The 61,753-nt window shown below is 40.0% G+C and overlaps 2 protein-coding genes and 1 long non-coding RNA gene across 5 annotated transcripts; 2 read left to right on the top strand and 1 right to left on the bottom strand.

Annotated features, from left to right (window-relative positions):
- The first annotated feature begins 5,109 nt into the window (after positions 1 to 5,109).
- Positions 5,110 to 33,801, top strand: mtmr4 (myotubularin related protein 4). Of its 3 annotated transcripts, none has more exons than XM_038273687.1 (18): positions 5,110 to 5,205; positions 11,309 to 11,425; positions 12,373 to 12,402; positions 12,853 to 12,935; positions 14,985 to 15,151; positions 15,246 to 15,342; positions 16,156 to 16,269; positions 16,355 to 16,545; positions 17,329 to 17,457; positions 17,575 to 17,686; positions 19,923 to 20,118; positions 20,232 to 20,417; positions 23,472 to 23,642; positions 23,854 to 24,008; positions 25,202 to 26,558; positions 26,657 to 26,767; positions 26,857 to 26,945; positions 32,172 to 32,349. In XM_038273687.1, exons 4-18 carry the CDS (start codon positions 12,892 to 12,894, stop codon positions 32,347 to 32,349), a joined length of 3,297 nt encoding a protein of 1,098 aa, XP_038129615.1. In that variant the 5' UTR covers positions 5,110 to 5,205; positions 11,309 to 11,425; positions 12,373 to 12,402; positions 12,853 to 12,891. The 3 variants fall into 3 exon arrangements, with proteins under 3 accessions (XP_038129615.1, XP_038129616.1, XP_038129614.1); XM_038273686.1 differs by lacking the exon at positions 5,110 to 5,205 and adding an exon at positions 9,653 to 9,766 and having other exon boundaries at positions 32,172 to 33,801; XM_038273688.1 differs by lacking the exon at positions 12,373 to 12,402 and having other exon boundaries at positions 32,172 to 33,801.
- Positions 29,328 to 31,142, bottom strand: LOC119775638. The gene is made up of 4 exons (XR_005279680.1): positions 31,026 to 31,142; positions 30,847 to 30,924; positions 30,143 to 30,232; positions 29,328 to 29,931 (listed from the first exon to the last, which is right to left on the bottom strand). It is a non-coding gene; the product is annotated as an uncharacterized LOC119775638 (long non-coding RNA).
- A 6,459-nt stretch (positions 33,802 to 40,260) lies between the features above and the next one.
- On the top strand, positions 40,261 to 48,568 carry ca4a (carbonic anhydrase IV a). The gene is made up of 8 exons (XM_038273694.1): positions 40,261 to 40,452; positions 44,810 to 44,854; positions 45,863 to 46,027; positions 46,108 to 46,253; positions 46,354 to 46,446; positions 46,543 to 46,609; positions 46,692 to 46,855; positions 46,940 to 48,568. Exons 1-8 carry the CDS (start codon positions 40,281 to 40,283, stop codon positions 47,117 to 47,119), a joined length of 1,032 nt encoding a protein of 343 aa, XP_038129622.1. The 5' UTR covers positions 40,261 to 40,280; the 3' UTR covers positions 47,120 to 48,568.
- The last annotated feature ends 13,185 nt before the right edge of the window (positions 48,569 to 61,753 follow it).

Here is a 61,753-nt window from a genome sequence, read left to right as displayed (position 1 = left end):
GCCTTGTTCCCAAGGGCCCTCTTAAACCAGACAGGTCAGAAGCGTCTTGCCTGGGCTAAAGAGAAACAGACTGGACTGCTGGTGAGTGGTCCAAGTCATGTTCTCTGATGAAAGTAAATTTTGCATTTCCTTTGGAAATCAAGGTCCCAGAGTCTGGAGGTAAGAAGAGAGGCATTTTCATCCACGTTGCTTGAAGTCCAGTGTAAAGTTTTCCACAGTCAGTGATGGTTTGGGTGCCATGTCATCTGCTGGTGTTGGTCCATTGTGTTTTCTGAGGTCCAGGGTCAACGCAGCCACATACCAGGAAGTTTTAGAGCACTTCATGCTTCCTGCAGCTGACCAACTTTTGGAGATGCAGATTTCATTTTCCAACAGGACTTGGCACCTGCACAGAGTGCCAAAGCTACCAGTACCTGGTTGAAGGACCATGGTATCCCTGTTCTTAATTGGCCAGCAAACTCTCCTGACCTTAACCCCATAGAAAATCTATGGGGTATTGTGAAGAAGAAGATGCAATACACCAGACCCAACAATTCAGAAGAGCTAAAAGCCACTATTAGAGCAACCTGGGCTATCATAACACCTGAGCAGTGCCACAGACTGATCGACTCCATGCCACGCCGCATTGCTGCAGTAATACAGGCCAAAGGAGGCCCAACTAAATACTGAGTGCTGTACATGCTCATACTTTTCATGTTCATACTTTTCAGTTGGCCAACATTTCTATAAATCCTTTGTTTTTATTGGTCTTCAGTAATATTCTAATTTTCTGATATGATGAATTTGAGATTTTCATTTGTTGTCATTTGTAATCATCAAAATTAAACAAAATAAACATCTGAAATATATGAGTTTGTATGTAATGTATGAATATAATATACAAGTTTCACTTTTTAAATGGAATTACTGAAATCAATCTACTTTTTCATGATATTCTAATTTTATGACCAGCACCTGTACAGGTAAATCATCTTTACGATGGGTATGTGCAAGGGTATGGGTTCTTTTATTGTGGTTCTGCAGGCTCCTGTATCACACAAAATTTAACAGGAGTGCCCTGGACCATCAGAACTTTTTCTGGTCTATAACATTTCTTTAAAAAAAATCTTCTAGGTTTAAGACATCCATATTTTCACCCTATCTCTCTAATAGAAAATGGTTGCTCATCTAGTCATGCTGAGCTTCCTGCTTTTGTGGTTTACTTTGACAGTGTCTAGCTATGTGGCCTTTTTTTCCACATGACCAACACGCTCTGGAATTATCAGTTGAGCGTGATCCAAAACCTCTTCCCCTTACACGGCCTCGGCCCCTACCTCTGGACTGCTGATAAAACACAGTGTCCTCTTCCTCCTGATAAAACACAGTGGATTCTTTATTGTGATTCTTTTTACTTTTTATGACTTTCTCTGCATGCAGGGCGTGATTTATATACTTTTGGAGTGTTGCACCACTCATCTCTATGTGGTGACGATTTACCCATTCTTGAATTATACATTCTTCCACATCCTTCTTTGGAGAGGGAATTCCTTCTACTGCTTTTCTAACATCTTCCTGTGTCCAGGTTCTGTATACCATTACTGTGGCTGGTTGTTGGGCATTCCCCTCAACCTGGCCTGCTAAGGGGTTTGGTAATTCTATGAAAGGAAGCGTGAGGACTGCTCCTTCACCTTCCAGGTTCACAGGCATCACTCGGGGTGTCCGTGGAGACAGAATGTCATTAAATGTTCTCGCTAAAGTTTTTGACCAATCTCCTACAGAACCTTTGGACCTAGTAATATATCCCTGGGAGGTATCAGCTTGTGGAGAAGCTACTTGAGGAGGGGCTATTTTCAATGGTGCTTCTACATGTTGTGGGGGAGTGTATCGTGGAGGATCCCCCGTGGGTGAGAGAGCTGAGGGATCGGCTGCAGCGGCAGCACCTCCCATTGGTGGGAGATTATGTATTTGATGTATCAGGTTAGAATAGGGCCCTGCGTACTCATCATCCTCCTTTCTATGAAACATAACTGATCTTTCCTTTTCCTTTTTTCTTTCTTCACTTTCCCTTTCTTCCTCTTCTTTCTCTTTTCTTTGTCTCTCCCCCCTGTCTCTCTTAGCTCTACGCTCTCCCTGTTCTCTCTGTTCTGCCAATTTCATCCAGACCATGGTTTGCATGTAACCTTCTTTTGCCATCAAAGTGTCTTTATTTTTGCTCTTTGTTTTTATTTTTTGTTGCAAATCTTTTATGTTTGTGGTGCTCAATTTGCCTATTAAAACCGTAGTTTTTTATCCAGTAATTTTCGACTGCTTTCCAATCTTTGCACTGGAGTTTCTCTAATAACTTCTGTTTTTCTTTACTTTGCCCTTTTCCCATTTTGAACTAAATTTGGGCCCAGTGGGTTTTTAACACCTGTCGTGTTCTAAACACTGGGGCTTCAGACAAGATGGTGATCAACTACTTTTGTGGTAAAACTCACTTCAACCTTTACAGGTGGAGTTTTCTTGTCTACAAACTTCCACAAAAGCTCACCATTTAACCCTTGTCTTTTGGTATGAAATACAGATATCTAGTGATATCTATATTTCCTTTCACACACACACTCTCACTCACACACACACTGCGCAGTTAACTTTTACTTTATTTTAAACACAGAGGACGCCGCCATCCTACGCAGAATTTAACTAGTTTACAACTCGGGGAACCTGCCCTTACAAACTAGGGGAGCCTGCCCTCCCGCGGACTTTAACTGTTTTAAAATTTCTGTTTTACCTGATAGAGTCTAGAATTGTCAGGGTTTTAGTACAAAAGGGGGACCTCGTTACCCCATGCGGAATTTAACTATTTAAGATAGAGGACACCGCCGTCCTTCACGAGGTTTAAACTGTTTGCAAAGGGGAATCTCGTGACCCCACGCTGAGAGGACTTCGCTGTCCTTCACTTCTATCTTTTTTTTTTTTTTTTATTATTATTATATTTTTATAAATTTTTTATATTTTTATATATTTTTCTTCCAATAATTCACTCACTCCTTATTAAAAGAAAAACTACTCACAATTCTCTGCGTCCTCGAAATGTTTCAACCGTCGGACCCCAGCCTGTAAGGGAGAGACCAGTCCCGTAAAGGGTCTCTTTGCTGCGGCCGCAGGCTTATCTGGGTCTCACTTACCTGCTGGGGGTCGTCGGGTATCTTGCAATCCGGCTCGAAGGACCAATTAATGTTAGGTTTAAACACCAAACATTTTATGCAGTAACCTGTACAAAGAATGACACAGAGAATTTTAGTATGATTCACTTGCAAGGAGAGTGATCAGAGACTGTTCAGTTACAATTTTCCAAACCACTCTGAAAAAGTCTCCGCTCTACCAAGCTTTTTATTAAGGAAACGCCCTGGCTACAATGTGGTTCCGACTGCTAAGGGGAGGGGGAAGGGTGAAGCCAGTCGGAACCAGAAGGGAGGGGTGAAACCCAGTCGGTACCAGAAGTTCTGCATCACATCATACAATATCATGAGATAAGAGCTTTCACTCCTTTCTCCGGTGTTAGTGAGTGCATTTCCCCGTGTTTTCTCCTTGCTGACCTTGAGCAGCCAGCACTGCATCTGCACACACTAATAACAAGCATTAGAAAGACAGCAAGTGAAAAATTTCAACACTTTGTGTAATACAAGTATACAGGAATATGCAAATGTGTAAATATGAATGTATAAGGATAACAAAATGTGTGAGCATAATAATATGATCTCAGTGTGTAAGCATAATAATATGATTAAAGTAATATGATTAAAAGTAGAATAATTTGTACAATTAATCCAACATTCAGACAGCCATGAAAAGATCAGATCCAGGTCGCATATGGGCAAAAAAATCGGATTTGGGTCACATAAGGCTGCAGGTTGAGCCTAAGTCTATCAGATAAATGCGGTTACAACGATACAAAATATGAAACGTTTCCAGAGATATGATTACTTTTTCAGCATTATACACCCTGCAAGATAATCTTTCCGTTATTAGCTGTAACCTGTGCTGTCCTTCTGTTTGGAAATTGTCTTGTAGAAATGCTGTTGCTTTGTAGGGGCCGGGTTGTCCTAGTGGCTACACTGTTTATCTGTGACCAGTTTGCTTAACGGGTGGCTGGCTTATTATGGGGTTTAATTAGCTACTTGGAGCTTTAATTAATGGTCACTGCAGGTTCACAAATAACAAGGTATTTCCTCTTTTTATTTTGTTATTGTCCTGTCATGGGACTTAGTATGCATGTTGAAAATATAAAGTCCAAAGGACGGACTCTTATTCTACTTTCTGTATTTAGGACCAGAGTGGCTTTGAAAATGACTGAATGTTTGAGAGGGTAAACAGGTTCACAATGGGCTAAAATAAGTCTAATAATACTCTACATAAGAAGTCCTGGATGTTGTGGAGGTGAAGCACTCCTAAGTAACTCACATTAGTCAATTAAGAGAAAATAAAGGCCCTATTCAGGTCCTTCACTGTAATCACTTTATTCTCTCCAAAGGATTGAACGTATGACCTGATAAGTGTTAATTCAGCCGGAGTAGGGCGCCAGCTGCCTTGGCTGCAGAAGGACGGCGCTGCCTGCTTTCTTTTGTTCCTCCCTTTTTGTCGTTTCTGCCTCCACTTGAAGAATTGCAGTCTAATTTTAGTAACCCATCCATTATATTAGGCATGAACTTTATGAGGCTGCTGCCTTTCGGATTCCACTTTGGATGATTGTCTTGAGTCATAACTATAAGTTTCTATTTTAATTCAGTGCTATTGAACGAATAGGAACAAAAGAAAACTTCAGGTTTTAGATTAAAGATGTTTGGAGACAGCTGTAAATATTTGAAAAAGGGGCTTAATACTAGGTTTTTTCTGCTTATGGGTTTATTTAGCCTTTTTTTGTTCATTTATTTTGTGATTTGGTTTGATATAACTCGTGCTTGGTCTGTTTTACACCAGATGCTTATAACCATACATGTACCTAATTCAGACATGGTGAGACCAGCCAAGGATTGGTCCTGCTGTTCATGTGTTTTTGTTTCCTCCCTGCATCAGTAATAAACATTCGCTGCATATAATAATCATATTTAATAATAATGAATGTGTTTGTTTTGTTTTTTTCTGTCCATTAATCAGGGTGAAGAGGGGCCTCCCAGTCTGGAGTACATCAAGGCCAAGGACTTGTTCCCCCAGAAGGAACTGGTGAAGGAGGATGAAAGCCTTCAGGTGAGCTGTTTTTTTTTTTTTTAGCAAACATCCCTTTACTCTCACATAGCCTCTCACTCAGTCTCCATGTGAACTTCTCATTTCATTGTCCCTCTCCAGTTTAACACCTTCCCTGACTTTAGGAATAACATTTAGCACTGATATCAGGTGAACAAGGTCAGCATTTGGTGATGGACTCTCTTCTGTTTTGCTAAACTGCTATGATCATGGGTTTATTTTTTGCTGTATGATGAAAGTAACCAAACCACATGGGACTATTGAGTGAGCCACCAGCTCAGATAGGTAAAAATGTATCAGTCCCATCGCTTCTTTTTTTTTTTCCTCCTGAGCAGTTGCCATCTGTTTCATCATATGAGACACTGCAGGTGTTCGTTAATATTTTTTTACATGGCTATCTGGGTGCAGACCTCTTTGAATGCAGCTGCATCACTAGGACTTGGTCTTTTTGGACAGATTCAGTGAATAGAGCTTCTTGATCTCCTTTAACATATTTTAGCTGGGCCCAATTCCTTTTAAAGGTTTTTATAAGATAAAATATAAAAATAGGATTTAAAATATTTGCTCCAACTTCATTGCGTAAAAAGATCCCATTGGCTTGCATCCTGGAGATGTTGACCCTAAGCAATACCCTGATGGCTCTCTGGACATTGCAAGCTGCTCATTTATCCCTAAGGGATGAGTTAAATGCAGAGGATACATGTTACCAAAACAAACAACTTTATCATCACCATTTTGATTATTATTGTATTAATATTGTGGATTTTAGAATCAAGATTTACATCACATCAGAAGTCTATGAAATCGATTTTGTTATATTGAAACAAGACTTTCTCAATGATCTAATATCAACAACACGGTTAGCAAAATAGTGATCCTAAAATCTTAATGTGTGTGTGTTGGGGCATACCTTAAATCTAGAATCTCCAAGATGCAACATGTGCCATAACGGAGGTTGAAACCTTAAAGGGATAAATGCTGCAGTTTCACACTTCTTATTTTCAACCTTCCTGTTATCCATTTAAAGTTTGACTCTCTCTTGCCCTCTCATTGCCTAAATGAAAAATCTCAGCATGTGGTAGAAAATGTAGTTTCATTTTCAATAGGTCTTCTAAAATGGCTAAATTTCCTCCATCATTTTAAGGTCTCTTTAAATGTCTCATCTATCAGTACTAACTTCCACATGAATGCGCACATAATGAACCCAGTTATTAAAAAATGACTGGATTCTGGTATCTTCATCGTGTTTTTTTGGGTTGTTGTTTTTTTTTGGTCACATAGGTATTTTTCCAGCTTGGTTTTAATGACAAACAATGAAAGTTGTTTGATACAATAGGTGGGATCATTTAACCTGTTTATGCATGTAGTGACAAAGGTTGGCAGGGATTCTCTATATACAGGGGTTCCCAAAGTTTTTACCTCCTGACCCTAAAAATAACATTGACCCCCTAGAAATACAAATTATTATTTCACTCTAAATTCACACATAGAGTAAATGAATGTATATGAATATTGAATCAAGTTAACACTAGCGGACCCCTCAGGGGGTCCCTTTTTAGCTAGGAATGTTTCATAGGTTGTACACCTTGGTGTAACACTTCTTTAGATTTTGCATGGCATAGTGGGGCAGTCAAATTATAGTAATTTAGACTCTGAATCACTATTTCCTGCATTTTGAGGTGGAATGCAGCTAACTTTTTGTCTTTGTTGCAATGCTACTTTTGTCCTGATTATGGGAAGTATGCGTGCTTGACTAGAGGTGGAAATTCATAAGGAAGACGTGAGATCATTTCAGGTACAATATTATGTTTCATAGGTTAATACAAACAATGAGAAAGTGTAACTTAAACTTATTGCTAATGGGGAAACTTGATTGTTACATATACAGCAAGTTGAACAAAAATGAAGAACTGAAGCTCTAAAACACAATCTGCAAACCAATAGAGGAGAAAGTGCCAGGACTGCTTTTATTTCTATGCATATACCGGTACTTAGATTTTGCAAGTGTAAGTTTAAGCATGTGTGTTGCGCCAAAGGGAAATTTTACCAGTTGTAAATGTTTAAAGGGCAAAAACAGCGCACTGTTATCCACAAAGAACATCCATTTATTGATCTTTTCGAATTACAGACTCCAATTATCTCGAAGAACCATGAAAAAAATCGAGGCATCTGATGTAATTTACTTTAGCTGGTGTTTTTTCTCCCATTCCGGACACAGTGTTGTCCCAAAGAACAAAAAAAACCCTCCAAAATATTCCTATCGTTATCAGGCATTCCATGAATTTTCGTAAACTTTTCAAAGTTTGAAGCTTACCTGCTTGCAAACAGCACAGCGTGCTTGTTCCCGCAAATTAAGTTGTCCATAGGGACATTAAACCATATTCCAGTGGAAAATTAGGGCTTTGCAAAGCCGTACCTCCCAGTTTCTAATATTTTTAGTAAACGGCCTACAATGTATGCCTTTATGCTTTGCTAGATAAAAACTTCTACCTATCCCTACTTTGGGAACCTATGTTTTAGATGGTAGCTGGAGGTAATTGCTTCTGCACTTTGAATTTTAAGAAAATGCTTTTTTAAAATGCTTTATTTGATGCTAACAGATGTGTATAAACCATGCAGAGAATTTATAACTTTTTGTAGCTTTTCTCTCCAAAGTTTCTTAATTTTATTTTCACCTCTTGGCTGAACTGTAACTTGTGGCGCCTGTTTTCTTTTCTTAAGAATATCATCTTCACTCCTGCAGAGAATAAAACAGGGCAGCTGCAAAACATGTGGGTCACTAGAGAGAGGAGGACTTGCTAGGCTGTTGGTGAAGATGAAGCTTTGATGGGCAATTTTCTGTCTGCTCTCCGTGGAGTAGAGGGTTTGCTTTTAGGCTGTTTGGTTAATGGAGCTGAGCATCATGTTTAGAGAGAAGATGACAAAAGAAAGATGAATAGTTGAGGGAGCCTCCCAGCCTGAGGTTATCCACTTCTGGGTTTATTTTGTGCTTTTAAATTGAACTGTGTTTCCAGTTGATTTCCAATGAACTGAGGGGAAAATCAGCTTGTTTTGAGTTTTTATTTATAAAGTGGTTTTCTTTTAAAAGCCTTCCGGTGAGAGAGTTTAGGGTAGTTTGGTTTGAGGAGATAAAAGCTCTATAATCATCTTGATTGCAACATATGATATGCTCCTCCCCCCCGTCCTTGACACATGCAGTCACACATTTTTATCCCTGCTTTAATCTTTTGATTGTTCTCAGTCATTTCTCTCATTATCAGTATTTCCTTCTCACAGCTGCTTGCTTGCAGACACCCCATGCCTTATTTAATACGTTTCTGCTCTGAGTCTGCACATTTAGGTGTACCTTGGAGCAGGGTGTGCATGCCCTGACATGCAGGCTGCTTGAACCGGAAGTCACGACTCACTAGTCGGAGCATTATTCATGGGCGTTCCTTCTCGGCCCGTTTCTCTCCGTGGCTCGCCGTCTTCACGTTTGTGCTTCCTAAGGCTTCGTAGAGGAAACGTGACACAGTTATCTTCTGCTGCTCTTGCCAGCTGCCAGTGACTCATGCACCCACTTTAGGAGCGCAGCTTGTTTAATGCAGCTCCCAGTCAGTACAGCATGCTAACTATGGCAATCTGGGCAGGAAGTGTTGGTCGTCTCCCAGAGCGGAGAAACAATCAGTTTCAGTGGCTGCAGAATCTCATTTCAGGCATAATAATGTCTTTGCATTATTAATTCATGCAAGCTGCCAACATTGATGTGGTTTTTGCACATGAATGCAATGATGCTATTGTGCTCAGCTCTCTGTTTTATCGTGCATAATTCTATATCTTTGGGTTTTTAATGTCTGCGTTGGAGGTTTTATGTATAAACCTTACAGTCTGGCTAGGAAGTTCCTGAAACTTTGAAAATATGAGTCTGGAAAAGTTTGCAATGATAAAGCTGGAACTCTGGCTAATTTTGTTCTTCTTTCTCTTCAAAGTTAGTCAGAAGAGGTATTTTTTCTACTGAAGAAAAATGTAAACGCTATTAATGTTTTAATAGTTACGTTTTCCCATTAGTTGTACCAGGGGAGTCGCTGCCTATATTTGGCTCCAGTGTTTGGCTGCAGAACACTGTGTGCTCCATTTCCCAGGTTAAGCTGGACTTTTATTTTTTTCTGTCTGGACCGATGCAGCATCTGTTTAGAAGAGCAGCAGCAGGTGCAGCATAAATATAAGGGGGTTCCTTAACACCCATCCGTCATCAAACGAGGGACACACTGTCAGGAAAAAAAATAAAATAAAAAGAAATACCGCCACATGCTCTTGTAATTTTGTGTTTATATTTGATGTTTTCTCTTAACTCAGCTGGCCAAGGTCATCGCGAGTCGTTATCATGTCTTTATGACTGTGACTAACATCCTGCATGATAGTGTAACACATTGTTTTGATCTAGAACCATCATGGCTGCTGCTGTTTCTCTAGTTTCAAGTCGACCCGATTTCTCCTCATCTGCCTCACTGCATGCAGTCTTTTTAGCATGCCCTGGTAACTCCAGCTCTGAGTGACTCAGCAACACATGCTAATGCAGTATGAGGTAATGTTGTCTCTAAGCAACGCCATTGTCCCCTCTACGAGAGCCTAAACAAGATCTAAGTAGCCATTCATGACAGCAAAGTTGTTTTAAGGAGACCAGAACAGAAAATCGTACCGGACCTCATGCTATCCTGCAAAAAACTTTGCTTGTTTTAATCCCCTTGAAAAAGCATCTGTGACATTAAACGGTAAAGTATCAATCTCTTAAAAAGGGAGGTGAGAAGCCAACCGCTGTGAATGTAATTAAAAGCTTCAGATTATCTCTGAATTGAAACATTATTGAGGAGTTGGCAGATGTAACAGGCGCTTGGCTTTTAAAGATAATTCCCCGCATACGAGTTAAAAAAAAAAAGTTCTCTTGACCTCTTCTAGAAAACCAATTACCTTAATGTAGGGTGCTGCAGCCAAAGCCAGGGCTTGGCTGTGACTATAATAAAATGAACACAAGTAGGAATGTTAATAGAAAGGCTGGGATCCTGTCCTGCAGCCCTGCCTCCTGTTTGTCTGCTCATTCAGGCTCGGCAACAAGCCCTTTCTGCTCACAAAGGTCCCTCTGTAAGGCTAGAGGCACGTTCTAATGGGACACCTTAGACCTGCATGCCAGTGTTACTGTCACCGGTTTTATTTAGTGAAGGTTTTTATTTTACAGAAACTTTATGCAGAAGTATTCACACCTCTTGTACCTTTTTAAAATTTTATGGCTGCCTTATATGTTTTATTCAATATTTCCAGGCATGTTTTACTGCAGGGATGGTGTCTGTTTATGTTTCATCTTAAAAAAATCCTTTAAGGTATTGAAAAAATGACAAATAATACAGTGCAATTTTTTTTTTTTGCATTATTTACAACAAAACAAAACCTAACATGCATGTTGTTTTCAGAGTCATATATGACAAAGATTCTGCAGTTAAGGCCAGAAAGCCAGAGCACGTTCCTCCATATTGCTTTCTTGATCTTTCACATTGTTTGTGGCAAACTAAAAGTAAATTAAACAGTCGTCTGTGACATTTTAGAGCTGGAGACATTATTTTATAACCTAACTCTGCTTTGAATGACCCCAGAAACAAAAGTGACCTTTCTGATGTGTTCCTTGGTTTGTTTACTAATGTTCTCTAGAAATTTTTTTTTAAATAAAAAGGACACGAGGCAATTTTGACTTTTAGAGTTAAAACCATGTAATTTTCACTCCATTATACACATTGTATTGGTCTGTGCCATGGTTTAGTAATAAATATGGCAAACCTAAAGGTGCATGAATGCTAATTACATCAGAATCGCTTATATTTTACAGTGTTTTTTTTTTAGGGCGGATTTCTTCCCCCATTTTTATATTGTTATAAAGTATACGAAAAAAGTTAGAATTCCTACTAAAGGAAACCTTTATTAACAAATCAAACAAAACAAGGAAAACGGCTGTATTATTAGCCGGCTGATATATTGGTCTATTTCTTTAGATTAGGTTTGGGATAACGCATATAGAGCTGTGCATCCATGAGTTTTTTAAGCCAGACCTAAACCTAAACCTGCGTCTTTGTCTCTGCAGGTTCCATTCCCGGTTCTTCAGGGGGAAGGAGTGGAATATCTCGGTCATGCGGACGAAGCAGTCATTGCGATCTCAAACTACAGACTCCACATCAAGTTCAAGGACTCCGTCATCAATGTGAGTTTGCCTCCCGACAAAGGGAGCTGCTGAATTAGTTTGCTTCAATACAAACAGCAGAGCCCCGCCACTCCACGGGCCAATAGCAGCAGAGAGGAGGGTTAGTGTTGGACACACAGGCTGTCCCCTTTCACCCTGTTTAAGTTTTCTCAACACATAACTGAGCTAACAAGGTAAATAAAGCTGAGGAATTCAACCAGAGTGCTCATTGCTGAGTGGTTTTAGCGCCGCTTCAGCATAGTTTCTTCTTCCAACACTGTACCACAGGAGTTGCAGGCTTTCTTTTGATCTACCGGCGAAAAGGCTGGAACGTGACATCCAAGTGTTAAAGCCCGGCCCCCGCTGGCGCTGCTGTCCGCTCCTTTTGACGTCAAGCGTTGCTCAAACACAAATGAGCATATTGTTTGTCCTCACTGGCAGTGAATTTTTCTCCACATTCCCAAATCTTAGTCAAATTTTTCAGGGTTCAATTTGTTGAAACAGCGGCAGAATAAAATAAGGAAAAAGGACTGATCATTAAATATGCTCCTTGGGATTTAGCTTAACTAGAGTTTATATGTAAGCGGCGAAGCAGCGCTGTACTACTCATTACCCAACCACTCGGACTCCTGCACAGATGAACTCTGTCTGAAAGTCACAACCTTTCCCTCACATGTCCTTTCACAAGTCACCCCATACTCCTAAGCTGTTTTTGCCCTTTGCTCCCATCTTTGTTTGTCTTTCTGTCTCACCATGAGCCATGTGTGATTTGGACATGTGCCGCTAGCAGCACATCCATTTAGTTAGCTTTCATCTTGCCCTCTTTGCTGTTTTTCCTTTTTATCTTTTCATTTCCGTTTTGTCTCCAAAGCCTTTTTGGGTTTAATTTTTTTTCCCATTCCCTCTTTTCCTGTGTGTCCTCTCCCTCCCTCTCTTTGTGTGTGCTCCATGGTGGTACTGTGTTTTAGACCTACCCTGGTGCGGACAGTGAGATCTCTGTGAGTACACTATGATAAAACACATCCCTCTGTCACAGATTAGACAGCCTGCTCACTCAGTCCTTCACTCTATGTGGCTGGAAAGCACTAAAGACAAAGTGTCTTTGTCTTTAATGATGAAAACCTTTGATTTTTATCCAAATTAGTTGCTATCCTTTAGACTAAAAAGGTTTATTTTTCACATAGCAGCAAGTATTTTGATATACCGTAATACGATGCATAGTCTCCATTTTCCCACCTGTGAACCTTTATGAGCGAATTCCAGTAATTTTTAGAAGCTGACAAAGAGCAAAAAAAGCTTTATTATTATTATTATTACAAATATTGAATCCAAGTAAGGATGCAGTCCTGAAGGAGAAGGTGGGAATTTCTCTGCAGGATTGTCCTCTGCTTTAAACAAATGAAATAAAATAAATAAACTTATTGTGTTCGCTCTGTCTCCCCCTACAGGTGCCACTCAGGCTGGTAGAAAATGTGGAAAGCAGAGATATGTTTCAGCTGCACATCATCTGCAAAGACTCTAAAGTTGTCAGGTAGGAAAATAGACAGTTGGGTTCTTATTTAGGCTTTAGATGGTAGTTTTATATTAGACAGTCACATGAAAAAGAAATGCGGTGCAAAACTTTCTCTTGAATCTGTTGCACTTTCCCTTAGAAATGTGTATTTCTAAGGGCTGGGTATTTTCGCCAAAGTCCTGAATCGATTAGATTTTGATTAATACAGTTCTAAATCGATTGATTTCGATTCAATCTGTTTTCACAATAATAAAAATGGTTAAACTGTGAGTCAGAATACTCATGTATTTTACTTTTTCCTGTCACATCCTAAACACAAAGTGCAAACTTGTAAATCAGACAGTTTAAGCTTGAGAAGTGAACAAAACTGTCTCATAAGTGCAAGCTTGTTGGTGAAAAGTGAAAAAGTGAAGCCTCACTCGAGCAAGCAGTCGTGACACAGCGGAGACACAGCAGACATTCATGAGCTGCATTATCTTCTCTGCACAAACCGTATTTGCAGCGTAGTCTGTAACAACTACAGGGTGTTTGCTGGTCAGCCCCCATTTGTTAATGTCTTCAGTCAACCTATTAGCTATATTTGCAGCTGTCTGGCTTAAAATCATCTTGAGTGCATCTTTCCTGCTCATTTGAATGTGAACGTCACGTGCGTCACTATAAAACTAATCGATCTCATTCCCTAAACATCGATTCTGCAAAAATTTAAAGAAATCGATTAAAAATCGATTAAATCGATTTTTTTACCCAGCCCTAGTTGTGTCATTAACTAGTTGTGTGATTGGATATTAAGGATGACAATCTGTGATTGTCAAAACATTTTACAAACCAAATCTGTAAAGAGGCGTTTTTTTCTGTTGAATTTTAGTTTGCAACAACCCATACAGAGTTCTGAGCACATGAAAGAATATACTGTGGTTAGGTTAGACTGTGGATATATGTGTGTATATGTGTGTGTGTATGTGTGTGTATATATATATATGTATATATATATATATATATATATATCTGTCCCCTTCCAAATGTATTGCTCATATTAGCCAATTGTTCTTCTTTATTGTAATTATCTGGAAAAGTTGAGCCACTCTTACTGTAGCTGAGTAATGAAACATTTGATTGTTTATATATCTAAAGCAACATTGAGTACCCTTTTAACCCACCTATATGCTTAATTTGAGAAATATTAAATTATTTTTCAAGAGACCCAAAGCGCCGCTTTACAACAGTCTGAGCTCCTCTTAAACACCAGAGCTAGATTAGCTAAAAGTTGCTGTTCGAAAACTCAACAGATTGAACTGTTGGTTCTCTGATCTAGGATTTAATCTAGAGGGGTGAGTGTTTTTGTCTTTACAATGAACTGCATAACTTCTCAATCTGCTGATCCAAATTGGTCTGCTATGAGACACTGAGACAGACTGGTTTATTTAGCGACAGTCCGTTATTGCTAGTTGCTTTCAGGGGCGTCAAAACTGGCTTTTAGAGTATTTGCTCCCCTAGTGGCTAAAAGTTAAATAGTGCTGTTTTAATAAACAAATGGAAAACATTCACTAAATGTTTTACCTCTAAATGAGGCTTAGAACAATAAAAATAAATATCTTTATTCATTTCATCATTCTGAACAAAAAAGTGTTTGTTTTTGCTTTAGCTTAATGTGGGGAGCCACATTGCACTTATTACATTATTTATCCTCCTTTATCGTTTCCTCTGTATGTTTGTGGAAAGCTTGATAGAACAGGATGTGTGAAGAGAGCAATTGAGTTTAATTTGTTTAGTAGTTTCATGGTATAATAATTATGTTTCTGTTAAATCAGTGCTTGCCATGAGCTGTTATTTAAACGTAGGCTAAAGAAGCTAAAGATAGAGAGCTAAATCTGGTTACTGAAGAGGAAACACAGGCTGAGAGCTCTACTCCTGAAGACGGGGTAGTTGCTGTCCAACATGGAGTCTGGGTTTGATTTAAGCGAAGGCAGTGATTTTTAAAGCTTCAGGAAACAAAAATCAAAAAAACTCAACAGTTCATTCAGCGTAACTGAATCCTGTTTTCTCATCTGAACCCTGGATTCTCCCCAGATGCCACTTTGCAACCTTTAAGCAGTGCCAGGAGTGGGTGAAGCGTCTGAACCGGGCCATCGCCCACCCGTCCCGGCTGGAGGACCTGTTCGCCCTGGCCTATCACGCGTGGTGTCTCGGAGCCAGCGCAGACGATGAAGACCAGCATGTTCACCTCTGTCGCCCAGGTTTGCACTGCCAACCTAAAGCTACTGTGATTGTCAGGAAAAAAAAACAGCATTATTTGTTTGCTTACGCCGCCATGTTAATGGGTGTTTGCAGGGGACCACGTCCGTCACAGGATGGAAATGGAGGTCAGACGGATGGGCTTCGACATGCAGAACGTTTGGAGAGTGTCTGACATCAACTGCAACTACAAGTATGTGTGCAGAACACTGTGAGCAGCCATGATGCTCTGACAATGAATGTGGAGATGCTCCTGTAGACCAGTGCTGAAATATCCAGGACTTCAATATCTGTGTTTCCTTTTCATTTCGCTAGGTTGTTGGCCAAAATCTTTATCTCAATGAAGCGATTAGCAGTGCGGTAAAATCACACCAATAAAACATTTATCACATGTGGTACGGCTCAAAAGAGGTTATTGGAAAAATAATTATTTAATTTGCAGCAGAAAAGCTCCATCTAATAAAGTCAAAGTCAAAGTATGGACATCTGTGAGGGTCTTAAGTTAAGAATAATATCTCCCTGCCTCAGGCTAAAGGTTTTATATTCATATTTCATAAATTAAGCAGATGAGCAGCTTGCTTTATTTTCTTTAAACACCCAGAAAAGATTCAGGCAGGTTCCAGTTACTTTTTAGTTACTCAGATTATTTAAAAAAAGAAGCTTTTAAATATTTCTGTAAATGGTTTGGTTTGGTCACATTATTTTAAATTGTTTGCACCATAGAAGAGTTTAAAATGCGATAGCGGAAGAATCGCAGGCTTCTTTGAAATGAGTCCTGTGTAGGAAGCAGTCTGTCCATCCTGTTGAAGGAGACAGAGATGCAGCTCCATGAGCTAAATAAACCAGCTGCATCCTGCTGAGTACCATGACTCAGCACAGCGCTTTACTTTCATCCTCTCAGTCTGTCTCCCCCTCAGCAGGTGGAAGGAAGTGTTATGAGACCAGAGACGGGTGGTGTTAGGGTGTGAGCCTGAGCTGAGACTGATTCACGTTGTTTCTCCTCAAGGTTGTGCTCCAGCTACCCTCAGAAGCTTCTGGTTCCCATCTGGATCACCGACAAAGAGCTGGAGAGCGTCGCTTCCTTCAGGTCCTGGAAGAGGATCCCCGTGGTGGTCTACAGGTGAGCTTGCTGACCCACGCCACAGCTCGCCCTCAGACCTCTTTGGTTTACTCATCAACACGTGTTTTGACTGTGTGGCTCCCAGGCATCAGAAGAACGGGGCAGTGATAGCTCGCTGCAGCCAGCCTGAGATCAGCTGGTGGGGTTGGAGGAATACGGATGACGAGTACCTGGTGACGTCCATCGCCAAGGCTTGCCACATGGACACAGGAGCCAAGGGGACGGCGGCCAGCCGGCAGAGAGGGGAGGCTCCCGACTCCTGTGATAGTGATTTTGGTAAACCTTCTGCTTTTTGTGTTTACGTGTCGACTACTGATGGTAAAATGATTCCAGTAATTCGATGAAAGCAAACCTCTTAATCAACGTCGTCATCCATGGTGCTGATGAATCACTTTTTAGAGGCTTTTTTTCCCATATTTACCAGGTGACAACCTCAAACTCCTCATTCTCTTTATGAGTCTAAGCCAAAAAAAAAAAAACGGTTAATTGTTATGAAGTAGCAGAATATTTTATTAAAATCTGTGTGGCTTACACATTGTGGTCCCTGTACTCCATAGCCTCTAAATGCAGGCCTGTTATTTATATACTTCTATCTTTTGGTGCAGTTAAAGCTGTGGAGCATCAGAGCATGATGCTGCCACCACCATGCCTCATAGTGTGGATGGTGTGTTCAGATGGACGAGCCTTCAATGTTTATCAAAGCAGAGCTGTGCTCTACTGCTTTCTGCTGGACTCTTTAGAGCATTCATCCATCATTGGCTCTCCTCTTTCCACTCTTTCATAAAAACATGATTGATGGAGGGTTTTTATTTTATTGTATTTTTCTTTTATTGGAATTTGTTGCTTTGCACAGTTGGCACCAATATGTGAAAATTGAAGCAGACGATTACAGAACGCTCTGCAGGCCGCTGTTTTTCTTCAGAGATCAAGCTGACCTGGACTCCCGCAGCAATTACTCCTCTAGCATGAGTTGCTGCTGGAGGCGTATTGATTCTTCCAATGGATGTGCACGGCTCCTCTCCCCCCCTTCAGCTCTGTCCTCCTGTTTCTTTTCCTCAGACTCCTCTCTGACGGGCGGCTCAGGCTGTGACGACAGCACCGTCCCACAGAAGCTGCTGATTCTGGACGCCCGCTCCTACACCGCCGCTGTGGCTAACAGGGCCAAGGGTGGAGGCTGTGAATGCGAGGGTTAGTTTGCTCCTCATTGTTAAATCTTCAAACTCTGTCTAGGATAATAATCTAGGAATTAACAAGTTAAAAACAGGTAAAAAGTTTTTTGACCTATAACTTGTATGTTATATTTAGAGTACTACCCCAACTGTGAGGTGATGTTTATGGGAATGGCCAACATCCACGCCATCCGCAACAGCTTCCAGGCTCTGAGGGCCGTCTGCAGTCAGATTCCAGATCCGGGAAAGTAAGTCGATCCGTCTGACCTTTGTTTATCTGAGCAGCTCTGGCCTCCTTTGCACCTCCCCGTCTGTTTTGATGCTTGCAGTAAAGCAGCACCACCTCGAAACGGGAGCGTTGCCATGGTGCCGTCCTGGTCCTGCTGACTTAACCCACTGCCTGCTTGCACACAGATCTAGTTGTCTTTCCCTTTCATTTGCTTACATGGTTTGCTCTGTGGGTTCTGTGTCTGCATTTATACTTTAATGGTCATACTCTATTTTAAGGCCTGTTTCTCTCTTAGTGTCGGATTTAAGTTAAAGTCACCCGGTAATTTAATCTGATGAATCTTTGCAAAAACTCCAGGGGCTGTTTCTACCCAGGTATTGTCTCACTGGTTGTGTTTATAATGACCATCATATGTAATTATAAAAATAAATTGGCTTAATAGAAACATGCTTTTTTTTGGAAAAATATACTTTTTGGTCATTTAAATTTTTTTTTCATTTCAAAAATGCCATTTAAACACTGTTTTGTTTATTAATTTTTTTGATCCCATGAGAAAGTTAGTTGACGTTTTCCAATAAGATATCGTGTATAAAGACCTACATTTGGATTTTAATAGCATTTCTTATTCAGTGGAAAAGGACCATTGAAAAATACTTTTTTTTTTTTTTTCCAACGTTGGCAGAATATTTTATCACAAACGTTTTGCATGTATTTGTAATGGAAATGCAACTAGATAGGTTTTACCGTCACAGCAGCAGCTTTATGAGTGGCATCAGCGTCGCAGCTCTTTCTAACACCAAAGGTTATTTCTACAGATGCAAATAGATTCAAATGAAACTAAAGATAAAATATATATTTTTAGCATCTTTTAGGTGTCTGTGTTTCCATGCTACAATAAAAAAAAACCTAAATTTATTTCAGTGGGATTTTATTTGACACACCAGGACAAAATTATTTTTTTTTATAAAAGCCGTCCGATCAGAACGAGATTTTCATACCGAAGATTGATGAATATTTTCTTCAGGTGCAAAGCTGATTGAGACTTTTCCTGGAAATTCTTCCGCTATAAATGACATGTTTTACGGTCTTCTTCTCGGAGCACAACATCTTTTCAGATATTTGTAAAAGCATAAATAAGTTTTCACAATGATTTACCACCTAATGATACTTTATTACATACAGTAATTGAATATGTTAAGATTTAGACGCTGTAAAACAGTTCCTGATTAGTTTTTTAGTGAAGAAGGAAAAATGTGTTTCTCCTTTAGGTATAAACTGAAAAATAGATGCTCATCTTAAATGCACATTTTTATTTATTTATTTATTTTTTTTTTATCAAGAAAAGTTTGCATTAGCAAAAAATTTTTTTTATTATTTATTTATTTATTTTTTAATCCTGTTTAAGATTATATCTTTCTTTTTACATGTTATATTAATTTTCTTTCAGATTTTGGTTCTTCAGGCTGAGTTTTACAAATAACTTGTGTTTCAGCTTTTGTTTCACAGATCACCTTTTCTTAAGCGTTTGCATTGGGCTTACAGTAAAGAGTACGGGATCTGGGAAATGCAATCGCGAAAACGTAAATTTGAAAATTTGAAAAGTACATTTGAGAACTGTTGTATTGTGGACCACTGATACTACACGTGAACTTACTCCATAAATTGTCATTTTAGCATCCGCTCAGCCTGATATCCAGCATTGCACTATGACAATGTGTAGCTGGCGAGGGTTCAAAATCTAAATGTAGATGCAGAACTTCTCATTGGTTTGGCCCATAAATATCACCCCCATCAACGTATTGTGGAAAAACTCTTGGAAAGAAATTACTGAACTTGAATTGACATGAAGCTTTGAAAGTTTTGGAGGCAACTGTCTTTTCTACTTCTACATGTTGTGTGATGTTAGCTTGCCCCCCAGAGTTGGCCTGAATACTAGATGTAGATTCTAAAAGCTGCTAATGTTGTAAAATTAACCCAGCTTTAAAACCGAACCATAATGGGTAAATTGTGATCATATAAATGTCAGAGTTGGCTAGTAAAATTAAATTAGAATTGGGAAGTCAGGCTTTTTAAAGATCAGCCAGAAAACTGTCGTCGGTGCTGAACAAGGTTAAGTTATAGAGTTCGTAATCAGAGTTTTGATGCTGCTTGTGAGCTAAAGATGCTGAAGCTCCTTCCTGTTTCCTGCTCTGTATGAAACCATTTAGGAACCATTTCTCCCAGTTGGTCTGATCTGCTTCTCCTCGCTCCTACAGCTGGCTGTCTGCTCTTGAGAGCACCCGATGGCTGCAGCACCTGTCAGTCATGCTGAAGGCAGCCACTCTGGTGTGTGGCGCGGTGGATTGGGAAGGCCGGCCGGTGCTGGTGCACTGCTCAGACGGGTGGGACCGCACCCCCCAGATAGTGGCTCTGGCCAAAATTCTGCTAGATCCCTACTACCGGACATTAGAGGTGAGTCTGTACAGATTAGTCTGCTGCTTTAAATTATTGTTCATATGAAGCATCGTGGGGAGACAGTAATGAGTTATCACTGTTGGATAATCTTTTTATTTTTTTATTAACAGGGTTTTCAGGTGCTTGTGGAGACAGAGTGGCTGGACTTTGGCCATAAATTCGGGGACCGGTGCGGCCACCAGGAGAACATGGATGACGTGAGCGAGCAGTGTCCCGTCTTCCTGCAGTGGCTGGACTGCGTTCACCAGCTGCTCAAACAGTTCCCCTGCCTGTTTGAGTTTAATGAAGCTTTCCTGGTGGGTGGTGGTCCAACTCTGGTCCCTGCATGACATCTCAGACTGTAGAGATCACTGATACCAATCTGTGAAATTATTCCAGATGTCATAATGAAGATGATTTGTCCCTGATATCAAACTCAGTCATTTATAAATTGGTATGGAGATGAATAACACAGTGGTTCCAGTAGTGCTTAGTGGCTGACAATTCTGGACTTTTTAGATCAAGTTATGATCATAAAAAGAAAATGATGTAATAAATTCCTAAATGTGCTCATATTGCAGCTCATAGAATATTTCAGTGAATTTTCAGTTATTTAAACAAGAACAAAGCTGCTTCATAAATTCAACGTTTTGCTTCAAAAGTGAAATTTTATTTAATTACAGTTTCAGCGTCTTTCTGTGCAACTCATGATCAATGCAGGGGAATTTAAGTAACAAACAGGAAGCTGCAGCAGCAGTTGCATTTCTTTTTCCACTGTAGAGGATGAAAGACGTGAACCTTTAGTCATAACATGACTAATATAATCTGCATGGCTTGTAATACAGGTTTGCATATTAAATAATTGATAGATGATCATTATAGTCAAGACCACCTATTTTGGGGGGAGTCTAGACTGATCGCACAATAAACTGTGAAACATCAAATGTCCTCAAATGAACCAGAAAGATCCACCTCCAATAAAAACTACAAGATATTAAACACTTATAGCTAAAATAAATCTATTTTCTCTATTTAAATCTTTTTACCAAATTCTCCACTTATCCCTTCTTTACTTTGTCAAATGTTTGATTCAAACATGACTAAAATGTATTTTTAAATAACTTTTATTTTCTTGGATTACTTTGTTAAATCACATAAAAAGTGGCTGCAGTTCAACTGAAGTCGTTATAAAACTGAAATCATTCTGACTTACTTGTAGCAGGAATGGATTTAATTTTTAAGACACAGAAATTAAAGAAATTCTGTACATGGGCCAAAAAATAAAATCTGTAATTAAAAATGACCAATAATTAAAATAAAATCACTGTAATTAACAATTTACCTAAGATAGAAATAGTTTAAATGATTGAATAATTACATTTCAAGTTTTAGGAGTGTTTTCAGATTTATATTGTCGTTGTCTTAGAAACCATCTGTTTAGTTATGATGTGTAATATACTATAGAACAAAATCCAAAATTATTGATTCTTCTTTATAACAGTTTTATGTTTTAGCGGCAGTAACAAAATAACATTATTCCTGGGAATGAATCATTGCATTTTGTTTCATCAGTACAACATGGCAATAAATCGCTTTATAAAGGAACGCTTTCAATAATATTAAAGGGCCTGAGTCTAGTCGGACCTCTGATTAGGGTGGCCAGATGTCTGGCTTTAGGGCGTCCGGCGCCACATCCAGCCGGACGTGTATTTGTCCTCCTTTATGAGGCACTAGGCTTGTAGAGCAGATTTTTATTTTATTTTTTTGCTGGGCTGCAGCACATTATCCAATCATCAAAAATGCATCACTATCTGATCTAACAGTTGATTGGCTAAGAGTGGCGCCGTGTCAGATAAAGATCTGCTTGTCATTGGTTACAAAAGTAAACCAGGATCAGAATTACTGATGCTAAGTATTAAAGTTAGCGTCCTGTCAAAACCAGGATGTCGTTTAACCCTGAATGGACAAAAGAGCGTGAATTTATGACCAAAGGTAGTGAAGATTCATTCCATGGTTTCTGCCACTATGTCGACGCGATGTGGGCGTAAGCAGTCGAGGAAAAGCTGCAATTGAACGGCGCGCGAGTACGGATTAACATAAAAATAATAAACGTGCAGCAGCGAACTCTTCAATGTTGGCTTTTACATTAAGTTTTGTCGCCCCTGGATGCTAAAACAACTTGTGCAGAGCTGCAAGGTGGACTATATAATAAAACATCACTAGTCCTACGGAAGTGTAGACTGTGAGGTGAAAGTGGATTTCAGTGATTCGCCCATAGCTAAAGGCATTACCATAAAGACAGGTCTGCTGCACAGACACTTAAGATAAGTTCCCAAAAGACTGAGGCTCTTAAAAATAAAGCTATACTTTTAAAGCAGTTGAATGTGTTTTCTACAATCTCTTTTGTTGTTTAAAAAAATATTAGGCTATTTTATTATGAATGTTTCTTGTTAAAAACACTTTTTTAATGTTTAAGTCCCCACATCTTATGCTTTGTGGTATTCTGCACTTTAAAGATTCATCTCGGTGGTCACTTTTTAAACACCACAATGTATTAAATAAATACAAATCTTGGGAACCAATTCTTTTTAACATTTCATAAATATTTTTTTCTATTCAGCTACACAAGCATCCTCTTTAAACTACTAAGAATTGTGCTATAATTTTGACTTTACCTTATTCTTATGTACAACTTAGTAATTTATTGATATGCCGCACAACGTCCTTTGCTATAGAAATGGCCACCCTACCTCTGATACGGATCCAATGCAGATAAAAATGGCTTTATTATTATCTATGTCCAATATCAGGACATCGCTGAAAATTATTGTTTAATATGATCCGGTGCCATTATCCTACATTGTACATAAAAAAAATGTTAACAATGACCCCACCAGAGCATGTTTTTGTATTTTATGCAGGAAAAAGCCTCTCAGACAGACAGCCTTTACAAAAGAAGGCTGTGCCCTCACAGCCCACAACCGTGACAACCAGTCAGTTAATAAAGATAGTGGCTAGAAGCACAGAATAATGCATTAGATGAAGGCCATAACTCTACCGATGGGCTGCTGGAGGCTGCTCTAGACAGCTTATTTCCCCTTATGACATCATAAAGGGAAAGCTTTTTGAACAGATTATTTTGAGCACACATTAGCTAAGAGGTGGGTGAAAGAGGGGTAAAGGTTTTACTTTCATTTGTGAATCTCACACACAGGCTTCAGGACATATATGACGATAAGAAAATGTTTATAAAATGAATTTTGCATAATATGGGACCTTTGAGGTTGCAGCATATGTTGTTAATCAGCTGTCCTTCAGAACTCTAGTCTCCTGTAAAGGCCTGAATTGACTCATCCTCATCCTCTACTCAGGTCAAGCTGGTGCAGCACACCTACTCCTGTCTCTATGGGACGTTTCTGTGCAACAACGCTCGAGAGCGAGAAGCAAAGAACATCTACAAGCGCACCTGTTCCGTGTGGTCCCTCCTCCGCGCAGGAAACAAGAACTTCCAGAACTTCCTCTACGTTCCCGGTCACGATGTTGTAAGAACTGTTTTTGTCATCTCGAATTTTCCCTTTTTAATCTGATAGAAAAACAAATAACTGTTCAATATTTTGTGAGTTTGTTAAGTCTGGATTTCCTTATCTAACCTCTTGTCTTTTAATGGAAGATCGAAAGCAGATCTTTCTTTGTGAAACCAAATATCTCCTGATTAACAAAATGATTGTCCTCCTGTGTTTGCGCGTCTGCCAGGTGCTGCAGCCAGTCTGCCATACTCGGGCCTTGCAGCTGTGGACAGCTGTTTACCTGGCCACCTCCTCCCCCTGCACAGCTGTGGATGAATCTGTGGAGCTCTATCTCCCACCATGTGTCACTGGAGATGAGCTCACCTCCCGCTCACTGGACAGGTACGCTCCTTTAAACACATTCAACATTTATTGGCTCTTACAGAAACATTCTTGCTTCTAAAAGTTGCTTTCTTACATTTGAATATGATGTTAATTCTCAACGTCTTTAATGGGTTTCTAAGTCTGAAAAGTTGGCCAATGTATTCTACCTTATTCTCCTTTAGATAATATTTCAGAGCATCTTTTGAACATATTGGACTTATTTCTGCCTTTCTTCTTTGAACATATCTAAAACCACACATTGGATGTAGCCACAGATTCTCTGCACTTCAAATGGGCCATTCTGACAATTTAATATCACCCCTTTGATTAGGGTTGCGAATCAATCAGAACCGGTTCCAACCGTTTAATTCTCCCGGTATCCTTCAAATTTATTACTCTTAATTTCGCCAACCGAAGGGAGAAAGCCATCGAATACAAGCGAAGAAGAATCTGCAGAAGTGAGCTGCAAGCATCTTTTTATTTGAAAGCCTGGCTTAACGTTCACTAAAGAGGTGACCAGTTCGCTACCTGGGACACTATAGGATCTTATTAATGGAAGATTCCCTCCTCCACCAGACTTATCCGTAGTTTTCAGTAGATATTTTTTCGTTTATTTTCTGTCATCTGAGATCCGTTTCATTTCAAGAAATCCGCTGACTGAACAACTGAAAATGAATCCCGATCCTTTCTTTGTCCTCAAAAGTAAAACCTCACTGCTTCTACATTGGTTAAGAGAAACTAAGGTGCAGTGAACGATGCTGAATTCAAATGATGTCCAACATTTTTTGGTTCTGGTCTCCTCTGATCAGACTAGCTTCTCTACCGGCTGTATTCCTAATGAACCTCCGAGGCTTTAGAGAACAGCTGGATTTGCACTAAATTACATGCATGTAAACTGCAATGTCATAACCTGGATTTTATCCAGTAGTGTTGATCAAAGGGGTGAACTGGACACATCTTCATGCCGCAATTGGACTTTCAGTGATAGTTTTTAATTTATTTTTTTTATTATTCTGGCCTATAAGATTAAACCTCAATCAGATGCATAGAAGTTCATGGTTATAACCTGATAAACTGTAGAAATGGTTTGGGGGGTCTAAATGTTTTCATTCAGTGCAGTTTAGCTGCTGGATGACAGAGTTTTGCTGCCCTCTATTGGCCTAAACAGGGAAGTGTGAAAGAATGACATGTCTGGGCCTTTTGTCTTCTAGGCTTCCTAAGACTCGCTCCATGGACAACCTGCTGTCGGCTCTAGAGAACGGGCTGCCTCTGACCCGTACGTCCAGTGACCCTAATCTGAACAAGCACTGCCAGGAGGGCCGCTCGGCCCCGGGGCCCCCGGTTGCTGTAGAGGACGTGTCTGCAGATAGCTCTGAGGAGGACGGACCTGAAGGGGCTGAGCAGGTGCATTCAGCTGATCCGGGTCTGGACAAGAACCCTGAGGCCGTATCGGGGGAGCCTTGCCTTACCACGCAGCCCCTCCCGTCTCCACCCCTTCCCCCCGTGTCCCCCACACACTCGCTCACTGCCTTCAGCACTCCTGTCCTCCACCAGGCTTCGCCTGAGATCACTAACCCTCCTCTTCCATCGCCTCCACTTGGAGATGAGAGTCCAGGTAGAACTGCTAAACCCTCCTCACCCTCCCATAAACCTGAGCCTTGCTTACCCCTCCCCTGCAAAACCAGTCAGCCTGCAGCCTCCACTTTAGTGTCCAATGGACTCGCTGAGGGCCAGACTAACTGTCTGCCACAGCCTGCCCCACTGCTGGCTCTGAAACAGCAGACGGCCAGCATGGAGGACTCCACTGAGACCCTCACAGATGAGGGAGAGCTCCCCCCTGCCTCCCCCTCTCCGTTACCCCAGCATCTCACTCAGAGCCATTTGAGTGACGAGGATCAGCCTCAGAAAGAGAAGGAGGGGCTAAGGACAGAGCTGGTGAAGGGAAAAGGGAGGACGTTGATGGATGCGGCAGCTTTGGACTCGGCGTCCCCTCACCCACCCGCCCCCCAGGCCCAGCTGTCAGACCTGTCTGTGCTGGGCTCTCCATGGGACAGCGTCCAGGGTCTGGTCCAGTCCAACTCCAGCCACTCTGCCGTCATCCGAGCGCTGCACCCCGGCAGCTACCAGAGCCGGCGGCTAGCGAGTAAACTCCTCCGCTCGCAGGGCTTCGCCGCTGCCACCGGGTCCCAGTGCTGCCGGAGGGAGGCTCTCTGTTGCTCGGCGCAGGCTGGATGTCCGTCTGCAGCCCGGAGCTCAGCCCAAATGGGCCTGTGTGGCCCCGCTCTCAGCAGCTACTCCCTAGCGAGCCACCAGCTCCTACCGGCGTCGTATTCCTCACCATCAGCCGCCGGCTCTCCTCCCCCGCCCCAGACCCCAGCGTACCTGGATGACGACGGCCTGCCAGTGCCGCTGGACGCCGTGCAGCAACGGCTGCGGCAGATCGAGGCTGGCTACAAGCAGGAGGTGGAGGTGCTGCGGCAGCAGGTGCGGCAGCTGCAGATGAGGTTGGAGAGTAAACAGTTCAGCAGCCCGCCCTCTGAGCCAGACATCGACTATGAGGATGACATTGTGAGTCTTTCAGAACGTCGATTCATCCTAATCTGTCTGCTGTTTTTTCTTAATAATCATCACCATCCGTTTGTCCTCTAAAATCTGCCGTGGTTCAGACATGTCTGCGGGAGTCGGACAACAGCAACGAGGAGGACTCCCTGTCCACCCACAGCGAGGACCGTCTGTCTGAGTGCAGCTGGGATCGGGTTGAACCCAAGGACACAGAGGTTAGCATTTCTCATCCACAAGTACAGCGTCTGTCTCCTCCCTGCCTCACCCCTAATAACCTCCCCCGCTGTCCTGTCTGTGTCTGTAGGTCACCAGGTGGGTCCCTGACCACATGGCCTCGCATTGCTTCAACTGTGACTGTGAGTTCTGGATAGCCAAGAGGCGTCACCACTGCAGGTGAGACTTTAGATTCATTTCCCTCCTTTATTTAATATAAAAAGTCAGTTTGCAGGAATATAGTATCATCAAAATCTCAAACTTCTAATCCATCTTGGCTCAAACCACCTGATTGAAGGGATATCAGAATAAAAACCTTCACAAAGAGCCACCGGAACCTCATTCCTTCAAGATACCAAACTAATAAGCAGTCCTCTCTCTACCAGGTTTTAAAAGAGAAACCATTCAGTCAGTCAATAAACATGAAAAAATCTAAAGTCTGTATTTGTTCCCTGCTCTCAACTCATACATTCATGTCACATCGGATGTTTCAATTGTATAAATAAGTTTCCTAATGCAAGTAACAACTTTTTTTTAAAAATAAAGGTCATAATAAAAAACTATGAGTTTGGATCTACAACCCATAAATGTGTGATTTGTACCTCACAAGGGCACGGCCTAATGTCTGTCATTGAAATATGCATTGAATTTATTGCTTGTTTAAAGGTCTTTGTTTAGTTTTGAGTACCTTGAAAGCTGGAAAAAACCAGACTCAAGCATGTAGGTTTTTTGCAAAAGAGAAAAGATGTTTCATTGACCCGCCAGTCGTGGAGCGACGGTCCTTCCTTGGTGAAACGGGAGGAAGAGCCTCAAAATTCAGTTTAAATCCCTGGGTTTTCATGTTAATATGATTTACTAGTTAGATTTTATAACAGTGTTAAAAGATATGCAGTAGACTAGTTGTTAAAAAAGGGGGATGATTGAATTGTCTTTTTTTGGAAGCATATTTAGCCAAATTAATACAGTCTATTAATCTGAAGCAGTATGCACGGTATGGTTGTTAAATGTCAGATACGCCGGTCATTGACCTTGACCAAGGCACCTTACAGTAGAACTACAGTCAGTGGCATGGTTATCACTGCCCCTACACAGTTAGGGATACATGAAGAGGACTAATTTCCCACTAAGATCAGCTTCATAGTCATGGTAGGACACTTCTTTGATTTTATTAATTTTTCTCATGCTACCTATAAGCCCACAGCCCACCAAATGTTGAAAGGGCAATATTATTGCCATTACTGTTAATATATAGTAGAAATTTTAAACGGTAATAAAATGACACAGGGGAATGGGGATGGTCATTTAAGAATGGGGATGCTTTTTAAGATTTTTTTCACCCCCCCCTCAGCCCCCTAGTAGCCTCTCTTTGAAAACCACTGTTTCATTATAATAAAATGCTAAACGTCTGGGATAAGGATTGCCTGTCAGATTAGACCAAACTCTTTCTGAGTTACATTAAAAGATTTTACACAGGGCAGAAAATCAGAGTTATGGGCAAAACAAAGCAAATCCTATTTTGCATCCGATCCGACAGAAAATCGTGTCGGACGGGGTCGTGGCGTTTAGCGCTCATCGAAAGTCAGTGGGGATGATCGCACCAGACACGATTTTACGCAAGTGTAGCCCCGACTGAGACAGATCCCTGGTCTAATTTAGTTGGAATAGGCAGCAATTCAGCGATAATTTCATGGGTCTCACAGTAAGAGAGACACAGTTACAAAGTAAAAAAAACATCCGCTTTGCAGGAAAAATACTAAATAAAATATGTTAATCGCCTGGGGAAAGTGTCAGTTTTGGAGTCGCACAGAGCATACACAGTAAATGGCAAATGACTCCAATACAGAAAATATAATACTTTATCCATGATAGGATTTCCAAAAAAAGTTTAAAAAAAACAACAATCCACTGGACTTTGTTTCCAAGTTTGAAGACGTTTCGCTTCTGATCCATGAAGCTTTTTCAATTCAAAAAGTTAGGAATAGCGTTGAGTTCAAAGTTTTATGCAGCAACCCAACAAAATTTTGTTTTGAAAACATGCAAAAACACTGTTCCTGACTTTTAGAATGGAAAAAGCTTCACGGATGCCAGGGGCGGATCCAGGATTTTTCAAAGGGGGGTGTTCACCTAAGGGTCATGGGGTCACGGGGTCAAGGGTCACGGGTCAAGACAATGTGAGGCTAAAAGACCAAAGAATACCATCTTCACTCTTTCACACTACCCTAATTATTCATCCAAGGGTTTTTAATTGATAATTTTAATGGATGAACATAAGTAGAATTAGCATGATTACATTATTGTAATTAAAAAAGGATCTCTCGGTTTTTAAAGCATGCACAAGGTTAAAAGGTAGTTTGAAGAAAAAAATTATTCTTATCAACAATTAATCAAACAAGGAGTTTCTTTATTTCCAGGAATGATATTTACACAGAACAGGAAATAAAAAAAAAAACCCAAAGACTTGGGTTCAAGTATGGTTCAATTAAGACAAAGGAGTTTTTTAATATATTTTAACAAGATAAACTGTTGAAAAACAAAAAAAACAAAGTTAAACCGCACAAAGAATATTGTTCTCTACTACAAACGTTATGATGACGATAATGAGTTTACAAATGTCAACCTTCTGGGATGCTTCTAGGCAAATGTGTCTATGATTTTGTTGATGTCTAACTGAATGTCCTTGTGCACATACAAAAGAAGCAAAGCCACAAACCTTTCCTGTCCCACTGTTGACCTCAGCAAAGTTTTCACTGCTTTAAGACCCGAGTTAGCACTTTCCACAGAAGCACTGGTAACAGGTATGACTGACAGAAGGTGAAGAATCATATAAATGTTTGGGTAGCACTTCATATTTGTTATCTTTAGAATTTCAGGGAGAGAGCTGGGTTTTTCCACTGATGATGACCACTTTGTGTGCCACAACTTCACTTCCTGCCTGAATGTTGATCCTGACGGTAGATCATCTTTATATGATGTAAAAATTATAAAAAGTCATACTTGTCCAGCCAGTCCCTCTGGCATGTTCTTTTGGTCACCCCACTGGCTCTTCGGTTGTCTTTAAATTCTCTGGCAGGGAAATTGAAAGATTTGAGTGGTTTTCTGGTCTGAAGAAGTTGGAATTTTCCAGAGTCATCCATTTCAGTAATCCGGTCCTTGGCCTTTGATATATCTGTAATAAGATTGATATTTACATTGTCAATTTTGCATGGGTGCTGGTGGAGTTGTAAATCTGCCTACATGAAGCTTTTGTATAGTCTTGCTTTATTATGAAATAATTATTCTGAAATGTAAGATTTCAAGATTAAGCAAAAAAGTAAATTGTGTAAAACAAAAACAAAATTAGTTGTTTTGACATTGAAAAAAATACAACTATTACTAACCTATTTCGTAAGTTGTTTGGGGCAAATCCGCTTGGTTGAGCGCCGGCTCTTCAGTTGTCTTTACATCGAAACACGGTCCTTGTTGTTCATCTGGAAAAGAAAATTATTTTTGTGATCAGGTGAACCTTGTAATCTCAGGAGGAGCCACAAAACAATTTAATGTTGTGTTTTTATCGTAAATTATTAAATTCACCGAACACATATCACCAGGTGCACAAAACTAAATATACTTAAAAGTAAATTGTATTTTTATTGTAAAATATTAAATGCACTGAAAACAAATGACACCAGATTTGTAGTTATCATATCACAATGTTAACAAGACTCCCTTAGACTCCAAGCATGTGCTTAGAGCATTCATTGATTTGGATCCTTACCAATTGATAAAAGTTAGTAATGTTTTCATAAAGGATACCATTCTTATTTTTAACAGAACACCACATGTGGTACAGGTTTAGACCCAAAAATACAGACTACAAAATAACTATTGTATGCATGTCAATGGCAACTAATGTTGCTTATTTTTGTTAATTGTACACTCTTTTTATTACTTATCAAACACTGCAATTTTCAGAACTTTCCTGTTACTGGTTAAAGTATTCCTACAATTGCATTACTTTGCAACTTTAGACAACTTGTTTATCAACAATCAACAATGTTGATAATGTTTTCTCATTGTCAACATTTTCTAGCAATCATCATACCTTTTATCTGTGTCTCCAATATCTGAACGTTCATACAGGTCAACGCTGTGGTCATTTTCTGTAGTTGTGCCAGGTCCACTGAAGAATAGAAAACAAGATATAGACATTTCAATCTGTGTTATTTAGATTATAGACATAAGCCTATAGAAATTAAAGTGATAAAGTTGGTTTCTACTTACCCTTCTGTTGGATTGGAACAGAATCTTAAAAGAGATGGTTGTCCGGTTTTCTTGTTTGGCCTTAAATCTTCCAGGTCTCCTCGTTCTCGCAAAGACGCCATTGTTGTATGGCAAGCCGATTGGGCCAATAATCGTCCGTACAATAATGCGCAGTTCCAACCCGTATTTTACGCGAGCGTGCGTTTTTTACGTCACCGCACGTTTCCAGCCAGAAGGCGCGGTGACGTAAAAAACGCGCGCTCGCGTAAAATACGGGTTGGAACCTCGCGTTATTGTACGGACGATTATTGGCCCAATCGGCTTGCCAAATCCCCCGCGCCCCCGCCTGAATCCGCGCCTGGATCTTCAAACTTGGAAACAAAGTTTGACTATGACCTGGATGACTGAGAATCTAGGAGTTCAGGAGGATGGAAAATGGATAAAATAGTGATCCTCTTTGAGCCTCACAAATAAATAACAAGGTCAGCATATAAACCGCCCCAAGGCATTTATTGCTGTGTTTTTCTTTAGACGTAAATCTCATGAACATTCTCTGTCTGCTCTGTTTTGAGATGCTCCTCAGACTCGTTAAGTGGGGCTTTGCTTTATAGAATGCAGTGGTGTTTTATTTTTTTTAAATAACTTTTTATAATCTGTCCAAGTCAAATGTGGGAAATTATTTAAATTTCTGTATAGCCCAGAGACAAAGGTGTAAAAAAATCTGCACAGATGCGACCACCCCAGTGGGAGCCTCCATACTAAGTCAGTCTGACATGGAAACAAAATTGGATCTGAGATTAAAAAGTCGTACGCCATCGGTGTGTTTCAGCCTTTATTCTGAACCCATCGACTTCACTGAAACATCTGGATCCTTCAACATGGAAGCTAGAATGAGATTAAAGGCAATCCTGGAAGAAAGCCTGTTTCTCTGCATCGTTAACCCTCCAGCAGACAAACCATAGTAGAGCTACTACCGAATGGCCTAAAGCGAAGCATATCTGTTTGTTTGAACGGCCTAGTCAAAGCCCAAAGAATTCAGATTCTAATTGTTTAGAGCAATTTTAAAAAGTTAGAATAAATGCAGTTCTTGTAGTGAGAGGGTTTCTATAAATTATTAACTTAATATAATATTAATGTTAATATAAACATCTTTTTGTTTTCTTACAGGAACTGTGGTAATGTGTTCTGTAAAGACTGCTGTCACCTGAAGCTGCCCATCCCAGACCAGCAGCTGTACGACCCGGTGTTGGTGTGCAACACCTGCCACGACCTGCTCCTGGAGTCCCGCACCCGCGAGATCCGCAGCCAGCAGCTGAAGAAGGCCATTGCCACGGCGTCCAGCTGAGAGAGGCGCGGCGACGCGCGGCCCACCTCTGCTCTGTCCTGCTCGTTTCCGACCGACGAGCAGAGCGACCCGTTGGCAACTTCGACATGCTGTCGTTTTGGCTGCGAGGGGGTTCGGTGAGCGACGAGGAGGAGATGTGTCCTCTGTGGAGAAACATGGATGCACTTGAGACTAGAAGGTGATTGGATGAAGCAGGTTAGCGGAGGTGGAGTTGATGCTGTTTAGATATTTTTCAGCCTGGAGTGCTGCAGCGTCCCGCTGCCCCCCCCTGGCGGCCCAGTCCTCTGACGGCGTCCCGTCTCTGTCCACCCACCTTTTGTCCTGAAAGAACAGCGGCACCATTCTGGCAGACTGTCTCGCTCTTTAAAAGGACAATCGCTCAACCTTCATGTGTCGGGAACTCTCCACACGCCACTGGAGGCGACTTCGAAAGAGGAAAAAAAAGAAATGCTGCTACAGTATTTAAGTCTAATTTTGTATTTTTATTTTGTGCACTACTAGCTGTTGTGTATTTGAGGGAGACCAAACTTGAGCATAAGGGAGAAACCTGCTGTTTACTTTGCTAAATGCATCTTATTCCTTTAGAGCCAGAATGTAAGTGTGCTGGGAAGACTGGACGGATCTCCCTTTTCCCCGCTGGACTCATTTAAACGTTCGCTGCTGCAACATGTGCTTTGACCTCTGCGTACGCACAGTCGACGTGGTTCCGTCTCCGTCGTCGCTTCGCTCCACTGCGGCCATGTTATCACACCAGGCTGATGAAGACGGCTGCTTGTTTTGGTGAAGTGGTTGCTGAGAGGAGTCGGGATGGGAGATTTTTAAAGGTGCTGGTGGATTTCTGTGACGTTTCCCAGGGAATCTCTAAAGGTTTGAGCTGAGACTCTCGTCTGAACATCTCAGTGTCCTCGTGAAGCTTGATGTCCATCATATTGTGAACTGGCAGAAGACTGAACAGAACACTCAGATTTCTTTTTGTTTTTTGTCCCCCTTCAGAAAAAGTGTTTTGTGTCTACTGGTTGTTTCTTGAATCAATAGTGCCATATTTGGTTTTGTCTACTTTAAAAGCCTTTTTTTTTTCTTTTGTCTAAACAGCAGCAGGTTTCTAATCGGCCACGCCTGTGTTTGATTTATTGGTGCAAATATTTAGCTGCTCAGTAACACTGATTCGAATTAAGATTAACAAATTGAGTTAGATAAAGACAACGATGGGATATAACTGAATTAGTAAAACTCTGAGCTTAACCATTGTGTAATGCTTGGGATGTTTTTTTTTTCGTTTTTTTTAATGCACGATAAAGTGGAAATTTTTCAAGACCAGATCAAAAATGTAACAAACTGTTATCCGATCAGTAGTGGTGGCTAAAACCCGTTATCTAATAATTGTTGTAAAGAAAATGCACTGTAAAACTGAAATCCCATTAGTTCAAATAAACCATCATATGAAATACCGGCTTCCTGTCCCCAAATCACTGACTCCTCTACACCACCTGCCTGGGAATGAACCTCTTAACACCTATTTATACCAATTATAATCCCTTTGCTGCATTGAGTGTGCAGCTAGGAACCTTTGATGAGCTCTTGTTTCCATTAGAACTGGTCCCTGACCTTATCAATGATGGCTATAAATGTTGTCTCAAATTTATAATATACCTGCATTTTTATCCATTTTTGAACTACAGTAATAGCAAATTTCAAAATTTCCATTTGGCATCCACTTAAAGTCATTTTTTAAAAGTGTTTAAAATTAGGGCTGCAAATAACGACTATTTGCAAATCGATTTATCTGACGATTTTTTTCTATTAATGACCGGACAGCCAAAAGAAGATTTTTTTACGAAATTAAACCAAGTTAAAATAAAACTTTTCTACTTTAGGTGTTCTGGATTGAACATATTGCAAAATGTTAATCTGTTTTTTAGAATCTTGGTATAATTACTGCTCTAAGTGGGTCACTGTCAGCTAAATTCATGTTTTACAGTCTCTATACTCCAGTTAACAATCAATTACTAAATAAGTTGACGATTAGTTCAATAATCAAATTTCACAATCTGATTGTTTCAGTCCTAGTTGAAACAATAATGCAGTGTTTGAATTCAAAACTGAGACGATATGGATGAGAAATAAATAATAAAATATTGGAAATAAAAGGCAAATTACAATCAGGTCCAAAGCTAAACAGAACATTTACATCAAAATGTTTCTTTTTTGGTTGCGTTTATTTTAACAAAGGGTCTCCCAGTGACGAGCTTAAAACAATCAGAAAGATCCAGAGCAGTCTGGCAGTAAAGATGGTGTGAAATGCATCTTTCAACAGTTAAGCAGATAAAAGCTTCCTGCTCCGATGGGCTTAGCAACGTCTGACGGAGGAAATGGAGACGAGAACAGCTGAACGCTGCAATGTGGTAAACTGTAACCGCCTGAAATTATAGCTTAGTTAATCTTTGTCATTACTGTTTTGGTAACGGACACCAATAAAAAAACTGTTTTGTTTTTTTTCATTTGTAAAAATAGAAATTGATATGCAGTTTCTTTGTCAAAAAGGGATGGGCGAAATTTAGAAAGTATATTCTGAGTCAATAAATTAACCACAGCTAATAAATTATATTAATATTAAGAAAAAAATTGGCCTTTTTAAAATTTTTATTTATTTTACATGGAACTCTGGGACCCGTATATTGGACTGAATTTTGGGAAAGACACCCTCGGAATAACACTCTTTGAATGGGAAAAAGCTAACTTTTTTTGGAAGATCCCTGGAATGTTTTCACTTATTTGACAAGAGCACCAAATTTAACAGAGTGCTGATGTGAGAGGTTGGTGAGAAAGATGTTCTCCAAACAGGTGTTGTTGCCCATTAGTTGGAGGTTTCTTTGTTTAAGCCCTTGCTCAAACCATTTTACGTTTGGCCAAGATGCTTTTCGTCCTGACCTACTTTTAGTGCGGTTTGTATGCCTTGTTTCTTCTGGCGTGCCCCAGGTCAGCTGTGGCTACAGTGTAGCTCACCGCCATCAATGGATATCAATGGGAGAAGGTGGTACTGAGAATTGCTTTGGAGTCCTGATGATGTTCTATTCAACTAGAGATCCTTTATTAATTTAATATCATGTTTCCCTCTTGTGAAACTTTGCTGAGCTTTTAGTGGATGACAGCCCTTATTTTGCCTTAAAAAGCCTTACCAAGTTAGACTCTAAAGATATTTTATTCAGGATTAAAGGAGCAATTTCCCCCTGTTGGAGGTGTTGCTCTTTTACAGTAAATAACCTCATTCAATATACACTATATTGCCAAAAGTATTTGCTCACCCATCCAAATTATTGGAATCAGGTGTTCCAATCACTTCCATGGCCACAGGTGTATAAATTCAAGCACCTAGGCATGCAGACTGTTTTTACAAACATTTGTGAAAGAATGGGTCGCTCTCAGGAGCTCAGTGAATTCCAGCGTGGAACTGTGATAGGATGCCACCTGTGCAACAAATCCAGTCGTGAAATTTCCTCGCTCCTAAATATTCCACAGTCAACTGTCAGCTGTATTATAAGAAAATGGAAGTGTTTGGGAACGACAGCAACTCAGCCACGAAGTGGTAGGCCACGTAAACTGACGGAGCGGGGTCAGCGGATGCTGACGCGCATAGTGCGAAGAGGTCGCCAACTTTCTGCAGAGTCAATCACTACAGACCTCCAAACTTCATATGGCCTTCAGATTAGCTCAAGAACAGTGCGCAGAGAGCTTCATGGAATGGGTTTCCATGGGCGAGCAGCTGCATCCAAGCCATACATCACCAAGTGCAATGCAAAGCGTCGGATGCGGTGGTGTAAAGCACGCCGCCACTGGACTCTAGAGCAGTGGAGACGCGTTCTCTGGAGTGACGAATCGCGCTTCTCCATCTGGCAATCTGATGGACGGGTCTGGGTTTGGCGGTTGCCAGGAGAACGGTACTTGTCTGACTGCATTGTGCCAAGTGTAAAGTTTGGTGGAGGGGGGATTATGGTGTGAGGTTGTTTTTCAGGAGCTGGGCTTGGCCCCTTAGTTCCAGTGAAAGGAACTCTGAATGCTTCAGCATACCAAGACATTTTGGACAATTCCATGCTCCCAACTTTGTGGGAACAGTTTGGAGCTGGCCCCTTCCTCTTCCAACATGACTGTGCACCAGTGCACAAAGCAAGGTCCATAAAGACATGGATGACAGAGTCTGGTGTGGATGAACTTGACTGGCCTGCACAGAGTCCTGACCTCAACCCGATAGAACACCTTTGGGATGAATTAGAGCGGAGACTGAGAGCCAGGCCTTCTCGTCCAACATCAGTGTGCGACCTCACAAATGCGCTTCTGGAAGAATGGTCAAAAATTCCCATAAACACACTCCTAAACCTTGTGGACAGCCTTCCCAGAAGAGTTGAAGCTGTTCTAGCTGCAAAGGGTGGACCGACGTCATATTGAACCCTATGGATTAGGAACGGGATGTCACTTAAGCTCATATGTGAGTCAAGGCAGGTGAGCAAATACTTTTGGCAATATAGTGTAGGAAAAAAAATCGGCCTTTTTGTTCAAAACTACTTCATGTTTTGTTCATCAAAATGGAAAATAAAATTATTTTGTTCAAGTTTTGACACAAAAAGTGAGAATTTTATTCAGTTTTTGTATCCTAAAACAAAAATCAAATAGCCTCTTGTTTTTTCTCTTTCTAAAAGGAGAATGAAATGACAAACGATGCACGGCCCTTTACACTGCAGCTGCTCAGTGCTTTCACAGATGCCACTGTATTAATAAAGGAAATCACCACAAATGACAACTGTGGCATCAGCCAGAAAAACGAGAGTTAAAAATAGTTTGTATTAAATAACACATGAGGCCAGCGACCATTAGTGGAAATGATATCCATCAGAACGCAGCTCCTGTTCAAAGCCAGACCTGTTCCACCCCCCCACCTCTGACGCATTAATTAAGGTCCTTTTTCAAATAAGAACTGGATTACTCTTATATGTAGTTTAAGTTGTTTTAATTGGGTACAAAACTTTGATCAGATGTGCTTGTTGTAAATCCTTTCAGAAATAAAATTTCACAGACTCTAACTCATTTTTCGTTGAACAACACAAAGTAGTCTACATAATTACTAAATTAAAAAGGAGAATCTTGAAAAAAATTACTTGGTGTTTCACAGTAGCAACACTACCCTATGTTTTACTGCATCCATCTTCCTATAACTTTATATATATTCCTTCATGCCTCTGTTCCATAATAATAATAATAATAATTTAACTTTATTGATCTCACACTGGAGAAATTTAACTCTGCTCTGGAAAAAATAAAAATCTAGGTAAGTAATTTTTTCTCCAAAAAAGTGCCTTTGTTCTTGGATTAAGGAGGAAAAACAGACCTTAAAGCAGACCTTTTGCCAATGGAACAAGACAATTTGCATTTAAAATAAGAAAACACAATTGCATTGTCTTATTTCAAGTGCATTTTATCTAAATATCTTATTTTAAGAGTAAAAATACTCATTCAATTGGCGGATCATCTTATTTACAAACTCAAATTAAGGATAAATACACTTAAGGCATTTTACCAATTTCTAGATTGTTTTTCCAGTGTGCATTTAACGCATTCCTTTGGGGAGCAGTGGGCTGCCATCGTGCAGCACCTGGGGAGCAGTGTGGGGTTAAGGGTCTTGCTCAGGAGCCCAGAGTGTACTGAGTGTGAGGGATCAAACCGTGTACTTTCAACCTTCCCAGAGCATCCGATGCAGGTCCAGCAGATCCCAGAACAGTTTCTTCCCCACTGCCATTACACTGCTGAATGTTGTACAAAATGGGTTTTTTAAAATAATTAAAAAAAAAAAAAAGCACTGAATGTTGGGAACTGTGAATCATATACCAGTCTTATTTTCAAATTTGATCACTGCTGTACTTTAAAAAGAGCTGCACAGGACGACATTTCTTTTTGCATGCACTCTGTGTGTGCAAAATATCTAACTCACTAGGCCAGCCCTCCCCCATAAAGATCCAACCTTTTAGATGTGTCACTTACCAACACACCTGATTCAAACAGCTAAATGACCTCATCAGCTGCAGTCAAGCTCTGCTAATGAGCTCACATTGCAGGCAGAGAAACATCTGAAGGTCTGCAGCACACAGAACATATCTTGGGTTTCTCCACCAGATGGCGTTAATGCGCTAACAAGTCCCCCCCTGCAACAAGCTCAGCATCTTCAGCCAATCAAACAGGGTGGAGTTGATAAATTTACTGTAAGACCTTTCTTAATTTCCCTCCTTTCTCTGGTATTGAGTGACTAAAGTTTCCTCCTTTGAAAGTCATTTCCTTTTAGGGTCCTATGAGGAAAGTAGAAACTAAATCTGACAAAGTTTGATGATGTTTAAATAGGTTTCCATGCCACCAAATAAGATTAATTTAAAATACTAGAGGTCAAGGCTTCCTTGGTGTTTCCTTCTCTGTTCCAGCAATTCATTCTGAGTGTTTTTTGTTTTGTTTTTTTTTAAGTGTGACAAAAGATGCCTGTCAACACGGGGTGATCAATAATTCAGACCGATCTTAATCTAGGTCTCCATAAGGTGAGTGAAAATGAAAAGTGACAGCTCTGATGGGGAAAGGTTCAGGTGGGGTGTAAGATTTCTGCACACCTTTGCATTACCTGCATTTTCTGACGGTACAAGGTGCGAACTGGCTCATCTACACTTAAAATATCCCTTTTTAAAAATTATTATAGAGCTATTTTCTTAATTTTTAAACACATATTTTAAACCTATGCAAGCAGAGCTGGTTCAAGGCATAAATGCAGTGTTTTAAAGTCTCTAAGCCACCGTAGGAGCTCTAAAAAACTCATACCTCAGGGTCAGTTTAATCAATCCTGAACATAAGTTTTAAAATAAAACCTTAAAAGCAGAATTAGAGATTTATTGAATGTTCAATGGGATAATTTAAGGAAGCAAACAGCCGTGTTTGGCTAACAGGGAGTGTTAAGGTTGCTGTCCATCCATCTACTCATCCTGTGAATCATTTGGGTCGTTAACACTTCTGAAAGTTTTCCAACGAGGCCGTCATGTGAGCGGTGAGAATCAAGGTGAGAATCAAATCAGTGAAACGTCGTCAACCAGGTGAAAATCTTCTATCAGGTCATGTTGATTGTAATTAAATCAGAAAGAATTTCTTCTCACTTCACCTCTCTTAAATTCTCCAAAGTGGCTTTTTTTCCTTGGGTTATAATCTGCCATGAATTATAAAATTATGCTGTTTGACATAAATAATGCTGGATCATCAGAGGAAGTTTAAAAAAAATCTACCTGTTCTATATGAGAACATTTGATAGTTTAAGTACAGAAAGTTCTTTAGAAATCAGACTATGTTTGGAGCCTTTTAACGTCAGCTGAGCTGATAGTGACGTAAACATCTGATACTAAATCAGTCGGTACAAACCAACAGGATCACTTTCATAGAAAAAAATGTCAAATTTAAGAAGACTTGTATATCAAGGCTTGGAGACTCAACCACTCTTATTAGTGGTGTCAAACTCAGAGCGGGATCCCAAATTAAACATCTCTTCAGGCCCTATATTTTCTTGATCTGCCTCTGGACTCATTAGGCTTGGCTGTTCTGTTGTAGTTTAAGTGATGTAACCCTCCCTAAAGAAACACACGTGACTCTTTAAAAATGTCTCCACTCACATCTTTTAGATTTGAACAACTTTTCTCAAAAAAATCTGTAGGTTCAGGTTGAAAATGTTAAAGTATCTGATACCATCAGGAAGCTGCTTATCTTCATCGACATGACAATAATGTAGGGCTGAGCTTCCTCCCCCCCCCCTCTCAGTGGGAGTCCATTGATGGGGGACCCTGTTATTGGGGTTTTGATCACTGCAGAGAATCAATGCCCTAAAAAGTGGGAGGGGCCAAGCCTCCTTCCTTTCTTTTGGGTGTATGGTGATAGATAAGTATAAGGACCCCCCCGAAGGAATGCAATCACATTGGAAGGAATCAAGTCACCGTGTCTCCTTGTGTCGGTTCATTCAGAGTGGCTCCAACATGCAGCAGCTGCTGATCCTGCCCGCCTTCCTGGCATCTTTCTGGACGCTCTGCACCGGATCAGGAGGTAGGTCACCACTGGAGGACACCTGATTTTATTCATTCATAAGAAGAGTCACAGCTGTTTTTTTTTTTTTTTTTTTGAATTAATATTTATATTAGCTATACAAGATTTTTAAGGGGTTGGTCAGTCATAGTTACTTTTAAATCCTCTATAATAATCTCCGCAGATTAAAGCCAGTAGGACAGAGTTTGTTTGGTTCCAAGCTTAAATATTGTTTCATTCACAAAAGAAAATTAGGAATAAGATGATGGATAAAACCAGAAAAACAGGAGAGACGTTTGCGGTGATATTAAATGAGCCAGACAGCCGCACCTGTCCTGTCCATCACTCAGATCAACGCTCCGCTGCGCTCAGACCCGCGTCCAACATTCACACCTTATCGCGTCCAGGAGAGACCGAGCTGCCAAGGGGGGCAGCACACCCACACCCACCCACCCACCCACACACACCCCACCCGAGGCAGAGACACAGGCTGTGATTCCATCAGAGCCCCTGCGCTCTGGAAACCCTCCGCTCCGTGGTGGCGCACCTGCTCCGCGCCGCGCAGGAACCCAGGACTGGGTTTTGCCGCATAGACCTGCGTCGTGCGCAACGATCCTGTCTCCATGTAAACACTGGCGGATGCTAAGGAGGCTTTCTTGCAGTCAAAAAATAAAATAAAATATATAGCCTATAGATTTTTTATTTTCTATTTTTCCTTAGGGTCTTTTTTTTTTTTTTTTTTTATAAGAACCCCCAAATGAGGCGCGGATGGTTCGGAGCGACATCATTGCGCATCAAGAACATCCAGTTTGATCCAGATTTTAAAAAGAGAGCTGAGGATCTTTTAGGACCTACATGTTCAGTGTCATCTAATAAAAAAAAGTGCGCCGCTTTAGGCATGTGTCCTTTTTTCCAGTTTTACAAAATGCGCCAAAGTTTCAGATGTTATCTGAAAAATTGTCAAATCATGGCGCATTGAAAAGCGGAAAAATAAGGGAAACAATCAGCCATGAATAAACAAAGATGGAACTCAGTGAAACCTTTAAGATTATTTTTATAAAAACATAGTGCATATTAGTGCAGATAGAAAAATTATGAGAGACAATTAAAACACACAAAGGTGCAGTTGAATAAATGAGGAACATTATTGTGGTTTATTCTGCTAAATGCAGAATAAAGCATCTTTAGGGAGCAGATTTTGCCGCCTAGAGGTAAAGACTAAATATAAATATTTAGGGAACTTTCTCCATATGTTTAATGATCATATAAAGAATCATTGATGATATTTAGTGTTTAATTAGCGATCCATCACCTGATTTATCTGATGGGATTAGGACTGTAGTGTGAAAGGGAAAAAAAGGAAGCTGTTCTTTAACATTCATGCTGCATCATCTGTTTTAAAGAATTTCATATCCTCTGTTCAGATATAATTCCTGAGAAAAGACTTGGTAAAAAAAAAAAAAAAAATTGGATTTACAATGGATGTGAAATTCTGATCAGATTATCAATGACACGGTGGTGACAGAAAAATGTTTTTTGGTTCTACATCTGTCCCTCTGCAGCAGCAACCATCTGATGCTCTAAAATTGAAACACTTCCATAATAAAAATCAGATATTTTATTCATTTTAATGATTATTGCTGTTATTCTTATTGAGCCAGCATTGGAACAAAAATGATACAGAAAAAAAACTCTTAAAGTTTGCAAACATCAATAAAAATGTAAACGCTATAAATCTTAAACTTCATCACCATAAATTGACTGTAGGTCTTAAAGGAATGTCTAACAGCAAAAGAATAGAATCACCTGAGCATGATGCTGCCACTACCATGTTTCAATGAGATGATGCCAAGTTCAGACTTTTTTTTTCCCCCCAAAGCATTTTGCATTTAGAAGTAAACATCTGTAACTCTGATCTCCTCTAACAAGAATATTTTACTCTGTTTGCTGAATCCCTACATGGATCTAGGTAAACTATTTTTATTCAACAGTCACTTTTTGTCTTGCATTGTTTCAAAAAAAAGACAACATTGACGGACTTCGGGACTCATAGTTGTCCTTGCAGCAGATTTTCCACAGAGCTCTAAAGTTCTGCAGCTATTCCAAAGTTTGTCTCTCAGCTATTTCTCTGATTAAAGAGTCTGGGAAGGACACATACAAAAGGATATGAAGAGTCTGGTAGTAAAAGCATGATCTTATAACTGGAGCAGCAGATTTATAGGGTTGGTCATAGCTGCCACCTGGAGAAGCCACTGGAACCAGTGCTAACCCTCTGCTCAGTGGCTCAGATCCACTCAGACCCACTTTGCTTTGCAATAAGAACAGAGAACCTGAAGGTCACTAGGAGGATCCACCTCTGATTGGCTGATGATGACAAGTAAGTGCAAATGGTAAAAAAAAAAAAAAAACACTTTGTAATGGAGAAGTTTCTAGGGTAGTTCAGAAATTGCTTAAGCACAAATTAGTAACAGCAGTGTGTAATACTTCTTCTTTAAACGTAGAGTTCCTGTAAAACGGGTGTTCAGAAAAGGAAGTACACTAGAATTGAAAAGTGAAAAACTAGATGAACACAGATGAAAACTAAAAATTCTGAGGATCAATACATGGTGCAGTTTATTTTCTCCCTTTTATTGTGGTCTTAAAAGAAAACTAGCACTAGCCTATATTGTACACCTTATATTTGTCCTTTTTATTGTGGGCTCTTATCAAATCCACAAGTGTTCAAAAATTAAGTTTATTTAAATCTAGTTAGCATTTTCTTTTTCTAACTGGCATTAACCAACATTTCTAACAAGATTTAGACTGGAGTCTTAGTAGGAGCTGCTGTGGAAGAGCTCTGCTTTCAGAGGAACCCAGCTGTGATCCAGTTTTATCAAGTAAAACAGTTGGTGGTCCTCAGTCAGTCTTTTCACATCTAATTTGTGTAGAACTTTAGTACCGAAAGCACCAAACTAGACGGCTGGTTGGGTTTTCTTAGGCTCTAAAGCTTCACCATGACTCTTCTAACCTCTTCTATACTCCAGAGAAACATTGGGTTTCAAACAGGGATAGTTGAAAATTTCAGACAAGTTAAAATTTTGACATGAGCTCCTTTCTTGATTGAGCTTTTTCAGTCTATGGTGATGTTTGGACCCGACTGTCTCCCTCAGGTGAAGTTAAATAGTGTAAAGGAAAATAAAACAGAAGAACCTCAATATTTGCCTATAATGAGCTGGATAATGCATCAGCACCAGTGTCTGCAATGAAGTGACAATAAAATCAAGGTTGACTAATAAAATGTTTAGCTGATGGTCAGATGAGACAAATATTTGAGGTGTTAAACTACAATGATTCAAGTCAATGTGAGGCTTTCAAACCTACAGAACATTGCATCAAGTGTTAAGCATGGTGTTGGTAGCATCATGCTGAGCATGTGTCTTAATGTCAGTAATCTGGAAGTAATGACATTCATAAAGCTATTTTACCGTCTCCTCAAACCAGCATCTATTAAGTCGATCTAAAGGGAACGCTCAGACATTATCATGAGAGAAAGGACTATCTTTTTATGACAAATTTGTTCTATAAACAGCAACGTCTCTAAGAGCATGAGGTCTTTGATGCCACCTCTGCATAGCACTTGATGTTGCACAGCTGCCATGTTTCCACATTCATCTGTTGGACCCTACAGGGCAAAGTGTTTGGGAATAATTACAGCCCTCTAATCAGTTTAGCAACCAGGCTGATGAAACACAGTGTAATTAGAAATTTCTGAGTTTTCAAGATATTCTTTTGTTTCCCCACCAGGGCATGTATACATGTAAAAGGTCAGAGAGCAAAAGAACGATAAATAAAACCTAGGGTGGAGCTCAAACAAACACAAAGAACTCCTTAACAGAGCCTCTCTCCATATTCCTTCAAGCTTATGTATATTTCTTTCAATATAAATATTTGATTCGTGAGTTTCAGCAGATATTGGTCTCAGAGTTAGAAGGAAAAAATACAAACTGTTTGTAAAATATTAATAAACAGCCTGAGTAACATGGGAGGGAGCTTTGCTGATGGGAAAGTTTGACTGTTTATTCTGATAACTTGGAAAGATAAAGCATCAGCAGCAGCTTTTGGTGAGGAGGAGATGGTATAAGGAGACTTTTTTTTTTCACTTTTCCAAGGGTAAATAATGGGGTAATCCGACCACAGAAACAATATGTATTTATCCAATCTGTATTTGTACACGTGCACAAAGTTTTCCTGAACTGCTGCCAGAAGATAAAGCAACAGAAAACATCCTACTCTGGTCGGGCAGGAAGCTGCGGCTTGTTGATGTCAGTCAGAGGTGAAGTAGACTGACGCTCTGGCTGAATGCAGACTTTTTCTAAATAAATAAATCTTTCTGTTTCAGAGTGGTGCTACCAGAGCCAGTTTACCTGCGACCATCAGTGCAATGGTGAGTTTTTACAACAGATAAACTAAAGCGATGAATCCATGTAGCATTTTAGTAAATAAAACACACAAATATTTCATTACAATCGGATTTATAGTGATTAATCAATTATTGAAATAATCGTCCACTAATTTAGTAATAGCCTTATCATTAACTGGAGTATAGAGATTCTAAAACATGCTTTTAGCTGATAGAGCGACCCAATTAGAGCAGGAATTATATGAAACTGCAAAAAAAAAACAACATTTTGCATTTAAGAAAAAAAGACAAAAAAACTTTTGTCTGTCAATATGTTCCATCAGAGTTTCTCAACTGGAACATTTTTAGTTTCACCTTGTTTAATTTGGTAAAAATTCTTTAAGGAAGCTTTTGCTATCCGATTATTAATAAAAAAAATTATCAACAGATTAATGGATTTGCAAAATATCTTACTTCATTATCATATCATTAGTTGCAGCCCTAAATTCTGTATATTTTCTGGGAGTTTTTGTTTAGACTATGGGGCTTGATTAGCACTTAAGATAAATGAAGGTTATTTAAAAGGAAACTGGCTTTCTATACAGAATACCATCCTAAACATTTGAAAGAATGTTTTAAAAAATTCTAAAACTGATCAGTTTCAATATTAAAGAACATTTTTTTTCTATTTTTTTTGTATCAAGATAATTTGGACTTAAAGTTAAGTTTACATGACGTTTTTCATGTAAACTATATAAATGATTAAAGATCATGGTGATTAAAGAAAAATGGAACCTAAACCAGTTATGAGGATTTATTTGTTTATAAACATGTATACAACTTTTGCCCATTTAAGGATATTTCTGGAAAACTTGCTTCCAAAAGTCAAACTGATTTATTGCTTATTATACAGAAAATAGTAGAGGATCAGTTATAGATCCCTGTGGTACTCCAAACCGGACATATAGAATCTAACTGTAATCTGCTCCAACATCTATCAGAGTTGAAGCATAATCAGCTGAACAGTCATGACTGGTGGTCTTCATCTTTCAGCGCCAGAAAAGTGGAACCATGCCAACCAGGACTGTGGGGGACAGTTCCAGTCACCCATCAATATTGTCACCAGAAAGACGGTGAAAGATGAGACTCTGATCCCCCTTCAGTTCAAAAACTACCAGCAGACGTTCAGGAGCTCCATCAAAAACAACGGTCACTCAGGTGAGCTCAACATCAAATGACCTCTGAAGGCTTTGAAGCGGTTGTGTGAGCTCTTTGTTCTCACATCGTTTCCATTCCAGTCCAGGTTGGAATTTCTCACACGGCAACCATCTCGGGCGGAGGGCTACCGGACACATACAAGGCTGTGCAGTTTCATCTGCACTGGGGAAAAGATGGACGGCTTGGCTCTGAGCACACGATCGACGGGGAGCAGTACCCCATGGAGGTAGAAGACCATCGCAAACAGCCATCAGACTCTCTGGTTTTAGTAAGAACCATGAGCTCCACATCCACTGCAGCTCGTTTAACTAGAATTTGTCTTCCAGTTGCACATCGTTCACATGAAGAGCCGGTATGCCGATCTGACAACTGCACTAAGAGATCAGAATGGCGTAGCAGTTCTTGGATTTTTCTATGAGGTAAATATGTTATTTTCTAAATCCAGTAAATACAGTTTGCTTATTGTTTCAAGAGAAAATGTTCGCAAATTTCTCTCTCTTTTTTTTTTTTTACAGGAGTCCAAGAGTACAAACAGGAAGTATGACTCCATCATCAATGCCCTGCAAAGCATCAAAGCAGCAAGTAGGTGTTGAAGTTCTGCCTGCATCCCAGAGCCTGGCTTTCCCTCGCTGTGCAGCTAACGAAGTGGTGTTTGTGTTTTTAGATGGCAACACCTCTCTGCCCCCCATCTCTCTGGCACAGTTGATTCCTCCTGAGCACAACATGACCTCGTTCTACCGTTATAAGGGTTCCCTCACCACCCCGGGGTGTACGGAGGCTGTGGTTTGGACTGTGTTCGAGAACCCCATCCCTTTGAGCAAGGAGCAGGTTAGAGAAATGGACGATGCTTAAGAACACCTCGACTCTGCCCCCAGTATGCTGTCTAACATTCACTCTAATCCTCTCTTGCAGCTGAGAGCTTTCTCTAAGGTCCAGTTCCATGACGGGAAGCCGATGGTGGACAATTTCCGGCCTGTTCAGCCCCTGAACGGCCGGCAGGTGTTCCGCTCGGGAGGAGCCGTGCTCCTGGCCAGCTCGGCCCTCTTTGCTGCAGCCCTGCTGACGGCGTTGGGGCTGTCCCGACCCAACTAAAACTGTGTCATCACCCGCTCTGCACTACGATCCTCGACTGAAACTCTTGTTTCTAATGTAACTCTGACGTGTTTGTGAAGACAGTGGACCACGTAGTGCAGGGATCGCTCCCCCCGTTATGACACAGATGATAGAGGCGTGTGAGACAAGCCTTAGGAAAGGTGTTGTAAGGGGTTTGATCAGCATCCATGCATGTGTAGTGACGTAGTAGTTCTTATTTAAGCCTTACGAATGTGCCATAAAGCAAGTTACTGGGCACAAGACATGAGCAATCAAACTCTACACCAGAGCTTTTATTTTTCTTCTGCTCCATGCAGCAAATCATGAACACACACACGTTCATCGCACATCTCTAGTTTTCATAAGATCTCGTCCACCTTGTCCAATGTCAGGTAAATTTAGTGTCTGTTAATACCAGAGTGAGTTGCCAATGTTTTGAGGGCCAGTGGGCGCTAATGTCAGCCACATGACTTGGCACATGATGTCATGGTATTAACGGAGCATGGAAGGGTGGAGTTATAGATAGCAGAACCGAGTCATAAATCAGAGCCAGAGGTCAAAAGTGTATATGCAGCTTGACTTTTCTCTCCAAGTGCAGCAGATTACACTCCTACAGCCAGACTCGGATCTCAGAGCAGCTTTGTTTTGGAAATATAAGGGGGGGGGGGGGATCAACACATATCCTGAAAACTGAATGAAAGTCTAACAATAAACCTGCTCTACTCTGGGCCACCTGAGGACAAGAGGCGGACGTTTACATCCAAGCAGGCGGTCAGAGAGACAGTACCAGCTAGTTTTTAGAGGGACGCAACCAAACTATTTTATTTCCTATTTTTTTACTGTTATTCATATCGTATATAAAGAGCATGTCACTGCATGCTGTGATATACCAGATGTTTTGACAGAAGCTAGTACATGGCTGCAAGTTTCATAGCTTCCTAAACTGTTTTCCCAAAACAGGTGCTTGAATAGAAGAATCTATTTTGTAAGACTATGATGTTTCCATGGTTCGCACTGATAACTGTTGAGTGAATCACTACCTGCTCAGCTCTCTGTTTTTTTTTTCAGAACTTGTCATGTATTCTAGAGAGGGTTTATGTGCAATTTGGGAGCAAGAACTCTTGTTACTATGAGGAAGGAATCTGTATTTTCTGTTTTTTCAGAACAAATCCAGCTATATTTCTATATTGTGTCATTTTACACATGTATTTATCTACTAAATGTGCATCGTGAGATGAGATCAATGCACACGTTACTGTTATTTATGTATTGCAAAATTTATATAGAATGCAAACCTATAAAGAATATGAAGCTTGAAACTGTTTATGATCAATCAAGTTTACTTGTGCTCTTAAGGTGTTAAAGATACCAAGTTCTAATGCTTGAAATCATAAAAAGATGTAGTGAATGTTGATGTTAAATAATAAACTATAAGCCTTTTGGAGACGATTATGTCTGCTTACATGGCCGTTAGTCAGCCTCTCCAGCTGAAGCTGAAAATGTATTATTATTCATGGTACAGACTCTTATATATTATAAGTATATAGGTTTTTGAAATATATATTTATATATTATATATAATACAAAAGAGCATATCATCTTAAAATTGAATGAAAATATACATTATTTTAGAAATTTGTCACAGAAAATGTGAAATTTATTTATGTTGCTTTGCTTTGATTCCCTAAAACCATTTAAATGACCATTAAGATTTACTGGTACATCTTCTGGCCCGACAGAGTGGAAAAGCAGAAACGTGATCATAGAAGGCTGATGTTACCTCTGGAGGAGCTGCAGATATTTAGAGCTCAGTAATTTGAATCTGTCTACATAGTAACTAATAGTTTGTTTCTCTATAATCTAAAGTTTTCTAAATAGTAGCACGAAGAAAGACATAACCGACAGATTTTCAGTTTTAACACAGACAATGAAAGAGACAGCAAAAATGTGGATGATGTGCTCTGGTTGGTTAAGACCAAAATGGTGGTGGCAGCATCATGCTGTGGTGAAGGGAGAGTTGTTATGGAGCTAAATACACAAAAGTGCTGAAACAAAGAGAACCCTGAACATACAACCATAGAAGAAGACCAGACAATAGAATAGAATAGAAAGTTAATCTGACACTAAAAGTGATTGAGGTTTGCCTCAGGGCTCCAAGTCACTGTAAATACAAGAAAACAAGAACATGAAATTAAATTATATTTCTGAAAATATCAAAATACAATCTTTATTTAATGAAAAAATATTACATGGAGGACTTGATAATTGATCATCAAATATTATTATAAGAGAAAGCACCGCCCCCTCCCTTTTCAAAAGCACCCAAGTTTTTATTGCCTTTATCCAAAGGAAGGCGAAGTAAAGTAAAATAAGCACCAATTCAACATATTTCTACTTGAATGAAAGTAAAGGGTAGCTGTTAAAGAAATGACACAAGAGTAAAAAGGTATTTGGTCAAAAGGCCATTTGAGTGCTGAATAACTATTTTACTATTTAAAATTATGTAATCATGCAGATCAGTGTAAAGTATGTGAACATATCCTTTGTTTTGAGGAATAAAACTTAATGATACACATACAAATTATAAATACAAAAATAAAAATAACTGAAATAAACTCAGAAATAGTAAACACTTCTTGAAATACAATTCTTTGACATATAAAGGCCTATTTTTAGCCTTTCCTTGCAGCATATAGTGAATGTTTGATAGATCAGGGTAAACTTCCTCCTGTGACAACATATAGGCTACTTTGTGCTGTGTAATATAGGTCTCAGCAGATCAAAGTAACAGTAGAACAACAAAAATGAATATAAATTTTAGTAAAACTTTAACTATTTGTCTGTTTCTGGTACATTTTAAATTAAATCAGTTAAGTTACTCACAGTCAGTAAATTAGCCACAGATTTTACTCCAATAAAAGCAGCAACATCTCATGATAACTTTATAAAGGTGCCTTTTTGCTAAAAGGTTACTTAAGTAAATAAAACTGAGTTAATGTAACTAGTTACTGCTGACCTCTACCTTTATCTCAGTCTAAATGTGTCAGAAATGCCACAAAGATTTAAGCACTGAAAAGCATGCAAAGTTTAACAAATGCTCTCCTCTAGGGTTATGCAAAGAGGGAAAATAATATCCAACTTTTTCATTTTTCACACTGGCTCACATGTCAAGTCGCAGGTGCTTCTTTAGCTATTTTAGATCCACTCTGCTCCGGCTATCCGCCTATAATTAGGGAATCAAAGGACTTATTGAGACCGTGAAGCTCAAGACGACAGCTCCCTCCCACTGAAGGACGGACGATGCAGCGGACGGCTCAAAACCTAAAGGAAAGCCTCCTTCATTCCTTTGCACAGGCTTCTAATTCTTCTCTGGTTTAGTATCATGAGGAACTGTAGGTATCTGGCAACGGCACCTTGTGATCTCTTAATGAACAGGACGGCCCCTCTGAATCCCTGGGGTCCTTTATTCACCAGGTTCCTTTTGTTTGTTAACTGGAGAGAAACCCGGAGGATGTGAATGCGACCCACCTTGAAACATGCTCAGCCTCCCAACAGATGGCCAGCTGCTGTGAAAGGTCACTGGGTCGATCTTTGTGCATCTGCTCACGGGAAAAACAAACAGTGTCACCTTTACTGTCTCTGTTCTCTCCAAGGAGCCTATTGATCGAGGCTGGAAAGGAGGCACCTCCACCATGAGCGTTCACCGAGTGGTAGCCAATAAACTCTATTCTAATCAATCTGATACAGTCCCATGAAAAGAACTCATAGTTATTAAAATTATCTTAGAATAGTTTTTTTGAATTTATCTGATTCAGTAATTCCTATTATGCGCAGTAGTAAAAGGAAAATAACTCAGTTGCTGTAGTTTTTTCCAAAATTGAAAATGTTGTGACAAGAAGCTTCTAGGAATCTGATATTCAGCCTCATTATTGTGTTTAAAAAGGTTCATTGAGAGGTTTTGATGAAAGATTGAGCTCAGTTTGGTAGGTAAACAGGCTAGAAGCAGAACTGGGAAGCCCTTAGATGACTGAGCCGACTGGAAGCAAGGTTTAAGGCATGGAGACAATCTGGCAAAGACTGATTGTGCGAGGCTGAAAAAAACGTGTTTCTAAGTAATGTTAATTTCAAGTGAAATTTTAAAAAGCAAAAAAAGAAAATGTATATTTGTCTACATCCATTAGAGCGAATAAACAAGGTGATGCAAATCGTAATGTCATCAAACGTTGACTTAACACTGCTGTAGAACACAGGAAGTCACAGATCAGATATGGACCGACATTTTAATAAAGGTGTTGAATCGGACAAGTTTTACTTTCTTCATAATTTCAGGCAGTATTAGCGATGGTTCATGCCCTTCAGAGACAGAGAGAGAGAAATGTGACCCTAATAAAGCATTCAGGATGTCACATCATTGAAAACAGCTGATCAGTAATGTAAGGTAAATAATCGCAACATTGGAAATATTTGCTGATGAAGGTTCTCAGTCATCCAGGTCATAGTCATTCCGTAAAAATTCGAAAAATATCCACTGGACTTGGTTTTCAAGATTTGAAGACGTTTCCCCACCTATCCAGGAAGCTTTCTCAATTCAAATGTCTGGATCCGCAGTGAGTTGAGTCTTATATGGACAAGGCCTTGTATTGCTTGGAAACATGCAAGCAATACAAGGCCTTGTCCATATATGACTCAACTCACTGCGGATCCAGACATATGAATTGAGAAAGCTTCCTGGAGAGGTGGCGAAACGTCTTCAAATCTTGAAAACCAAGTCCAGTGGATATTTTTTGATTTTTTACGGAATTGGAAATATTCTTCTGCATCCTCTTTAGATTTACAAAAAAGTCAATAACCATCTGAAGCAACTGCAAAGATTTTTTTCTGAAATTTAGTACGTTGATTGAAACTTAAATAAAAGGTTTACTGAAATGCATATACTGAGTATTAAGCAACACCCACCCCCCACAAACAAGAACAAGAATCAAAGAGGCCCGTCGCACGTCCCATATTTTTGTGAGGTTTTCGTTTGCTTCCTTCTCTGCATGGATCTGCCTCTGCTGCAGCATATTAGCAAGGAGTTTTCAGGGTGAAGGAAGGGGTTTATTTCCAACCACATTCGACATGTTGGTTGTAAATTCAGTTTGCAGGTTTCATCTTAACCAAAAAACGTCCTCCTATGGTTCCTGTGTTGCCTATATGGCCCCTGAAGAGTTGCAGATAAGAACGAAGTTCTCCTTGCCCCTTTTCCAGTTCTGCAGATTGAACATGACCTGTGGATCTCCTCTTTTCCTTCCAATTCAATTCTCTCCTTGTCTCGCCTGTCTTACTAATGTGCTTTAAACTTCTCCACATCATTCGCTTCAATCCCTCTTCTGTGTTCTTTGGTCCTCACAGAACTGATTGTTCTCTAATGTTCTCTAAAGAACCTCTGGGGCCTTCAGAATGCTTGATTTATTTCTTCAAGAGTATAAAGTTAAATGGGTCCAAAGATATTTTTTTAAATCCTAATAAAAAAGTCTAAATAGAAATGTTAGTCCCTCTTTTGAGTTAAACCTTTAATTTAAATACTCTAAAAAAGGATTTATGGTGTGAATACTTTTTCCAGGCCGTAAAACAAAACCTGTTGACCTTTTCATATTACTGTCAGCAATATAACCCAGACACAGAGGTAAGAGCCAGCTATGAGGGTCATAATGTAACCGTAGAAATATCAACCACTAATATTTGCCAGGTATGTAGCAGCCTCTAGCCAGCGACATCTCCTCCAGCTCTTGCTTTTAATGGTGCGTCACATTTAATATGTTTCAGCCAACTTCCCTCTGTTGTGGAAACTAGAATGATTTATTTATTGTTTTGATCAGTGGCCAGGCAGGAGTATTTCACTTGCATATAAACCATAACAATAACCATAACCATTACAAGTTCTCCCACTTAGAAATCATGGAGGGTCTGAATATTGTAGGTGCCTGTCCACTGTGAGAGACATAATCTAAAACACAACACCATTTATTTGTATGATACAGCTGCAAATAAGTATTTTAACACCTGAAAAAAAATCAATGTTAGTATTTGGTACAGTAGCTTTTGTTCGCAATTCCCGAGGTCAAATGTTTCCTGTAGATTTTCACCACGTTTGCAGACACTGCAGGAGGGATTTTGGCTCACTCCTCCACACAGATCTTCTCTAGATCAGTCAGGTTTTTGGGCTGTTGCTAAGAAACATGGAGTTTGAGCTCCTTCCAAAGATTCTCTATTGGGTTTAGGTCTGGAGACTGGCTAGGTCATGTCAGAACCTTGATATGCTTCTTCCAGAGCCAACTCTTAGTTATCCTGTGTGCTTCAGTTATTGTCATGTTGGGAGACCCAGCCTCCACCCATCTTCAGTGGTCTAACTGAGGGAAGGAGGTTGTTCCCGAAAAAAATCTTGCACTACATGGCCCCGGTCATACTCTCCCTAATATAGTGCAGCCCCCTGTCCCATGTGCAGAAAAACTCCCCCAAAGCATGATGCTACCACCCCCCTGCGTCACAGTAGGGATGTTCTTGGATTGGAACTTATCATTCTTCTTCCTCCAAACAAAGTTAGTGGGATTATGACCAAAAAGTTCTATTTTGGTCTCATCTGACCACATGACTTCCTCCTTCTGGATAATCCAAATGGTCATTAGCAAATTTAAGACGGCCCTTGACATGTGCTGGTTTAAGCAGGGGAACCTTCCATGCCATCCATGATTTCAAACCATGACGCCTTTTAGTGTATTAACAACAGTAACCATGGAAACGGTGGTCCCAGCTCCTTTCAGGTCATTGACCAGCTCCTCCCTTGTAGTTCTGGGATGATTTCTCACCTTTCTTAGGATCATTGAGACCCCACGAGGTGAGATCTTGCATGGAGCCCCAGTCCAAGGGAGATTGACAGTCAGGTTTAGCTGCTTACATTTTCCAGTGATTGCTCCATCAGTGGACCTTTTTTCACCAAACTGCTTGGCAATTTTCCCGTAGCCTTTTCCAGCCTTGTGGAGGTCCACAATTGTCTTGAGAAACATCTTTAGTCTTGACCATGTTAGTAGTTCGATTATTACTGAGTGTCATGTGTCTTTATGCAGCTGACGACCTCAAACAGGTGCACCTAATTTAAATGGAGTGGAGGTGGAGATTTTTGAAGGCAGACTAACAGGTCTTTGAGGGTCAGAATTCTAGCTGATAGGTGTTCAAATACTTATTTTCAGCTTATCATACAAACGAATAATTGAAAATCATATATCATGATTTCTGGCCTTTTTTTTTTTAGATTATGTGGTTGGGTGCATGTCCACTATGATTATCTCATAGTGGACATGCACTTATGATGACAATTTCATACCCTCCATGAATTCCAAGTGGGATAACTTGCAAAACAGCTGGGTGTTCAAATACTTATTTTCTTCTGTCCTGTTTGTCTGCAGCTGAGGCCCGTAGCAGTTAACTAAATGATCCTTCAGTAACAGTTCATAGGTCTGTTCTCTCCAAACTTGGCCTGTTAGTATAATAACTGCTTTGTTATGATGAAAAGCAGTCAGATGAAACTCATTCATTGTCTAGTATTTAATGGGTTTTAAAATCATTAAAATAATCCTGGAAAAGTTTCAGAGTGAACCATTATTTGTTTTCTACCACCACCCTTTTTTGGTGTTAGATGTCTGCCTTCAGAAAAAAGAGCAGAAAGACAAAACAATTTCAGGAGTCAGGACCCCGGGCTTGTGCCCATTCTCCCTCTGAGTCATGCTGCACCTCTACAACCACCTTATTTTAATCAGGAGCAGAAGTTTTATTGTCATTGCACAGGGTACAAAAACATTTTGTTTGTTGGTGCCTCTTATAAGCAGTGTCAGTGTCAGCCATATACAGCTCAGTTCAGATGCTAGATATTAGTAAAAAATGTTGTGCAGGGGTCCTTCTATTTAATGTTACGATTAGCTTAGTGATTTTGCTGCTTACATCCATTTCTTCTAATGAGAAACTTCAAAAGCATCAAGAAAAAAAGTTGATTGGAACAAATACATTTTATTAGGATTTTTTTGTGTGTGTATTTTTGGAGAACAAATAATTTCAGCTCAAACAAAATGTCCTAATTCCTAACGCCCGTACTATAAAAACAATTTTCCATGTCAGGGGACTCCAAAGCCCTTTGCACTGCATTCAGTCACTCACTCACACATGGTGGTGAGCTACAGTCAGCCACAGCTGCTCTGGGGGCACACTGTCATGACACATGCACCACCATCATCAGCTGGGGTTCATACCAGCGACCCTTCAGTTGCAGGACGGACTTCTGTATCTCACTTTAACAGTCCTTTTGTTTAGCCATCTAATCCAATGTTTTTAATAACGGGTCCAGCATCTCCAGGAGATGAAAACCGCCTTGAATCAGGTTTTTCTGGAGGATTCTGAAGAGCTTCTGCACTGAGCTCCTCTCTCAGTGAGGCAGGTGTCCAGGGAGCGTTCTGGTTTAACCGCTTTTAAACCTGTTTAACCTGAACCATTTAATAATTTTCATAAAATGTACATTTCTACACTTAAGTCTTCAATAAATCATTAATAACCTGTGTTATTTATAATACACTAAGAGTTTCTGTGCAATTCAGGAAGCATTTGTAGTTTACATGTGGTATATATTTAAAATACATATCTTCAAGTATTTACTGTACAAATGAAAACACACTTAAGGTCTATCATAACAGGTACTTCTTTTGTTTTTCAATACAAAGCTTATTGTAGTGTTGATGTTTCTGCTTTCATACTATTGACATCTGAAATGCTCTAGAGTTGTCCTTAGATTTGAAAACCTAAGCTAACATGAAAGCATTTTGCCTTTGAAATCATTTATACCATACCTGTCCAAACAATCCACCACAGCCGCCTGTTTCTTACATGCAAAAAAAAAAAAATACTACTTTAAGAATACTGCTGTAAATTTCCTCAAAGATTAATAAAAAACTGAGAGTGTGACTGCAGGTTTTTCCAAAAAAAGAGAACAAACAACATAAAAGCAAATGTTTAATTTTAGTTCAATTACAAAGCTTAAAGCAAAGCCTCATCTAGCTACATTCTTCATAAAAATGAATAAAAAAAAAAACATTTCCTCAGTGAACTCTAGGGATTTAACACAAAAATGCTGTGACCCATTTAAAAAAAATGAGCTGAAAATAATTGTACTTGTAAAAAACAAAAAGGATACAGAAACTCAAAATCCTTTATCCTGTCATTATGTTATACAGAGATAAAGTCGAAAATGAGAAGCTGTTGAAAAGGTGAACTGTAAGTTTGGCTGTTCCCATCTGCCCCTCAAAGCGAAGACTGCTCCACTGCCATTCTGCGCCGTCAATAAGTCCAGCAAAGTCAGAGCACGTCTGAAGGGAATATTGCTGCATTAATGGTTCAAGCAATCCAGAAATTAAACTTTGAAAACGTTTTAATGAAAAAATAGAAAATTTCTTTTCAATTTTTATTTTACTTCCAAATTTTATATTTTCATTTTTTAAATTAGATTGAGTTTTATGAATTTCATACTTTAAAACCTTTGTTTTACAGATCACATTCTCTTCACTCTCCACTCTATAGAAAAGCTTTGGACCAACAGAAATGGAGCCTCGGTGGAGGTTCAACTGAATAAACTGATTCCTCCGCTTCATCCACCTACAACTCAGCCAGTCAGCTTTGAACCACGCCTCCACGAAAGCCAATCAGCATCCAAAGCTCATCTTAAAAGGCCTCTGATCCACAATTCGTCTGCTACTTAGTGGCGGTGGATGCGCTGTGTGACTTCATTCAAATGACACTGTTTCAACCCACCTCCAGCCCAGTGGCGGGTGGTGAAAAATATTTTTGGTGGGGCTGATATAGCCTAGTGTATGTCTCCAACTAATCCGGAATAAGAATTCAAATAAACAATTGGACAATACATACAATTTAACAGTAATGATTTAATTTACTATATAATAACAGTAACAGTGATGATTTGGGTCACTGTGACGGGGTTCTTTGGCCTCCAAGAATCAATTTTCAGTCGGGTTACCGGTGTTGGTGATTTATTGAGCTCAAAAACTCAAAACAGGGTGCAAAAGAAACTAAACATACAAGATACTCTGGGCCTCAGCCTCCCTCCAGTTACCAGCAATGTAACAAAGAAACAGAAAACAAAAATTGCCGCTTTTCTTCCCACAGCCCTCATTAAATAGTTTAAGCCCCTCACATCAGGCTCTCTTATTTCTGATTTCTTCTCATTAATCAGTTTTGTTCATATATTACCTCCACAAACAATTGATGTACAAAAACAAATAATTTTTACAACTTAATTCTTTTACACAGATTCATTGACTTATTCAATTACACCAAACTGGGTTTGAACCCAGCAAAGACGCAGCCAGACTGAAGATGACAAGTCCCCGTAGCATAAACACGTACACACCCACACCCACACACACACACACACACACACACACACACACACACACACACACACACACACACACACACACACACACACACACACACACACACACACACACACACACACGGCTAACCCCACTGAAATATTAAGTGTGCACCCTCAATACGCCAGCAGGTAACCAGGACAGCTTGTGTGTTTTAAGTTCATGGAGCTACTGGTCTCAGCGCGAGTGTATTGGTCCTCACAAACACAGTATAACAGGAATGTGTGTGTGGTGCGCAAAGTTAGAGAGGTTGTTTTAAGCGACGAGGTGGATTCGTCACAGTCACAATAACCATGACATGAAATGTTCATATCCTACAACAGGGATATTCTTCTGGCAAACGGGTAGATAAATAAGGATCTCACCGAATTTGGTGGAAGCTGCACCTCGGTCGTTACATTCGCCATCTTCCCTCTAATTGTCTGCACCTGCGCTTGGGTGCAGAAGCCTGTTAAAGCGCAGTATTTTCAGCGCCCCAATACCATAAAGTTCCGAGACGCTGATTGGCCATTAAATTCACCTAGCAATAGTACATGATTGACAGATTCTCTGCAAATGTGGGTCAGTCTGATCAGCGCCCCAAGAACAGAGACGGTAGGAGTCTGTCTGTGGAAATCCACAAATTAATGACAGTAGATAGGGAAATGTAGTTTATATAATTTGTTTTGCTTATAGGTACACAGTCTAGAGAGTAAAACTGACATTTATGAGTTAATTTCTAAAAATATATTTTACGTTTCTCTCTTCTTATCAGGGAGGGCGGTGCCCCAGCGCCCCCTATGGGCCGGCCGCCACTGAGTCCAGCCCCTCCTCCACCATCGTAGCTAAAGCTACATCAGTGTCATTCCCAGACTCTTACTGCCTACCCCGTCTCATTTCAACCAGTCCGGCAGAAGACCGCCATGTTGAGCCTGGTTCTGCCAGAGGTTTCTTCCCAATGGAGAGTTTTTCCTCTCCACTGTCGCTTCATGCTTGCTCATCATGGAAAGGTTCTCTCAACCTGTGTTATCCGACTGGACTTCCATCTTCCAGGTCCCTGAGTGAAGCTCTAGTATCAGCTCACACAGTCCACTGGATCTCCCCATAAAGCTCAACATACCGTCTCCCTAACCAGCAGTCTACAGACTGACCAACTTCATCTATCTCCACTCCACCACCAGTTTTAGGCCCTATTCTTTGCTACCGTTCATGCATATCTATCAAAATTAAGAGCTATTTTTCCTGCCGAGGCCTGAGTGCCAAAGACAAAGTAATTGTATCATAAAATTTCCTCAAATAGTCTTTTCTCTCTGGTTGAGTTTTTCAGATTGAAATTGAATGATTGAATGAAAATTTGCCAGCAACCATGCAGCCCAATAGAAATGCGTCTTTGCTCCTCAGTCCAGAAGAAAGCCCGCCCCAGGAGTGATGAGAAAGAGATCTGAATGCAATGCAATTAGAAAATAATGCAATTAGTTAAAGTCAATCTGAAAAAGAAGAATAAAAAAAGTTGAAAAAATATCTAAATAAATAAAATAAAATCTGGAAAATTAGATAGTTACTTTCAAAACCTTTTTGTTTATCTTTTAAATTAATAAGTTGAGACCTAGTTTGTGTAAAAGCTACTTTGGGACAGGGAAATTACCCTCTTGTTGAATAAAGTATCCAGAATAATTGCTCTAACTTTTTTAACACAGCTGCCAGCTTGGAGGGCAGTACTGATCAATGCTTTTCAAAAAGCCCTTTTATTTTGTTACAATTAAAAACCTCGGGGGTTATATTGAGGCAGGTCATGCATTATTTTTGTAAATCAACTCATTCTGATCCTGCCAACCTCAGAGCTTTTAGGTGGCAGCAGTGACACCCGCTGTGGTCTGCTGTTGCTGTAGCCCAGCTGCTTTAAAGTTCAACATGTCGTGCATTCAGCAATATTATGCTGCAACCATTAGTGGTTATTTGAGCCACTGTTGCTTTCCTGTTTTCTAAAACCAGTCTGCCATTCTCCTCTGATATCAGCAGGGGAGTTTCATCCACATATGTGCTGCTCAATGTTTATTTTCTATTTTCGTAGCATTCCTTATAAACCAAAGAGATGGATGTATGTAAAAGTGTAATCAGATAATATGTTTCTGAAATGTAAAGGTCATCCTAAGATCTGCAAACATGCAGTGTTCAAAGTCTGCTATTCTTCTTCTTCCCCTTTTTTTAATACTTGATTTTAGCTATCACCCGCAGCGGTCGTAGTCTTGCATATAAGCATTCGAGTACTTCTGGAAAAGATGGGATAATTTGCTGTAAGTGTCAACAAATGAACCCTGAGACAAAATGCACTAAATAAAATATTGTCTTCAGCAAAAAAAAAAATTCTTTCTTTTTGTTTATAAATAGTGGAGCAAAAAGTATTTAGTCAGCCACTGATTGTGCAATTTCTCCTGAGAAAGATTAGGTAATTTTCTTCATAGCTAAGCTTCAACTATGAGAGGAAAAACAAGGAAAAAAAAAAACATTTGAACAATAACCAGTAGCATAAACTTTGTTGCCAGTGACAGAGGTCAGAGGTATTCTGTCAATTTTCTCACACTGTAGTTGGTATTTTGTCCCATTCCTCCATCACCTCCTCTAGAGCAGAGATATTTTTGTCTTTTGCCTGGCAGAACCAACTTTCAACTCCATTCAGAAATTTTCTAGGTCTGAAGACCACTCCAGGTCCTTGATTTTTTTTTTTTTTTTTTTACTTTGGTTGATGTGCTTGAAAGACAGAGCCACACTGACGGAAGGTTTGGGCATAAAATCTTACCATTCATGGCCCTGTTCATTCTTCCCTTAACACAGATCAGTCTTCCTTTCCCCTTTTCAGAAAAGCCCCAAAGCATGATGTTTCTACCCCCATGCGTCACAGTAGGTATGGTTTTTCTGTTGTTGAGATCAAATATATCAGTGATATAACAGAAACATGTCCCATCTGACATCACACCCCTGCGACAGTGGTCGTTTCGTAATTTACAAGAATGTGAGTACGGACTCGTGTCCTCGCCAAGTATGTTCTTGAGAAGAACAAAGGAAAGTCTGGACTCTGGGGGAACGGGAGCACACAGCGTAAATCTTGGTCAATAGGTACAGAAGCGTACTTATGACGTCACCACATGCATTTCACCTCCTTTTCAGTCTCTAGATAATAAGAAATTCTTACTTTCTTAATTTAGTGGGGGAATAATAATTAACACACTCAGATAAACACAAATCAAATGAACATTTTGCCAAATAAAACAAAAAAATCGCCATCAGAGCCAGTGGTACTTCACACACGGCTATGTGTACGGCGAGAGAAGGCTGCTGCAGACGGGCTGTGGTTAGCCCTGGCTGCCGTTAGCCTCGGATGTTGTCCTCTCAACTTCTGAATTTTTTTCTTGATTATGCATCGGTAAATGAACCATAAAGTGATGCTTTAAAGTAGAATATTCTCGCCTCAAATAATCTTAAAACATTTTATAAAAAAAAAGCAACAGAGAAGAGAAATTTTAATTTAATAGTCTGAGCTCTGTTAGGGCTCCATTGGAAGCTGCTGCTGTCGCAGTGCATGCTGGGAGAGCTGTCAATCTCAAGAACGGACAAGTCTGCTCTGATGCATGCTGGGTAAAGAGGGAGGGGAGAGAACAACATCCGGGGACTTTGTCCGTTCTCATTCTGCTGTTCTTGTGAATTGGAACAGTGCTAGGGCTGAGGATGATGACGTTGCACGAGTACACAAGCACAAGAGAACTCACTAGTACACATATTGAGAAACGGCCAGTGTTTATTTAAGCGGCCGGCTTCTATTCAACTTCCTTTTGCCAGTGGAGTACAGCCGCGTAAGGCTAGACAAGCCGGTTCTCCGTTGCAACCAAATCCCTCCATAGAGGTCTGTGTTTGCTGGATCAAGTCAGAAGGAGCTGATCGTAGTGACCATCTTTTCCTGTGAAACAAACCAACCAGCTAACTGCCGTAGCATAAAGGCTAATGTAAGTTCTAAAATTAAGAACTATTAAGTTGCCTATTCTTATTGCATTGGATCAATCCAAATCTCTTTGATGAATGGATTGGGCCAGGGGCGGATCTAGAAAAATATTTATGGGGTGGCAAGAGGGGGGCAGGAATTTTTTAGGGGTGGCAACATATGGCATTTGTTTACACTGAATTTAATCACAGT

The sequence above is a fragment of the Cyprinodon tularosa genome, unplaced genomic scaffold (genome assembly GCF_016077235.1).
Source record: "Cyprinodon tularosa strain WSP-4 unplaced genomic scaffold, ASM1607723v1 ctg885, whole genome shotgun sequence".
Lineage (NCBI taxonomy): Eukaryota > Metazoa > Chordata > Actinopteri > Cyprinodontiformes > Cyprinodontidae > Cyprinodon > Cyprinodon tularosa.
Note: the sequence above shows the minus strand (reverse complement) of the source record. Positions and strands in the feature narration are given on the sequence as shown.

Coding starts and splice junctions, on each gene's coding strand:
- ca4a (XM_038273694.1), top strand. CDS start 40,281: ATGGTGATAGATAAGTATAAGGACCCCCCCGAAGGAATGCAATCACAT. Junction 40,453..44,809: donor GCTCTGCACCGGATCAGGAG/GTAGGTCACCAC, acceptor TTTCTGTTTCAG/AGTGGTGCTACCAGAGCCAG. Junction 46,856..46,939: donor TCCCTTTGAGCAAGGAGCAG/GTTAGAGAAATG, acceptor CCTCTCTTGCAG/CTGAGAGCTTTCTCTAAGGT.
- mtmr4 (XM_038273686.1), top strand. Junction 20,418..23,471: donor AGTTTAATGAAGCTTTCCTG/GTGGGTGGTGGT, acceptor TCCTCTACTCAG/GTCAAGCTGGTGCAGCACAC. Junction 26,946..32,171: donor AAGAGGCGTCACCACTGCAG/GTGAGACTTTAG, acceptor GTTTTCTTACAG/GAACTGTGGTAATGTGTTCT.